The sequence below is a fragment of the Haliaeetus leucocephalus genome, unplaced genomic scaffold, assembly GCF_000737465.1.
Source record: "Haliaeetus leucocephalus isolate CR32 unplaced genomic scaffold, Haliaeetus_leucocephalus-4.0 Scaffold964, whole genome shotgun sequence".
NCBI classification, from domain to species: Eukaryota; Metazoa; Chordata; class Aves; order Accipitriformes; family Accipitridae; genus Haliaeetus; species Haliaeetus leucocephalus.
The window spans coordinates 1,818,556-1,890,644 of record NW_010973400.1 but is presented as its reverse complement, the minus strand read 5'-3'; positions in this window follow the sequence as shown (position 1 = coordinate 1,890,644).

Sequence of the window (72,089 nt, the reverse complement as noted above, 5' to 3'; positions counted from 1 at the left end):
AAAAAACAACCAACAAACCAAACCAAAACCAGAACACCCCCACAACCTAAGGAATGCAGCAGGTCAGAATTTATTAGCCTTTTTAGGCCTCTGACTAGTTTTCAGGTAGTATTTTCAAACTTGATCTCTTAAGGACATGGAATGGCCTGTAAAGCCCCATTGTAGCAACCTAATGTGGCTGCTCAAGTCATTCAACAAGTCTCCTAGGGCTTTCTCTATGGTCAGTGGAGAGAAACAGACTGCAGAGCATGACTGAACACATTCTTAGTCTCTCTCAGGAGAAGGACATTCTAAGCTTTTGGTCTTTGTGCGATTTGTTTGTGTGTAGCACAATAAAAAAAAGAACTTCATTCCACTTGGAGTCCTTACACACTTCTGTAGAAGAAGGAGTAGCTAATCCCAATGATCCAGTGCAAACCATGTGTGTGCTCACATTTAAGTATTTGGGTGTGCAAATAAACTGGGGTGTCTTACTAAGATTTCAGAAATGGGCTTGGTTGTCTGTACAGAATGCAGCCTTTGGGAGATATTGGTCCATTGAAGCATCATTCTGACACTCCAACAGCTTTAAAAAAATCCTCCTTTCCTTTCTCATTATTATTAAATAGCACACTTTCCTCCCTTGATCAGGGAATAGCCCTCTACATCTGACTCCATCACCTTTCCGACTTCTACACTATTGAAGGGCAGAATTGCAAGTTAACCATCTGTATTGGGAATTTTTCTTGCAATTCATTGTGTCCATATTCTGTTCTTTTATGAATATAAATGCCACAGAATATCTGGGTCAATGATGTCTAAAGTTCTTTTTCTTGCATCTTTAATTGACTAAACTTAAAACAGGCCCTTTTGTGAACTTCTTTGGGCTGTATTGACAGCAATTTCTTTTAAAGAAAATGTCAGGGAATCTTGCTTTCAGGAGTGAAATCATCCTATGTCTTATATGTTTCTCAAACCCTTTTACTGGAATGGGGCTTGAAATGCACTCACACTGCTCAATGTTTGAATGTTTGGATCTGTACTCCACTTGTTCCTCCTTGTCTGTATTTTTTAACTTTTGTAAGAAGAACAATTTTATGCCCTCTCTCTGGTGCCATTTGAATTCATTTATAGACTGCTAGGATCTCACAGAGATTTACAATACTAATTAATTAACTTTCACATTTCCCTTGGGTTGTAGGTAAAGATTATTATCCCCATCTTAGAGGGGTCACCAGTGCTCTCCTCTTACTCAACCTTGTGTAAATCAGCAGTACCTCCAGTAAAATCAATAGTGTTATCCTCCAGTAGAATTGATACGAGTCAGAGAGGAATCTGGTCCAGCAAATACACAGCCTGAGGTTAACTGTGCTTAGATGTGTGTTTCCTTTCCTTCATGGGACTTTGAGAGATGAATAGGGGTGAGGGTTTCTTGGGGGATGTCTTGGAGGCGGGGTCTACTGAAGTCTGGAAGAGCTCATATGGCTGGGGCCTGAGGGACAGCCAGCTCCCGCAGCATTCCCGGTGAACGGACGCACACTCACAGTCACGCTTAACAGAGATGCTCCAACCAACCCTCTGCATACAGCTTGGGCACTTGCAAGCCCTCAAAAAGGGCCAGGAGCTGGGATGGGAGATCCGCAAGCTGTGTGCAGAGAGACAGAAGTGAAGTTGGCAGAGGGATTTTGTAGAAGCCTGGTCTCCTTCCAGGATTTCAGTGCTGTGCGTGCAGATGAGATCTGAGTGTGATCAGCCGGTGCCTACCCACACTGATGGTGTCATTCACAGCCAGTGCAAATACAGCTTTGAGAACAGATGCCACCCTTACAATTCGTAACAGAATACTTTGGCAGGCTCTGTCCTGGGGTGACAAGCACTTTCTCCATGCCTGCAAGAAACAACAGCGTTGGTAAGGCATGTTTTTAAAGGCTTTGTTAGTTCAGGAACAGAATGGTCAGTACTTCTCAGGTCTAAGCCCAAAATAACTTCTCCAAGGTCAGACAGCAGAACGAGAAATAAATACTGGCTCCCATATGTCTGCTCTTACTTTTGGATTCCTTCCCCAACTAAGTCTTTCGTTTAATGGACTTGGTCTTGAACTGTGCATGCTGGTGGTTTGTTTCGGATCTATCCATAGCAGCTGTATTTACGGTGGCTCCACAGGCACCTCTTGATCTGTCTCTCCCAGTGGAATTGTCTATCAGCACTTTTTATGAGCTTCTTGATTTAGAATATGTATTATGAACTTTGGGAGCACTCTCTGGACAATGACTTGTTTATGGTGCTCACGTCATTCTTAGTTCAGAGTGTTTATTAGCCCAAGTCTCCCTGTCACTATATTACTTTGGAATAATATAGATCTTTATCTTCTGTGTCCTTTGGTTTTTCTAGCCATGCAGGAGACAGAGCAACTTTCCAAGTTTTAGCAATCGTCTCATTAAGATATTTCACACTTTTCTTCACTAAATCTGGCAAGTACAATAAAAGCAATTCCTTCAATTTACATGCTGGACATGCATCTGGACACTTTATCTACTCCTTCCATTAAATTACTGTTGCTTTTGCCAGATTATATTGGTGCTATCTCTGACTGCTTGAAAGATAAGACTGGCAAATAAGATTAAAAATAAACACAATTATTTTTAAAAGCCTTTTGTGCATACATAGTTTTTGAAATCTTGGTACAATTAAGCCCTCTTTTTCCTCAAAGAATTCCATCTAGGGCATATTATCTTTATTGTTTCAACTTTACTGAGGGCCCTTCTTGCAATTGATGGTCCCATGATGTGAGGTGCTGTATGAAGAGAGGAGAAAAGACATGCCTTGAATACACAAAGGATGTGTTTTTATCCCTATTTTACAGGTAGGAAATTGAGGTAGGGATGTGCCCCAGATTGCCAGGAGACCTGAGGCAAGACAGGAATTAATTGTGTTCTCCTGAGTCCCAGTCTAGTACCTCAACCATTTGACCAGGCTCCCTCTGAAAAATGGTGTTTATGAAATCTCAAGAGCCCTGTTGCCAGTCCTGCAATCACAGGACACTGCCTGCAGTGGGGAATGGGAGATAAGGGCTTTTGTGGGCATTGTGCATGCTACGTCCTTGCTGTTGGTAAAGCAGATGCTGCCACTTGTTTTATTGATGTAAGTAATTTGAAGGAATGGGAGACCTGAGCAAACTGCCCTCCTGAAGGAGAAAGGTGGAAAATAAAACTAGCAAAACCAGGACAGGATGTAGGAATATTTTCTACTGTTTTCTCCCTATCACTGTAGTTTCCTCACTGTCTCCCCTTTGGCCTCTGTCAGCTGTCCCTGTCACCGTGTCACCTGCAGCCCCCAGTGGTTTTCTCCACCAGTAGTGATGGACTGGTACAGCCTCGGCAATGATTCACTGGGTAGGAAACTGCCTCCCAGCTGAGCCCGGCTGGATCTTGCCATGCAGTCAAAGACACCGCTATCCCCATAGCAAAGGTGGCGTAGGAGATTTGTGTCATTGGCTCGAACGTGACAGTTCAGAAGCCCATCGAGGTGAAGGTTCTTTTGGTCTAAGATGCCACCGCAAACTGCAGCAGCAGGGTGTCGTCAGGGCAGGTGGGCTGCTTTGCTGGTGCAGGTCTGGCAGCACTGGCAGGGGATGTATGCTCCCCCCAACCCCTTAACAGCAAGATTTAGCACAGCTTATTGCCCAAGCCCACGGTCAGGAACCCAAGTGCAGGTTGAGGAGGCACGGAGAGGCTGGTGAGGGCTGGAGGAGAGGTTACACATTCCACAGTCCTTTTTAATGCAAGGTTCTCTAATACACGCCTGCTCATAAAAACACCGTGTGCCCACTGTGCTCAGTAACAATGTCTACTAGTCAGATACCAGTTTGGACAATTCCTTTTTCCCCACCTGCTTGTCAGTCGCAGTTTGAACTGTACATTTTTTTCTTTCTCTTCTGTTTTATCCCATCCTGGTCTTTTCTCTTCTATGACAGCTCTGCTCCAGCACTGAAAGAACTGCTATGCTGCAAGGTCCATATATTGGGCTAACATTAAATCAGAAATCAGTGGTATTAAATTTCTTTCCTTTTTTTTTTTTAACATTGTTCTCCCTGGTCTCCCTGTAGCTCATTAATTCACCAAATGCCTTCCTCATTGCTTGTCCACACACTCTGTGCGGTTCCTTCCAATCTTTCCTTCTTGCTTCCTTGTAGAGGGATACATCTTACAGTCCTTATGCCACTGTTGCTTTGCAGCCCTGTACTTTTGTACTGCTATAAATACCTCTGAAAAAAATCTCACTTCTCTATGATTATTTCCCAATTAACATCCCTAGTGTCTTTGCTCATCACTTATATTTTGATCCCTTTTCAGAAGGCTCCCGTGTCTGTTGCCTTAATCTTTCATCGCTTGCTCCTTCTACTCTCTTCTGTTCTTAGTATTCCTGCTTACAGTTCACTCTGTCCAAGGAGAAACCAAGTTAAGGAGATATCAGTCACTGCTGCAAAGCCCGAGACAGGAATGGCGGCAGAGGTGCAGGAAGGATCATGCTGAAATGTGCCATTCCGATCGGAAAAGGCTCTTCCCAAGGTAGCAGGAGCAATGCATGTACCTGCTCTTCAGGGGCAGTGGCTCTAGTATGTGAGCAAATCTGCATCTCTAGGACACATTGAGTATCCCATAGCTTCTCAGGTTGGTTAAAGGTTGGCTTCTTATTGTATCTTCCCCACTGACCCTCTCTTTTCTTAATTAATTTTCAGATGTCTGCATCTCCCATACTGTTCCCACTTATGCATGCCAACAAAGCTACTTTCCTAAACAGTGAAAACCTCAGGCAAGTCAATTCTCCAAAGTTCAGAGGATTAAATGATGACTCTTCTGGGCTGGCCAAAATATTTTTGGACAGTGCCCAGCACCATGGTGTCATAATCTGTCATTTTGGCTCCTGCACAGCAGGTCTGTGGCTCCTTTTGTCTAACTTCTAAGCATCTAAAAACTGGCCAGTAAAGTATGACCTAGTCATCCCAGGCTTCCTTCATAGCCAAAAGAGAAAGACAAGGCAAGTCCTCTTATCTGCTTTAGAAACCTGTCTCCACTTGGGATAAATCATTATCCGGGTCCTCCCCATTTTTTTTTTTTATTGAGGAATATGGCTTTTGTGATTTCTTGGGTGATTATCTCAGACTTTTTGAAGTCTGTAATGTGCAAGGTATCAAGGTAGAGCAGGATCTAGGACAGCAACAATAACAACAAAAATAATGATACTATGTTAGGGATTGGAATAAATCTTTTGAAATGAGAAAGAACAGCCTCTCAAGAAAAATAATAGGAATCATTCTAAAAAAATGAAAACAAATCAAAACAAAACCCCCCAAATGTGGAGCAGAATCAGTGGGGAACACTAGTGAGGTGTTTCACTGCACACTCCCTTTTCGTGTAAATGGTTGTGGTTTGACAGTGCTCTGCTCACCAGGACCCCCCTAAGTGTTAAATGGTGCTGGTTTGGGTAAATCATTCAGCTGACGAGGCTGCTGGGTGCATTATTAATGGTGTAACCTGTGTGGTTCATGAAAAGCTAGGCGCATGTTATGGACTGGGAGATAACAGAACTGTTATGTAATTGAAAATTTTTATGATATTTACAAAATATGGCAAAATCGAGAGAAGGTTTTACAGTGCATATTAAGCTGTCTGGTAAAAAGAATGGCACTGCTAAAGCTGTAGTTAAATTAGCTTCTGCTTTGGAAAAAAGCAAGGAAGAAGGAGAAGACTGGAGCAAGTCAGGCTCCTGACAGGGTGCTGGCAGCTTTGCTCACTGAGGAAAGGAAAGGCCCATTTCCAGTAGGAAAGTGCTGTCCATCAGTTGTGCATATTTATTAGCAAGGGATGTAAGCCTTGGAAGCTGTATTCCTGTTAGATAGCAACCAAGGAACCTGTCTGGAAATAAAGAGCAGAAGGAAGAGAGATGAAGCAACAAATCTTGCCATAAGATGAAAATTTGAGGGGAGGTGTGAGCAGGGACACAGGGACAGCTTAGAAGGAACCTTCATTTCTTTGCATAATTTTGCTTCCAAATTGGTAAGAGCTTTATATTCCACTTTCCAAGAATAAATATTAAACTACATCTGTACTAGTTATCCGAAAAGTGCCAGAGCCTTGAGGCTAACTGTCCTCTGAGACCTGCTGGCAAAGTTTGGCCACATCCATACTGTTCCTGGCCTCTGGAAACTCTCTCATCCCCAGAATAGGAAGGCAGGCTGCACAGAGCCTGAGTTGTTTTGGGAGCAGTAGCTGAGCATGCCAGGGATCTCACAAACAATTTAACAACACAGAAAGCCTGGCTGTAGCTGCCGTGCATGCTTGAGTTGCAAGGTGCAGCAAAAGTGATCCCACTTAAATGCTTGCTTTGTGCTGGAAATCAAATCCAGAGAGGGGTGTCTTCATTGAAGTACTAAATACAAATATACAGTGGTGTTTGAGCAACTCCTGGGACATCTGAAGCTGATGATGACTCTAAGAGATGCAAGAATAGCTCCTGTAAAGTGGAAGGATCGGTAAGGCCAATTCTGCCAAGGACTGCCTTGGAATGGATTTCTCATTATCAAACCAGGGACCACCTTGGAGGAAACAGGCTGAGATTGCAGATAACCAGAAGCTATCATATGGTTCTAGGCAAATCCCAAATTTGTCTGTGTGAAGCGGCAAAGAGGAACCCAGAAAGGATAATAGGGAAGAGCCAGTCACCCTGTGAAATATTTTTACCAAGGACCTGGAAAAAAAACCCCAAAACAAAAGAAAATAAAAATTGGTGTTGTGGGCAGAGTCTAGAAAAGTGTTTGGAACTGTAAGCAGCAGAGTTGTTCAGGGAAATGGTATGTTGTGTGCTAGCTTTGGAAAAAAACCCAAGCCCCAAACCCAAAATATGAGTGCATAAATGGTACGTGATTCACTATCATTTTTATTCTCAAGGGATCAGCCCACGTGCCCTGACAGAATCTGGTTCCTTCTGTTCCTGGCATAACCAAAGGAGAACTGAATGAAACAATGTGGCAACAGATAATTAATGATATCCCAGGTCTTGGCAATTTTTTTTGTTTTGCCAGGCTTAGAGAACATATCACCTAAAATTCACCGTGTTGCATCATCCTCACGGAAAATATGACTGCTGCACTCCCTAAGAACTCCTTTGAGTTTTACCTGGTGCAATCACATCCCATTCTCAGCAAAACCACCTGAGCTTTACCAAGCAGTGGATGCTGGATATGCATGGAGAAACAAAAGTTTCTGTCTTTACAGCAAACATTCCCACTGGTCTCAGAGCTGAGTGTTTTGCAGACTTTGTCAGCGGAGAGATGGACTGGAGGAGAAGAGAGAAGCAGCACAACTGCGTGTTTGACACATGACGCAGGAGCACATACCTGGCAGGCTGGGGCTGTTTAATGTTAATTTCATGTCCTTTTAATTTTGCCTGATGCAGTAAATCTGCACCTCTTTGTCAATGCAGCAGACAGGCCACAAGCAGAGCTGTTGGCCTTGTGAAATGAATGTACAGAAACCTCAGGGACTGCTCCCAGCTCTACCACCCAATGATCTTGGTCTGCTCACAATATTGCTCTTCCACCAGATTCCCAAGCCTATGATGATTGAAATCTCAATTCATTACATTATGGTGTTTTTTACACTGTTGCATAATGAGTTCAGTATGGGTGAAACCTGCTATGTTTACTGATTTTAAACTAATTTTCACATATGTAAATGAACACACGTGGGAGAAACCTGGATGGTGGGAAATTGAGCCTCAGCGCTGCATGTCGTAAAGGAGATTTAGTAACAATAATAAAAGAAAAATTGATCCACTTGTGCTGCAAGATTTGGTGGTTTATGTACGTGCAGAGATTTAAGGATATAAATGTTGAACATTGTTGTTATTTAACAATGAATTCCAACAGGTTTAATAAAACATTTGCTTGTCAGTTTATGACAAAATTGCTTTTAATAATGTGCAGTGAAAAGCCTTGCATTTCAGGGATATATAATATTTTAGTATTGTTACATTTGGAAAACTCAACACCAACTGTCTTTAAAATCACCACATTTCCAGTCTGGCCTCTGTTCTCAGTGAGGACAAATGTCCCTGTCAAGTTTGAAGAAATCATGAGAGAAGAAATCATGAGAAAGACACAAAGAGAGGAAGCTCCTAACAAGCTGCATAAGATGAACCGGCTGGCCACATTACTTTGCCTTTGCTTTCTGTGAGCACAGGTGTATAAGGAAATATGTTCACTTTTAGCTACGTTCAATATATAATAAAAAAGAATTTGGTTTTGAGTTGCCTGAATGAAAAATGCATCTTTCACTGTTAAAGGACAAACATATTTTCCTACTGTAGTGTAACTCAAATACAATTCATCTACCTGCTTGCCCCCCAGTATTTCACCCTTGTGCTCAGTCAAAGCAATGAGAAAATGGAGCCCTATAGGAATGTTTTTTAAAAAGTTGTGAAGGATAAAAATAGAGGTCTGCAGAGGATTAGCTTTATGGTTAAGGCATTGGTGTGAGAATTGGGAAATTTGTCTTCAGTTCTGAGCTCTGCCACCTCAGGCAAGTGAATTAGTCTCTCTTTGCCTCAGTTCCCCATCCTCAGGATCCCTCTTTGCTCACTCTTTGGATATCTTCTCTATTTAGGCTCAGGTCAGGTTATTTCTTTTTACTCTACTTCGTATACTCAGGAGTTATGGCTATCTTCTGGGTGCTACTTTAATATAACTGGACATTACTTTAATATACCTAGATTTTTTAATAATTGTGATAATAGTAAGAAAGGAGGAATTCTACTGCAAACATTGATTCAGGGCTGTCATTCATGCTGTTGTTTCCTTGGCAGAGGAACCCCCCCACCTGAAGGTAACTGGCAATTCATGATAGTCTCCAGTTTTGTTGACGTGTGACGGAAGTTTACCGCAAGCTTCTGCAATGCAGGGCTTAAAACTTTTTAAACCAGGTGCATGCAGTTTTTGCAGACTTGCACTTCTGCAGGTGTTGCAAACCTTACAGCTCATTACAGGCTGCAGTGGGATCAGATGCGCTCTGCAATAGCTCCACACCTGCTTAAAAGTACTTCAGAAATGGCAAGATCTTTCTGACAGTTTGATTCTGGGAAGAACTCCAAGAATGAATAGCATGACTTTTGGGATATATTTTTTCCTCTGACTTCCAAAGTGTATTAAGGAACAAAGATGACCAAGGAGAAAGGTTATATTCTGTGTGCAGAATTCCCCTCAACTTCAATAAGGGCCACAGGTTTTACCTCAAGAGTTCGATACTGCAAAATGATTTGACATTACAATGGAAATAACACATTTAGAAAAAAAAACACCAAAGCCTCTTTTGATCTTATAGTAGCTCTCTGTAGTTTTGGGACGAAAAAGTAACTTCTTAACTTTTCCATGCCTCATTGCCTTCTATAAAAATTAAATCAATAAAAATCTGAGTAATTTATTGAATTAAAAAAAAATTATTCAAATGTTCTTTAATAAAGCACAAGTCTAGTCCTGAAATTAATTTAGAGGATTCCTTTGACTTCAGTGATATTAAACTCAATTATAAGACAACTTGTCAAGTGTCTAAAAGGTGAATATATCCATTTTATTGTTAAAAATAAAGTTGTAGGAAAAAGATCCTATATGAGACCCAACTTTGTTTACTGGAAAAGCTGAATGTTCACTTCTGAATTAACATATAAGAAGTGTGCCATCTTTTAAAGTATTTCCACTAGATCCCCTTTGTCAAAGCAGCCACAAGCTATCTGCCTGTGTTGCTTATGTTCATCCTTATCCCACCTGTGGTCTTTCTATTAGCATAGGTATTTCTAAAACCATTTTGAGTCGGCCCTTCATGCCACTTCTCATCCTCTGCTTGATGAATTTTCAAGTATACTCATGCTTTTTCCCATTACCTTCCTCATGGTAATGGAAGCTCCACAGAAATATACCTGAAGTTATCACATCACCTGCTTTCAGAGTCCTCTTTAAAAAAGTGTTTGCTCTGGTGCCCTCAAAAAAGGGGATGATGGTTTAGCTATATGTTAACTAACTCCACTCCCATTTGTAATGACCAACTTCTGCCTCATCATTTTCCTGCATCCTTCCGTCAGAATACACCCATCTGCTCTCTCTTTATATTCTGATTATAACCTCTTTAACATAGGAGCTATTGCTTTCTCACTTCTTTTAAAATATCTGCTACAATTTTGTTCTTGTCTGTGACTAAGACACAGGTATTGTGGAAGGAAAATATAGTTACTAAGATGGTTTAAACTTACAGATAAAATCATGGTGCTGCAGAAAGAGAGTGATGCACTTCACTCACAAGAGAGCAGCAGCAATATAGTTTATTGATATAAAACAGTGAGCTAACAAAGTTCAATGGTAAATGCGACAGTGGTTTAACAAGATTCAATGGCAAGGTACACTTGAGTATTTACTGCCTACAGGACAGGGTCAGACAAAACTGTCAGGGAGACCCTCCCGTTGAGTCATGAGGTTCAGAGAGGACCTCCTTGAGTTCTAAACTCCTTCCCAGAGAGAAGTCTAGGTGCAGCTCGATCCAGACTTAGTACCAGACTTGGTCAACAGTTTATTTCTAAAGGATTATATACGCACAATCAATCCTTGATATCACTTAGCTAAGATTACAAAGTTTCAGTGCGCTTACTCCCAATTCACTTACGGAGTATCTGATGTGATGAGGATTCTCTCAACCTGGAGAAGTAACCTTGAGAGGTGTCCCTACTCAAGGGGAGATCCTGGTGTGCAGCCCACTGCTGTGCAGGAGAGCTCAGCGGACTCTGGGCTGTCCACTCTTTATGAAGTAAGATGATTGACTTATAGTCATATTTGCATACCAGCAAGTTTTATAGCCCTTAGTGATTGTGTTGTTACCTGTCTCTCCAGAGTCCAGCTTAAGCCAGATGCAGCCGTCACGACCACCACTGGTGGCTATTGCTTAAGTGGAAAAGGGAGGGGGGAGCACACTGCCACACATGGTTGGGTACATATCTATTTTTGAGTGTGTTTCAACTTTGGCTTAGGATCAAACAGGTTATTATTACATGTGAACTTACTGTGAGGATATTGAAAAAGTCTATAAAAACCTTTTGTATAGAAGACTTGTAGTCTGATAGAAATTTCCAGATAATTAAGGTGTCCTTGCAAGTTGTGGGCTGAGTCATCAACATTCTTAAAATAGTTGACATTACTTCTGTTTTTTCTCTCCAGGATTTCTCTAATTCCATTCTTTAAGTGCTTATTTGGAGAGCCTTTATTCTAGTCTTTTTCCATCAGCTGTTTTGTTCACAAGGAAAAAATTGCCTAAATATAAATACCTAGTGCCATATGAGATACCCAGGATATCAGTGCTCATCTCCAGCTGATAGTCTGGAAGAGTGCAGGTCTCCCATAGGTCTTAGTGTTAACTAACCTGAAGTACGTCATGTAGCACTAGGTGTCTTAGCAAATGAGCCTTGCTCTCAATGTCTCTGTTAATGACTTGTGTTTGCAGTCCTGTTCACGTAGTCTTAAGAAACACCAGTCTTTGTGTCCTTCTGGCAGAGTCTGCACTTCATGCTACAAGGTGAAGCCATAAAAATCTTCCTTTTATAATTATCAGTGTTCAAGAAGCATTTGGACAATGTTTTTAGATATATAGTTTAACTTTTAGGTTGCCCTCAAGGAGTCACGAGCTGGACTCAATGATCTGTGTGGGTCCCTTCCAAGTCAGGATATTCCATGATTCTATGATTCTTATTTACTAGCTGAGATATCTGCTCCCACCATTTCTGTTCCCTAAGGAGAAAACCTACGGGCCAGGCAGGTCCCACCTGGTTATGCCTTCCCTCATATGCTCTTGGTGCCAGCATCAAGCATCCATCCACTGATGATGTACGTTGGAGTATCTACAAATGCTTTACATCTGTATTCCCCTATGCCTTCAATTTTCAAAAAATTATATCCTTCTAACCACACTGTGTGAGAAGCTTCATTCTGAGCAGCTGTGATGGGGCCCTCAGCTGGCTGTTGTAAGCCAGTTGTTTCCCACCAGTTGAGGGAATTGCCATCAGAGTTCTTAAGAAATTTTGCTCATTTTCCTTATGAGACTTCTGCCTCCCATCTTGAAAACGTGTGTGTGCTTTTTCCTCATATCTTCCAAACCAGGTGGTTTATTTTCTGTGAAATACTTAGTCAAGGGACATTGTTTCCTAAACACAAGAATTTCAGTACTTTTCTATTCCCTTCTTTTCTGTAGTAGCCTGGCAGCATCTGCTTCTGCAAGCAGACCTCGGTGTACAGTGAGATGCTTTCTCACCAGCCTGTCTCATTTCTTACAGAGTGGTGTCCATGATATCAGAAGTGGAAACCATGAAAAGGGTAGTATTTTTATTAACTCAGCTGGAGGAGTTATTTCCATAAGTTTTGGAATTCAGCAAATAGTGGAGGTGAAATAGAACGCAAATTACCTGAAAAGTTCATTTCCTGCTCATTTTTCATGTTACTCTTAGTAACGGCTGGTATTCCTATAACATCTATGATTGATTGGGCTACTAACTATTTTATGAACACTAAACCTCTCAGAAACCAGATGGGATTATGTTCTGTTTTATTTATAGGGTACTCATGGTCAAAATATAAGCAACTGAACCAAGACCGCATGGGAAATAAGTGACAGAACTAAGACAATTGTTGAAATCCTCATTTATAACTTCTGGATTAAAGTCTTTTTTTCCTTCCTTTCTTAATAGCTATTTCTTGGTTCTTGATGAGCAGTATTTCAGAATTTGGCCCTGATAGGTGGAGTTTGAGAGAGTATTTAAAATTTAACCTTCAACATAATTTGCTCATTTTCAATTTCGAATGTATTTGATTCATGATTCTTATTGGATGAACAGGCAATTAGACACGCTGTATTTAAGGAAAAGGAGGAGTACACAACCTGTATGTAACCTGAATACCTGATACCTTTAAAAAAATGAAAGTTTTTTGGAGGGGGCTTGGGATTTTATGCTCCTTAGGGTGGAGCGTGTGATCTAAGCAACTGTCTCATGGTGTCCCTTTGAGAGAACTAGCAAAGTTCAACTACTTATAGTCTGAAATAAAACACCTTTACTAACTGTCGTTTACAGTAAATGGACTTTTATAAGCACAAGGATATGAAAGAAGATCCATTTTGAAACACTTTTACTTATTATTTTCAACATAATAAATAACCTCTCAGAGATCTATGTGCATTTCATTTGCATTCTTAGCAGGGATAAATCTCAGGGCTAAAGTCTGTTCTTGTCTTTGCTTGCTTTTATTGTAATTTTTACAATAACGGACGTGAGCTACTAAAGCAACATAAAACATCGCATGAACGACCCTCAAAACACTTGTATTTTGTGAATTTCTGTAATTCTCCTTTGCCAAGTCAGAACTTGATAAGGTACCTGAGAAACTTGAACAGTGAATCTTTAATTGTCCGGGCTCAGTGTTCCCCTGCTGAGTCCTCTGATAATTTACAGCCTTTTGAAGAGATGTCAAGGTGGGTGTGAAACAGTGACATTTGGTTTAATCATCTTTTTGATCCAATTTGGTTTCATTTTATCTGGCTGCAGATGCACAGACAGGGTACATGACAAAAGAGAAACAGAACCATGAACACTTTTTTTTCTAATTAGCCTAGTCACAGGATTATCACATTTGGAAAAAAAAAAAGGGGGGGATTTATGTACCCCAGATTTGGCAACACCATGGCAGAAAAAATGACGAGTGATTGACCTGAGCGTTAGCTTGAAAGAAGACATGGGAATCAGATCGCATTAGAGCAATATAACTGAGAGCTTACCGGAGGGGAGATACGGCTGGGAGCAGTTCAGCTCTGGCTGGGTCCACACCGCAAACACTAGACAGTGTGACCTTTTGTTACAGGTCTGCCTGACAATTTACGGCACTGAAATCAAAATGAGGTGCAGGAAGAGACAGTAGACCAGCTTTTAAACTGAGTGGGATAGAAAGATGCTTGGACTGCAGAAAGAATAGTACATTGGCACAAAATTCTCTGGATTTGAACAGGAGGAGGTGACAGGTACAAGAGTCTGTGTAACGAGTGCTGGGGGGGTGTGTGTGTGTCTGTGTGTGCCCAGTTTTGAGGTATTATCATTTTGAGGACAGGGGCAATATTTTAGTAGGCTTTGGTCCTTCTGGCACTTAATTCAATCTGAAATTGCCTTTTAGACACACTTTTTGCCTGAGTTGAAATTTCCAATTTATCTTATTTAGTTTATGTAAATTATGAACATTACTTTTAAGACACATACATTGATGTTTATGAGAGTGCCAAGATTTTTCTCTCATAAACCAGCCAAAAATGTCTTATATAAATTCTGTGCTGTAGATTAGCTATTACAATTGCAAGATCAAAATTATTCTTGGAGGTGATAGCTAACACAACAGCCAAAGACCTTTTTCTGTTCTGTTTTTTTTTCTTACCAATTATAATACTTAATAGAGGAAGTCAACATGTTCCTGCCGCTGCAGAAAATGGATTACTGAAAAAATTCACAGTTTTCGTATGTTTAGGGACTTGAGCTTAGAAGCATGAGTTCTTGTAGTTTTTCTTTGAGCTTTTTTTTTTAATTTAAATAAAACTCTTCAAACTCCTACAATACCATGTAATTGTAAAATAGAGTCTGATCCTGCAGAACATTTCAGATGGAATTCATTTCATCTGAGTTTAGCTGCCCAGTGAGTCATCTACAGTCAACAGAAATATAGGTGTGTGGTTCATTTCATAAGATAGGTGTCTAGGATAAACAAGATGGATTAGATTCTGGAGGTGCTCTGGGGTGCACCTAATCTGCACAGGTTTCTCTTTAGGGGAAGCTGGAGGATGGAGGGGGAAATTCCCAAATTTTAGTGAGGATATGGCTGTGGCCAGTGCCCAGCCCTGAGACTGTGAAGAACTTGTGGGTCCTATGACTTAGGTACAGCTGCTGTCTCTTCATTATCTCTAGATGGAACATAAATATAGTCCATTCAGAGAGTAAATGTCTGAATGCTGAAGGTGGCTGTAGTGGCCATGTTTTGTTGCTGGATGTAAGCGATGATTCCTTCCAATTCCTTCCCTGCTCTTGTGATTCTTATCTTGCAGTTTATTGCATGTTTCTAGTCCAGTGCAGAGAAGCTCCATGTGAAGTGGTGTGGGGTCTTCTCAGTGAATGACCATGTTTGCTTAGCCTCATCCTATATGATGGGAGCATGTGTACATTTATGTCTGCCCATTCTATGTGCTGTATGTGCTTTATTTATGTGTGTGTGTAGGGGCAAGTAAATGTACCCTTGGCAAACAGAGGACAGAGATATTGGGCAATGATTTGATTGGCTCCAAACATACCTTCAGGGAAAGAGAAATATGAAGTCTGCATATGAATCTGAGGAATTTCTAGGATTACGCATGGGAAAGCCAAAAATATCCTCTTAGAGGGGGCCAAATATCTACAGCTTTGACAGCATGCTCAGGGGAGTCTAATGGAAATTGAATGGCCATGAGCTTTGGGTAAGCCTGTAGGGAAATACAAGTTCCGTGGCAGGAACCTAGCCTTACTTTTAGTATGTCCCCCCTCCCCTTGATAGCACTTTCCTTCTTAGTTGCCGCATTGTAATTTGACAACCCCAGAGTGTCTGGAGATTAAGCTGACTGTTGGGTTGTGGAGTAGATCGCCAGAGCTCTGGTAATAAAACTGCATTAACCTCCTACCTGTGTGTTGTGCCTGGATTTAGTACTACAAGATAATACACCTATCAGCCTATTAAGGCCTTCTTTGGTCCTACCTTCATGGCAGCACAGACAAAACAAAATTCACCTGTACCTCAGCCTACTCCATCCTCATTGTTTCTCCTGATGAAAGCAAAAAGGCTTCAGCTTTTTCTTTGCAAAAGAGAAGGTCTCAGCATGCCTCTAGCTGTAGCTCTGAGAGTTCCTTCAAACTGCCGTGAGGCCTTTCACAACATATGTTTGGAAAAAAATTAAATAACCCCAGGAGATGTTTTTTTCTTTCTCCTTCAAGTAGGCACAGGGCTAAGCTTGCTTTGTGTCAATGACATTGCAAAGCAGTTTGTACTTCATAAAACTAATAGTTAATGCAGATGCTAGTAGTAGGAGACTGCTTTTGCAAACACAACTTTCAAACAATGCATCCTGCTGAACACAGACTTTAATAATAGAGTGCTTAGATGGCCAGCTGTCTGTCAAATTTCTCTCTCTGCATGCTGTAATAAACTCATTCTCTTTGGTGACAGGCCAGGGAAGTTAGGGTTGTACTCTGCATCTGTACCTGGCCCGAATTGCAGTGGGACAGTTTCTTAAAAGAATTACTTTTTCTAAGTCTCAAGCTGTGTTAGAAGGAGAGAAGGGTTCTTAAAATCCTTATGAAATTGAAGACGGTGCCATACCTTTTTCTGGAGGGATTAGAGCTGTAGCTTTACACAGTCTTCTTGCAATTTTATTTTTAGCTTTGGTCATGGTCTGTTTTCAACTTGAATGTCCCAGTCAGTAAACAGGATGCTTGCAAAATTTGGCATCAGAGTGCAAGCTGGAAATTTTTTTCCAGGAGTTCTTACTTTCAACAGCTTGCCTGGACCACAGTCATATGGACTCTCCCTGTTATTCAGCTCTGGGGAAAAAAAAATACCCAGGAATGTCTGCTTTTATTTCAGAATGCAGGATTGTTTCGTATGGATTTAGCAGCAGTCCAAAGCAGCTGCTTTCCATGGTGCACAAATAACACCTAGCTACCTTTTCTTTTCAGCTTTGTTACAGGCTACTTTAGAAACCGATTAAAAGGCATTTTTAAGTGCACACCTCTAATTATCAAAACGCATTCATAATCGTCAGCCAAAATCATCAGCAAGTATGGAGAGATAGTAGGCGACTAAGGAAATGCAGCACGAACCCACCGAGATACAGGAATAGTTTCAGGCTCCCAGTTGCTCTCCTTACTGGGACAAGTGGGGAGCAGAAGCAGGCGGTAACCCTGGTCTGGCATCTCTCAACCAGTTGCTCTCCTCTTGGGCGAATATAAAAGGTGCTCTTATTGCCACCTGAGAGGTCGTCACACCCGTGCGCTTGCCAATAAGCTGGCTGGCATTAAGTCTGTTTTGCACTGCTGGGGTTGCACAAAGGAGATTTAAGAGCCTGGTCAGTCAAAACCTTCCACCTGTAATGCTGGGAGCTGGCACCCGGTGAATTCAGCACGGGCAGGACGCGGCTCTAGTAACCTCTGCTTGGTAGAGGTGCAGCGTAGGGAGAGGCTGCAGCACCCACGCTGCCTGAGCACCAGCCTCAGCCCTGTCTGGGAGAGGCTGTTTGCATCTGGCAAGGTGCCCCGTTGGTGTATTTTATGTTCAGCACTGGAATGGTACACAGTCATTGCATCAATCATATATTTTATACCAATGACCTTAATAAACAACTGCTGTATGTATTGTGTCTCCCATAAATACATTTCTATAATTTTAGTGGAGACCTTCACACTTAAATGGTATAACATTTTTTACAGTTAATCAGTGAGCATAAACAACCAATGCAGTACTGTGTACGTGTAATGAATACAAAGCTCAGTCTCACATGTGAAAAAAAATCCCCCCCCCATTTAGTAATTCAAAACTCTCCAGATATAATAATCAAAATGCCAGTTCTGTTCCTACCTGCCATATCCTCAAGTGCTTCCCTTGCTACATTTCCTCAGTATGTTGCATAGACATGACAGAAAATTGATCTAGGCAACCATTTATCGATTTACTTTCTGGTATGAAAAATTGTGTATTAACCTGAACTGAACTGGTTTGTCGTTCCCTTCCTTCTCGCTCTGACATTCCAGAGAGAGGAAAGCCCTCTCTTGGGAAAAGAGATCCCTAAATTACCATGATACGTCATTTATTTGTCATTCTTTATCCTGATTTTCTACTGTGTTTGCGTGAAAATGCTGACCAGTGTCAAGCCTGATTATGGAGTGGTGGGAATTTCAAAACAGGTAAGACTCAGTTAGAGTCTGAATCATAGAAAGGGTCTAGAGTGACTACAGTCCAGACATGGGAGAAACCACATGGAAAAATATCTTCTGTGCTCCAAAACAGGACAAAGACCTTAGTTGGAACATACAATTTATTACACATCAGGAGCTACAGCCGTAAGACATGATTCCTTAAGGAATTAGGCTTTATTAGTTTTAGTGTTCATAATATTAATAACTAACATTAAAGACAATTGTTAATTATTAAATTAGATTAATAAATAAAAAATAATCTCATGAAATGGTGTTTCTTGGAAGACGTGGGTTCTGTAGCCTAAGGAACTATTTGTCGAAGTCACACATATGGATAAAAATGGGGAAAAGTTGAATTAAATTGGGTTTTGACTATTTTTTTTGAGATGACCCTTTAATTGAAAATAACATATGGGCAATTAACCTTAGGAGCATGGAAGATTTAATTGATGTGTAACCCACATAACATCAAAGTTTTTGGTACATTTTTGGCTGCTCTTTATGCTCCTGACTATAATCAACCTATATTAAAGCTGTCTCTGACAGACTTTAAGAGTTCTGAGAATAATTCAGACCTTGGCCATTTTAAGATGACTCAAAGTGGCCGGGGAGGTGTGTTGAGAGACACAAAGAAGGTCCTTGTTGACACAGGACACCCCTCGGGTGGTGCAGGTAGGATCACCCACTCTAGGCCACCTTGTAACCTCAAAGGAGAAGCATGTGTTGGAAGACAAGGTGGAGCACATAGCTTTGCTGCTTTGGACAGTGCGACCTAAGAGAGTTTTCAGGTTGTTTTAAATGTATATCTGGTGCCCTTTGAGTAGACCTTGGGCTTGGGGAGAGAAAAATACATGAGTCACTGTTGCCCGTTTTTCTCTTTAGCTGTGTGGAGTGTAGGCAACTGCATCATGCTCAAACCCACCACCTTACTCTTCAGTACTGCTGGTATGTGTCCAAGGCAGAACTTCCTCTCTGTGGTTCCCCCTGAAGAATAATGAGTTTCACAGATATGAAACTATAATGGATGATTCTTTCTGTTTTGCCACTATGGGTGCTTAAAATAAATCAGTCTCTAAAAGGTAGAGGAGACAAAAGCTTGATTCTCATCTGAAGTAAATTGACGCAACTCCATGAAAATAAATGGAGCTCTGCCAAGCTCTACAAAAAGACAATATTGTCTAAGCTCTTTGCATATTCCAATCTACTTGCAAATGTACAAAGAAAGAGAAAAAGAACTCTTACATGTCCTTTAAAAGAAATGCTATTTAAAAATATTAAAGGAACCTCATGAAATCGGGGGAATTGTAAATCTAGGTTAGTTTATAAGCACAAAATGTTAATTTCCTTAAAGTATTAGGGATTTCTTACTATAACTATTATTCTTTACATGGCACATAATATAATTATGTATATTACAGTAATTATTATTAGCTATTATGCTGTACATAGTATTATAATAACTTGCAAAAGGAGAAGACTTGCAAGCAACGGATCTGGAAACAGAGGCACTGAGCTGGCACAACCAGCCCAAGAACACAGAGCAGATCGTTGACAGAGTTGGGAGTAGGAAAGTGTCCCCTGGCTGCTGGGCTAGTGATGCTTCATACAGAAGTGTTACTGTAATAATAATAAATAGAGGTGGGATATACGCCTTTGGCTCTGGGAGAGGATTATTTTCCTTGGAAAGGTGAACATCACCTTTAGTACAGTAACTTTTTCACAAGGCAAATGTATCTAATTAAGTTAAGTGATTGTCAAGTGTATTTTAACAAAGCTCACATCATATTTTATTTCCCTTTTACATTCTGTACAGTAATTGTGTAAAGTGCATGATTTACTGTGGCAGCATTATTCAAACTTAATTACAGTGTTAAGAAGCAACCATAACTTGAAAGAAAATAGCTACATTGCTGTGGGGATCCACATGGCAGTTTTGTTTTTAAAAAAATATTTTCCTTTTGTAAAGAAAATAAATTGTGTAGAAAACTTTTTGGCTCCTGAAATCACATTTAAGATAAACTTTCAGTAGGCTTCTTAAAGGATTGAAACAGCTACTTTGTCAAGGGATTTTAGATCTTTCTTTCTTTATATCCATCTTGTGATTCATCCCTGTATATACACCAGATGTTGTCTGGTCCTTAGGGGTATATTCTCTTATATGTAGGGCTGAATCCTAAGAAGGAAATAAAAGGATTTAAAATATTATTATATAGCAATAGCAAGATGTCTCTGGTGGATCAATATGTCTGCTACCTAGAATACATAGTAGAGACCATTCATTCAAAGTACCACTTTTATACCAACGAGGGAGATAGCCAAGGAGTTTTTACCCACATTTCTTTTCCTCTTAATAAATGAATTAACTGTTTATTTATGGCATTTTAGGAGTCCTTCTCCTTAGACTTCTGAAGTCTGCACTCCTAGTAAATGATAGATGCTAGGGTCTTGTTTATATTTTGCAGGGCAGACATTAAAGGGAAGACCAAGACATGGTTCTTGCTCCAGACCCAGAAGTGAATTTTCAGTCTTTAACATCTTTGGTGCTTAAAATCAATGAAGCATCAGCAAACTTCGGATTTTTGTGGAAAGGAGAGGTTCCTTGTGATTTCAAAAGACCATTTATTTTCCAGGTATACTGAGCGAGATGCTTATGGCTGAGATAAAGTATAGGCTGCAGAGCCATCTACAGTTTACAGGCACCGATCATACAAAAGTCAGGACCTTTGTTGTACCTTTCAGATTGCCATCTGCAGGTATCATTTATTAAATCTTTAATGACACAGAGGTGTAGATGACTTCCTTAATGAGGCCTGTGTTGATAATTAGTGGCAATGAGATCTTGGTAGCAGGATATAGTTACTAATGCTTCCTCTTAATTTGATTTTGTTGGGATCTAGGGTGCTGGAAAAATATTCTGGGGTGAATATCCTTTTTGCCCCTGTGCAAAAAAAATCCCCCAGTTTAGGTCAGAGTCATATATCTGCAAAAGGCCATAAAATTCACTTTTTGGTCTGTGCTGTGTTCATCTCCCATAGTTTTCTACCTGCCTGTTTCTGTGAACAGACAAAAAATCTATACTAGTGCATATACAGTGCATTACATGCACTTTCTTGATATAATTAGTTGAGTCTCTTTTGGCTTGAGAGAACTTTTTCCCTTGAACAAAATTGATTTTTTAAGTTATCTGATTTGTATTTAATAGTGTATTCAAATCTCTTCCTCCAGAATCCATAGACCATCTTGCCTGACCTACATCAACAATGAATTTCTCAGAATACATTAATCAAATACAGTTTCCTTGAATTTTGTGCATTTTTCTCCTTCATTTCAAAAACGAATGACATTTGGTCTATTTTTCCATTCAGCTGAAAGTCAAGTTCTCAATTTCTCTGTTAGCTTAAAAGCTGAAAGTGCAGCATAATAGCATTATATAGGGAGCAGTTCAATATGCATACACCGATGTGTACCTTTTATGTGTGTGTGCGTCATCACACCTGTAGTCTAATTATGGTGGTAAAACAAACATTAAAGTGAAACCCATAGGTGTTTTCTTGCAGAATTTAAGGTCATTTGTGTACTTGGCAAAGAGGTTTATATTCCAAAATCCACAAGGGAGTCTCCACTGCCAGGATTCAGCAACCACAGGCTCCTGCTGACGCTTCAAAATATTTCATTTAAAATAAAGGTTAATGCTTTTTACCCGCCAAATAACACTTTTTTTTTTCCCCACCAGTGCTCATGTAAAATGCATAGGACTCAGATCCTCAGCTGCTGCTGCCTGGAAAAGTGCCACTGGGTTCAGAGGAGCTGGGTGTGTATGCATCATTTGAAAATCAGTCTCTGCAGTGGAGACGGTGATGGCAACTGCCACATGAGCATTGCAGAAGGGGTTCCATTCCAGACCTCTGTTTTTGATCACTCTTTCCCATGGCGTTCCCAAAATGTGGTTGGGATTCCGGTCACTTGCCTTTAGCTGTCCAAAGCTTAGGAGTTCAGTCTAAGTAAGTTGCTTGTCTAGCTTACTCGTGGAGTCACTGAGGAGAGGCAGGGACTTTCAGAGGGTGGAGGGCAAGCAGACATTTGACAGAAGTGAGATGAACTGCCTTCTGGTGTTGCCAGTCCCTCTCCTTTAGCTATTGAGGAACCCAGACAAGTAGTTTGAACAGGATCTCCAAATCTTTAGGCAACTTAAGTGAGATGAATCCCATTCTCTGTATCATCACCCTCATTTATCTCCTAGCATTTACTTATAAAATATTTGCATGTAAAAAGCATTTACATGTAAAGAGGAGTCAATTAGGATGAAAAATCCGTTTGTTGTCCTCACAGAATAAAGCTCTTTAGCCTAGTAGTTTTTCCCTATATGCCCAAGACCCTATTCCTCTGATCCCTGCAGGTTATTTGGTCCAGCAAATGTACTGGTTTTAGCTGGGATAGAGTTGAATTTCTTCATAGTAGCTTTTAAGGTGTTGTGTTTTGGATTTGTGCTGAAAACAGTGTTGAAAAAGTGGGGATGTTTTAGTAATTGCTGAGCAGTGCTTACACAGCATCAAGGCCTTTTCTGCTCCTCACCCCACCGCACCAGCGAGGAGGCTGGGGGGGCACAAGGAGTTGGAGGGGACACAGCTGGGACAGCTGACCCCGACTGACCAAAGGGATATTCCAGACCATACGATGTCATGCTCAGCAAATAAAACTAGTATGGGGGTGTGTGGGTGTGTGTGTGTATGTGTGAAGGTTGGCTGGGCCTGCCATTATTCAGGGACTGGCTGAGCATCGGCTGGGTGGTGGTAAGCAATTGGGGTTTTTTTGCATCACTTGTTTTTCTTGGTTTTGTTTCTTTTTTTCTTTATTTGTTGTTTTTGTTTGTTTGTTTTTAATTATTAAACTGTCTTTATCTCAATCCATGAGATTTCTCACTTCTGATTCTCTTCCCCATCCCACTGCAGGAGAGTGAGAGAGTGGCTGTGCTTAACTGCCTACCAGGATTAAACCACGACAAGCAACAAACTCATCTCCTTCCTGGTATTTCTCCAATGGATCAAGAGATTCCAGAGTTGGAGTCTTACCAGAGCATTTAAAAAACGAGCATCTGAAAGTATGAGAAACCATTAGCCCCTATGCACACATTCTCAGAAGCCTCCCCACAAGTACTCTGAATTTCAGGAGCACTGAGTAATTGGTACTGTCATGAACTGGATGTTGTGTAGTTGGCCAAGCTGTATTGGCTTCATAGTGGTACATACCAGCTGGTCTCCACTGGAGGAGATGTGGACCTCTGTGCAACCAACACTGGAAAGGCAATCCCAAGAGAAGTTGAAGACTGCTTGCCATTATCTACTGGCACATTCTTCAGAGTGGCTTAGAGGAAAGTAACTTCTTACCTGACTAAGAGGTGCAGAGAAGGAACATTGTTTAAGCTTCTTCAGACAAAGAGATTGCAGTGCCTCCACTTTTCATCCTTGAAGCGTAGAGAAGGCACCAAACTCTCTGCATCCACATTGTGCTCCTGTAAAAAGGGACATAGAAAATGCCCTAGATCATCTGGAGGAGAAAGTTAAAGGCAAATGAAACTGACAACCTTATTCACTTAATATGCAAGGTAATTCAGCGGGTGTTGAATTCATTTGAATAGATATGATGCAGTGTAGACACCTGCTGCAACTGCACCTTGCATCCTTGTTACATGAGTGATTTCTCCCAGTGAGAGCCAAGAACATGCTTCAAAACCCTCTGCTTTGAAGTAGCAGTGATATGAGGCTCCAATATGCAAGTATTTCTTGTTGAGGAAATATCTTATCATATTTAAAATGCTTTGATGAGTAGAAGCGAAGCTTAGAGTGTTGTCGTTGTCATCTGTAGGGCTGACATTTACATTCAAGGTAATGGGTTTCCATTCCTTGTCATGGGGTACATGTGCAGGATTCAGGATTAACTAGGTTTACATTTGACTTCTTTGTGTCAGATCAGGTTATCAAGCTGGTTTCTCTTTCTTCTTGCTTTTTGTCTCTACTGTTAGGTGGCACTGGAGAGGGCAGATAAGTTTGAGATGCCATTTGTATTGCTTCTTTGTCATTCATTCTTTTTGAGGTGGAGTGATGGTTCTTCTGTTTTACAGACGTTCAGAGGAGACAACGTGGCCACCTGAGAGCATCCATCATCTATGAGATTAGACAATGCAGTCAGTTAGTGGAGAAGAGCATTATGTGGCACATACCTCCTCTTCATGAATCTTCAAGAAGAATGAGCTGCAAAGCAGGATATGCCAAATGTAATCGGTTCACTTTTCTTGGAAATGATACTGCAAAAACCACTTCCAATTTTAGAGTTGAAGTCAGAGAATCTGAAAATTTTGATCATCAGTGTAGGCCTTCTCTTGAAAAGGAAAATTTCACCTACATTGTAGCATCTATCAAGTTTTGCTGCCAGAATGAAGTATTTATATTTAAATTCTTGAAGAAATCTCTTTCAAAAGAATCTTGGATGAAATTTTTTAGGAACTCAGTACTTGCTATGTGTCCAGAACTCTGATATCTAACTCAATTAAAAAAAAAAAATCTAATATAGTTGTCTGAGATGGCTACAGTGAGGACCCCTGTCTCTCAACATTGACTATATAAGAAGGCTAGAATATTAGCTACACAAGTTGCCTAACTTCTGATATTTAAACGATGATTCTGACATTTAAATTTGGAAATTTTATTCCCATTCAAAGCCAAGTTCAAATGCACACACAGTAAACCATAGAAATCTCTTTTGTTCTTATATGAAATTCTTCAGCAGTATGAGAATATTGGGGTGGTGCAGATATATTTTATTCCTGTTGTTGCTGGTAAATTCACTTAGCATTAGATAAAATACTTTTCTTACTAGTATTTATGGAAGAGACTGTGGCTTTATATCTATTTCAGACATACACTGCATGGAAATATTCCACAATTATCAAAGCATTACTAGCTATCATTTCTCCTATAGTTCACCTGAAAGATGTTTCATGAAGTCATGGAGGAGGGGAGAAACACTTATCCATACAGTTTGTGACTGTCAGGTTTATGTGAAAAAGATGTCTTTTGTAGTCCCTGTTACCGTAAGGTAATAACAGGGAAATTTAGGGAGGGATTCAGTTTCAGTTCCTGATCCTTACACAGGCAACTCTTCTGTCAAAATAGGAGTGTCAGCTGACAGAGGATTGAGAGGATGAGAAACAAAATAGTAAAGGGCAGTTGAGGATAATGAGAAAAACACATCTCTCCAGCTGACTTCTGCTCTATCTTCCTTTCTTTCTCAGGTTGGGATGAGATAATGAGAAACCCATCCTTTGAAATCTGGACCCTCTGCTGCATAAAAAAAAAGTGTCATGGGAGGAAATATGGCTAACAAACCCACTGAAAGATGTGTTTTTCCTTGAGTCACTTGGTTCCTGGCAGTCTGAAATACATTCTTTTTTTTTTTTTCCTTAAGGGATGGTGGCTCGTAGGATTACTGTGTTCAGCAAAGTATGACTGAGCCAACCAACAGGGCTGCAGAAAGACAAAATGGTTTTGTGTATTCATCCAACTTTGCACACCCAGCCTTGTCATAATTGAAGTGAGAGGCAGCGTAGTCTGATGGATGAATCGTGCAGCAGAGCTACTGGGGTCTAATTAGACCTGGGGGCAGACTGCATCTGGGCAACTGTCGTCCCTTTTTTTTTTTCCCTGTTGGTGGATTTTCCATTATTTTCATTATTCATAATTTATAATATGGGTGAATCAAAGGTCTTGGTCAGAACTGGAATCCTACTGTGCCTAGCGCTAATTAGATGTGCGCACGTGTGTGTTTGTGTGTGTGTGTATGTAGGCACGTGCACATATGGAAGCACCCCCGACTGGAGGAGCCTGGGTCTAAAAGACACAGAAATAACTGAATGGTAGGGAAGCTGGGAAATGACGTGGGAATTAATCATTAGGCACTGATTAACACACTTACTTAGTTGTATCATATTTGGTTATTTGTATTGATATATCTACAACCAGATGGTGATGTTTAAACATTTGTTTGGTATTTAAAATTGTTCCACAATGTTTTGCACAGACAAATGTTGATACGACTCATTCTGGGTGCATTCAGTAAACAAGGAGTCTATGGTGACTGATTTAGAGGTAGAAGAGAAACTTTCAGTAACTAATCCCAGTGAAATGGACTTTGACCTGAATGTAGAGTCCTGTTCCAGTTCCTGGGTTGCCCAGAATTTGCTCCACAGGGATCAGACTCCCACCTGCACCCCCTCTTCTGGTACCAACAGCTGATGTTTTGAAGAGCTGTATTAGACTAGATGTCTGATGTAGGTCAGAGCTTATCCTTAGAGACTTACAAAGGTTTCCACAGTGAGGCTATGGAATATTGAGGATTTAAGCACACTCAATTCAAAAGTATTTAGTTCTTAGCTGGTGCTCCAAGGACTAGAACTGGCTACTTTGTGCATGCAGTAGATATGGTCGTGTTACCTGTTACACAGACTAAATCAGACTTCTTTCCTGCACTGGATGGCATCATCCTGGCAGCATCTGTACTTTGAGGGGCACTGCTAACTCCTGCTTGCCTCAGGGAAGAAGCAGCTGAGAAATGGGAAGGGATTTTTTTTTCTTGACCTGCCTTTGGGTATTGCGCTGGGCAAGTTGAAGGTTGATACAAGTTGTTCTTACAGCCCTAGAAGGCATGTAATCTACTGAGACATGTCTTTAGTACAAATGTGCATTGTCCCTTGTATGGACAACAAAGTGAGATAAGTCATAGAAGACAGACCTAGCCAGTCCTACAGCACTGAAGTGCCAGCAAGAGTATCATCCAACTTGAAACTGGGGGCTTAAAAATGAGGGCTTAAAGATGAGTCAGTATGTTAAGTATTTTACTGCAATATACAGTATTATAAAAGGGCAAAAAGCCCTGCAGAAACAAATGCACAGCATCCTATATGTGCAGGAAAGTACTTCAGAAAAATTAACACATTACTGAGACATTGTTGCTGGAATAACAACATCCTCCCCCCCTTTAGAGTGTCAAACTCAATTTCTGTTTCCGAGGTCAGAAGACCACTGGGTCAGCCTGGGATGTCCCAGAGAATTTTTTTTTCACCATCATATTAGGCCATCTCTCATTGTTATTCTTCACTGAATTGTCACGTGGAGAGTTGAATCTGAGTTCATTTGTCTTAGATTAAGGACGGTTTCAACTTCGGAGATTTATAGGGCTTTCTCCAAATTTATTGCAACTTTTTTTCTGCAATGCTAGTGCACTGACATTGGACCACATGGACACAGTAATCTTTCATCTGCCTGAACAGTTGCAAAGCTGAATATCCAGTTTCCTTCCACTTTTCAGCTCTGTTTAGTGCATGTGGATAACACTAGCTGCTCCCTCTCCACGTACTTCAAGCCATTTTCGAATACTGTTGCACTCCACATTGACCACAGTATGGCATATGGCATACGTCCTCACCACTTGATAATACCGAGATTGTGCTCAAACTGTGGTCAGAAATCAGGCTGCTTAAAAGAGTGCTTCTGCAGTGTTGTGGCTGCCTGCTGATGTTAAATGACTGTTTTTTCGGATATGCGGTGGCTATGTAAGTCTCTGGTGGCATTATGTCCTTATGGAAGGTGAAAGCTTGGAGACCGTGATCATGGCAATGAGTAGGAGCTGCCGTGTGGGGCAGTGCCACGTTGTGACAGGTGCTGAGCACACGGAATAAAGCTATGGTTGCCACTCTGAAACAGGACTAAGAAAGATGAATAAAATAATTCTTCTGTCTCAAATGGGCTGGAAACATGTTAGGAACAAACGGCAGAAAGTGGATCTGGGCTAACGTTTGGAAACTGCATACATGTCTGGAGGGTGGTTTAAGCAGTTCTATTTTTGCTTTGAAAGGGAGCAGGAGCACTCTCTCAGTCCATTCTCAGCTGACAGGATCACAACTGTAAGGGGGGGCAATGAGTACTAAGGCTTAGTAGCTTATTAAATTGCTCCAGTTATGTCACTGTTTCAATATGGCAGGAAGCTGAACTGAAGTCATTTAGATGCCTTTGAAAAATTGTTTTGGTGGCTTCAGGTTTTTTGGGGTAATTTAGCCTTCAGACAGGAAAGAGATATTTCAGATAGATACTGATTTACAGTTTGCCATAGGTAGGCTGTTATCTCCTCCCCATATGATACACTGTTGGGTACAAATTAGGAAGTTTGCTAGTCGTCAGCAATCAGCCGTGGATTACAGCAGTATTAGATCCTAACTAACAATCCTTGCACCTAAGTAAGTTCTGCAGAATTTACAAAAATTGTGCTGTCAGCTGAAGACGCAGGTAGGACTTTGCCTTGTATTTGTGTGTGCTGTGTATTACTTAGCTTTACTTCCAAAAAATTCAGGCATGAAAAGTAAGTTGAGATTACAGAAACAACTGGATATTTCAGGTGGGCAGAAAACAGAGGTACTCTACTCCCTTTGGGTGAATGTCAAAACTAGTGGGTCAGCCATGGGTGTGAACAGGGACAAGCAAATCCAACATCTCACTAAATAAGAGACATCAGTTCCTTGCTTAATTGAACACAGTGATCTTTCTCCCTACAAGCTGATGGATTTGAAGCCATTCAGTTTTCTTTGAAAGTATTAATTCTGGTGGGAATACAGCTGGTGGATTTTTATCATAGTTATATCATAGGTGTATCACTTTCCTAATCTTAGTTCATGGGCAATATCTTTCATGTGGCTGGACTTCATGGTATAATAAACAGTCTTTCTAACTATCCTTGTCTCGCTTTTATTTGTAGCAACTGAGGTATTAGAAAGCAAGAAGCTTACATACTTTTTTTTGTGAGCAGTCATCCAAAATGGGATGAAGAATGTCTTTCCAATGAATTAATTTCTCTCACTTTCCTATTAGATAGAAGCTGTTGACTCTACTCCTTCTCAGCTATAAAGGTAAGATATTTGAATGGCTCTGTGAAATCTATTTTTAATCATATTGCACAAAGCACCTGATTTAGCTCTTGCTAACATTGATTTAAATTAGAAGGATCTCTGTTAAATTCATTAAAACCTATGATGATTTGGGTTAAAACCTAAAATATAATGAAACTAGGCTAAAGTCAAAATAGAACAGACTTATGTAATTGCAGACATAATTGTTCCACTGCCTTTCCTAAGTCGTGAAATATGCTACTGTCTGAAGTTTTTCTACAGAAGGGCATCAACACCATATATTATCTGCAACACATTTATTTTTAGAGGGCCATAGCCTTTTTCATTTCCTTGACATAGTGGAAAATCTTGAAGTCTGGATCAATCTGTCTTAAAATCAGGGCACTGAGCCCAGTCTTAAACTCTTTCTCTTTTATTAGGCCAAATAATCCTCCTTTTCTAAATACAAATTTACTTATCTGGTTTTACATCCATTCCTCCATCCATGTACTAATAAAACCCTCATCAGTGCAGAATTTCAGGGCTCCATTGAACATTTCTACTAGTCTTTAAAAGACAAGAACTTTAGTAACCCCATTTACTGTAATTTCAGTGCTGTAACTGAACTACCTTCAGCTCCATGTTTTCTGCAGAAATCTGATCACATCTGGATAAGGGTAATTTAACAGGTACTTTCTCCTCCCTTTTCCTCCCCTACTTATCTGATACTGTTAAACACTCAGCTTTGTTCTCTCTTTTACTTTATGACTTTGTGGCTGTAATGGCAAATCACATTATATTTCACCTTCTTTGGTGTAGCTTTCTGAAGGTTTGCATTCTTCAGAGCTCCTTGTTTTGATCTTTCATAATGCCATGTGACTGAAGGGGAAAATGATAAGCCAAGAGACTCTTTAAACTGTCCCACTGGTGAATTTCTGCCCATCTGCTTTGAAATACACAATAGTGATGAATGCCACTTTGCCTAGGACTGCTGTACCTAGGGTTTTTTTACTAATGTATTTTTATTTATAGTAAGATAACGTTGATATAAAGATGGAGCAATAGATGTAGAAATAACATTAATTACTAATTATTTTTATTCTTATGTAAAGCCACAGAAAGAAAATGGGGTGCTTTCTCATGATATAAAAGACAGAGTTTTGCTTTCTTTGTAAGAAGTTGCAGACTCCAATATTTTTGGAGCTGTATGGATGTCTAATGGTGCAGCCAAGGACTGCTGAGGGGGTTTTTCAGCAATATTCCCTTGTCTTTTTGAAAATACCAGTGGACTTTTATCTGTATTTTTAATAGACTACCTCCCTCTCCAAGTAAAGCCCCGGGCACCTAATCCAGCATTTGCTGAAGAAATCAGTGCAAAGATTAACCAAATGGGATTCAACTGCCTGAACACAGGTATGTTTTTAGATGACCAACGATATTTTACCTGGCCTCTAGCTGTTTCTCTGCCAGGTTGTCCTGTTGGTCCTAAAAGGCTCTGCCTTTAGTCCTGTGGCATTTCTGTGACCCTGCCAAAATCCCTCAGATGCCCTAGGGCATCTGTGATTAGGTGCCTGAATTACTTAAAGGGTTTGCTCTGAATTGCCCTGTAGCAATTTCTCAAAGCCTGGATCAGATTCTAGGGAGTTTGAAGAATTTTTAACATTGACTTTCATGGAGGAAGAGATCCACAGTTAGGATGAAAAACACAGTTCTTGATCCTTCAGAATAACTATGCAGGTTAAGCGTGTGGGTATCTCTGTGGTCACAGCAACTACATACTGTACTCTGGGTGAGAATTTCATGCAAGGAGTTGCTGACATTTTCATCATAAATATGAAATAATATAAAGGAGAGCTAAATTCTCCCCTTTGGACTAAAGAAAATACGAAGCTACATGTACGTAGATCTGAGGGTAGAAATTGGCTTTGATGTGCCGTTCTCTGCTTCTGAGCAGAAAGTGAAAACAGCCATATGTCTGTCCTGGTTTTGGCTGGGATAGAGTTAATTTTTTTCCTAGTAGCTGGTATAGTGCTATGTTTTGGATTTAGTATGAGAAGAATGTTGATAACAAACTGATGTTTTTAGTTGTTGCTAAGTAATGTTTATACTAAGTCAAAGATTTTTCAGCTTCTCACGCCCAGCCAGCAAGAAGGCTGGAGGGGAACAAGAAGTTGGGAGGGGACACAGCCAGGGAAGCTGACCCAAACTGGCCAAAGGGATATTCCATACCATATGATGTCATGCCCAGTATATAAACTGGGGGCAGTTGGCCGGGAGGGGTGGATTGCTTCTCAGGGACTGGCTTAACATCGGTCAGCGGGTGGTGAGCAATTGCATTGTGCATCACTTGTCATTCTTGGGTTATATTTCACTCTCTTTTTGTTATCTTCTTTTTCATTACTATTCTTCTTCTTATAATAATATATTTTTTTAAATTTCAATTATTAAACTGTTCTCATCTCAGCCCATGAGTTTTACTTGTTTTTGATCCTCATCCCCGTCCCACTGGGGTGGAGTGGGGGGAGTAAGCGAGCGGCTGCAGGGTGCTTAGTTGCTGTCTGGGGTTAAACCACAGCAATGACTCATAATTTCCAGGCAAAGACTCATATGCTACTAACCACATCTCCACTCTAACATCACAGTACAGAACAGCCTCTTAAACGGAAAGGAAATCCCTCATCTGGCATGAATGGCCCCTGCAATTTAGGCCCTTTATTTCAATACCCTTCCCTGTAGGTTACCCTATATACAGGGCATAAAGGTCTTTCTAAAAGCTGTCTACAATCTGAGGAGCCATTTAGGGTTTGGTCCCAGGGGTCTGGAGGCTTTACCAGCCTTAAAGCTCTCATAACATTGCTGCCTGTTCTATGAGAGAAGGTAAACCGGCGCTAACACGCTGCCCTGGTAGGACAAGCAAATGTCACCACTGGGCGTTTGCCCCTTCCCTTGGACAATCCAGTTTTGGACTGCCTGAAATGCACACTCGTGAGGGTGAAGCATGCACTGCTATCCAGTACTGTGGGGGAGTTTTGTTTCACGTACACAGTAACACCATTCTTGGGTGCTGATGATGCTCAAGAGTGCCTTTAAATGCAACTGTTCCAGGAAAAGACCTCTTTAGAAATATCATAGAGCTCAAAGTTTATCCTGGCTGCCTTTTTTCTGCTAGGTACCAGTCTGCATATTCCGCTCGAGTTTTCAGAACAAAGATGATTTCTTTGTTTCTTGAGCATCATCAAAAGCAATAACAGCTCTGGAGGACACATTATATAATAATAATAAAATGTACTCAGTACTGCCTTAAATATTATGCAGTCATTTATACCTGTGTGAAAAATGGCTGCAAACTGACTGTAAAACTCTCCTCTGACCTATGCATATCAGTGAGGAATTCTGCCTTGGGACCTTTCTATATACAGTTTTCATGGAGTGGAGGAAAAGTGCAAGGCAGTTAAGTGTCTGACTTCTCTTCCTCCACGGTGTTAGTTTTGCATTTAATCATGCCACTCTGTTGTCTCAAAAGCATGAGGAACTCTGTAAACAAATGTATTGATGATGCACAAGTACTAATAGATTCATTCACATTCTTTTTACTGTGGTGGCTGTGCAAAACTAAAAAGAGTGAAAAGCAGCAACTTACTTTTGCCAATAAGTAAATGCATAATCCCTGAATGTGCTAGGAAAGCTATCCATTGAGGAAGAAAGCAACATGTTTGCAGACTCCATTTTTATGCTTCAATTTGTTCTTCCTAGCAGGTCACACCCAATTATCGGGTGATTTGTTAAACCTGTCACTGCATACAAATCTGCTGCCATCCTCCTTGAGGATGGGGATTTTTGAAATAGTTGACTGTAGACTTTATTCTATTTGAATGGTTAGAGAGATGTGCTTTTTTTGTGTGTGGGGTTTTTTTTTTGTTTTTTTTTTATTAAAGAACTCTAAAAACCAAAATACAGGGAAGTTAAATTGTGGGAGAAAAGAGCCTTAAGACTCCATCCCTTTGCTTTCCTAAACAATTTTCTAGCTCATTTTTAGTAGCATGACTGTATTATTGATTAAAGTAAACTATAATATACAGCCCTTATCTTACAGAAGAAAATGCAGATCACTCATCCTTTCTTCTGTTAATGCTTGCAGCTACTGGAATGTGGAGTCTGTAATGCTATACACAGAAAAATATCTATATTCATCGATGTACATTGCATCATGTTTTTCAGCATCAGTAGCCTAATACAGATAGGAAATCATTTACATATACACTCCTTTTCAGCCAAGCATCTTAAAACAACTCTCTAAACATAAATTAAGCTTCACAACTTCCTGGTGAGAGAGGGAAAGTTGTTATCCTGATTTCACATGTGGGATAACTGAGGAACACAGAAGATGTGAAGCTTGCCAAGTCCACAAAGAAAGTCTTGTGGAAATGGGGATGGAATGCAGATGACTGGGCTCCCTGTCCTCTTTGTTAAACATAAAACATCACTTCTGCCCAGAGGCATGACTGTTAATAGATACTCTGAGGTTGGTATTGAAGTGAATATGCATCATAGCTATATTGTGAAGAAGGTGGATATGTCTAAAATATTGGTCAACAGTTGTTTTGTTTCTCAATAGGAAAAAAACCAAACAAAAAACTCGACAATGCATTAAGGACTTGTGGCTTCTCTGTGTAGTTATGTGACATGACTTCTGTGGTCATCATCTTTAGGGTATTCCTAAGTGCTTTTGACAGCACAGGTTGTGCTCCCTTCTGATCTGTGTTGACATGACAAATCTGGGGAGGATTTCCTGTTGGTGTAAGTCAGAATAGCTCCAGCCAGAATATCTTGAATAGAAGGATGTCAATGTGCACGATATTTGTGGAATATTTTCAGCGTATTTTCTCATCCCACGTTTTGTTTCCAGATGCCAGCAATTGATGCTAGATTTCTAAATACTTTTTTAGAAAGCAGTTTCATTGTTGTATTTTCTTTGAGACTATTTTTAAAGAAGGTTGGCAGCCTGATTGAAAATTCATTAAAAAAGGAGAAAAGAGAAAGGGAATGTGTTCTCTTAACAATTTAGAGGGCTAAAAGTCTTCAGAATAATACACAACTTATTGGTTTCTCTGATATAATTCATTGGACCACCTGCTGCCCAAGGACATCTGCTAAGCTATAGAGTTGAACTAACTTCGATCATGCAAAAGAGAGATTGGACTGTGCACTTTCCTCCAGTGACTGGAAAATGGTTACCAAGTGGGGGGGAATTGGCATATGTGATCTGTTTCTACTGTGCTGCTTGACTAGGTACTGATAATTCAGCAATCTGACAGGCTATGGCTTGGGAGAACAGCACAGTCATCTTAGATTATCTCTTTTAGCCTAAAATGCAACAAGAGAAAATATAAGAAGTTGTGACTGAAGTGAAAATAAAATAAAATAAATAAAAGCATAAATGATATCACTCTCCTAATGAAAAGCTCTCATCTTTTCATTGTATTTAATTTGTGAAGCATGAGATGAGAAATCCAGAACTGCCAAGTTAGTTCAGGAAAGAAGTGGAAAAATGAATTGAAAATTTGAGAAACTTTTTTCTAGTAGTATAAAATGACATTTAAAAACCCAACAACAACCAAAGCATCATTTTATGTGATGTGCAGCCATTGCTGGGACTGGAACTGGAATCTGAATGATTTTGACTCATTGTTCTCCAGGTACCAGGGAGTGTTATAGGAACACTGTGGAGGACAGTGCAAAAGCTGAGGCAGTATTATCCTAGCTGACAAATCAAACTTTGAAAAGACAAACTGTTCTTTATAGCACAAGGGTCATTCATTTGTACTGAGTGATCATTGCAGAGGCAGGAGACAGCTGGTGGCAATGGGAAATAATCAACCAATTCCTTTAGCAACTGGCTGCTGTGTGTTTACTTTGGCATGCATATATATATATATGTAAGTATACACTGCAGTATTTTAAAATGTATGTATGTCTCTGTGTGTCTGTGCTTATTACTGTCATCTTGTGAAATCAGTCCTTTCGTGAAATAATTAAAGGTTTCAGGTATTTTTGCCAACTGACTGGCATTACAGGTGTTCTGGATGATATGCCTGTTTCACTTGGTTTTATAAACTGACAGAAGGTGAATCCTGGCATTATCCATGTGCTTTCACACTGTGGTTATGTGGGAAATAATGTCTCTAGCCACTTCTTACTATTCAGGGAATTAATAAACAACAGCAGTGACACAAAGCAAAAGAGCAGTCATGCGTTTTTCAGTCCTTTGGAAATTCCCTAGCCATGGGACAACATGCCCTTTTGTTGACTCTCCTTCTGGGAACTTTCTTACACTCAGAATTTCTCCAAGTAGGTTGTCTCCTTTTCATATCTGTATTCTTTGGAGGTTATTTCTTGCAATTTGTTCGTTGGAGTGTGAAGGAGAAGCTGTTGTTCTTCGGGTGGGAGTCTCTTCTGTTTGGCTCCCACACAGCACCAAAATCATGCTTATATCCAGAGGTGCTTCAGGAGATTAGTGGGTTCATTTCAGACAATCAGGACACATTAAGATTCAAAAATTCCAGGAAGGCTGGTGCATGAGTGACCCAGGACTCCTGCCATTCTGGTATTGTCTGTGGTGGAGCAGGATGCTAGAAATTGCTCCAAAGTTAGCAATTTGGGAGAGGGTAAGATTGACCTGGAGAAAACCAACTCCCTCCATCTCTTCCAGGTGTGTGGCAGGGTCTCAGGGCACATCAGAAGCTGGTCCTATGACTCCATCTCTTGTCTGCAATCAATTAAAAAAAAAAAAAAATCATAAGCCCAGAAAGTCTCAGCAATCTTCATTGCTATTGGTGGACCTGTCACTGGATCTGCATCTGTTTTCCTTTCCCTCCTATCGCAAATAGATCTTTCCTCACTTTGAGAGGCAGTGGGTACTCTGCCATAACAGCAGCACTCTTCAGAGTGTTTGCAGCTGAGACTGCTCCCCTGGACCATGGTCTCCACCTGATGGTGCTCATTAATGGAGTCCAGCACACCATCAACTGCTCTCATGGGTTATTCTTCCACGCCCTTTGACATGGAGCCTTTTCTTGGCAGGTAAGCGTGAGTCGTAAGTTGTAGCCCTAGCAAGGGTTAAACTGTCAGATTATCACTGAAGGGGGAATGCCTTCAGCAAACCTCTGTAGCAGCACCGAGGGTGGGAGCTGGCTGCAATGAGCTATGTAAGTGAAGAAGTGAAGGCATTAGCAGGAGGTCACCCAGGTCCCAGGGTAACTACTGTGAGTAGCACTTGTCTGCTGCGTGTAGGCAGGACTCAGATTTCCTCTCATGGCTGTAGGGCTCCCAACATTACATCGTTAGAGAAGCTTGTAATGTCTCATTTGATAGAAAGGGCCAAGCAAATTAAAAGGGTGAATGCTGAATCATGAATACAGAGATGGACAAGATATAAACAAGAGGAAAAATTTACTTTCTCTTTGGTATTGTCTAGCTATATACACGTTCAGTTCCCACCCTCCTTCCCCTCCTCTCTGAGCCTCTGTAATCTGTTTTAGGGTGTTTTTTGAAAGCATTTACTTTGTAAAATGAAAAAAAAAAATCACTTTCTGAAATAGTCTCAATTTTGAAAACAAATGTTAGCTCTGTGATGTGTATTGCTATGTAGTTCTAGGTACAAATATGAGCATACAGTTTTAAAACTAAATGTAATAGAAGCATTGTTTCACTTGTCCCATGATCCAAGAGAAACCAGGTTTAGGCATTTCCCACAGTATCTATCTATGATATCTGGTAATTTTCTGAAATAATTGAAAATTTTAGTCATATCTGGGATTGAAGCAGTCATTTCATGGAATGACTGAATGTTTTAGACATTTTCTAAAATGACTAGTTTGCTGTATGGCTACAACATACACACATGCAGATTTATAGAGGAAAGAAGGGGGATCAATGGCTTCAGTCCTATGATTACTCTATTTTGTTCTCCCCATCCTCCTCAGCCTTGCTATGGTATCAGTGGCCAGGACTACTCTTCAGTGCTGTGCCTTACAGGAGTTTTCTTTGGCTCTTGGAACAACAAAAAGCTGCCGCTGCTTGTGAATCTTGGGGTAAGTGTCCTGTCTCAGTGTCACAGTGGGAATCTGTGTCCTGTCTCCCCTGATATAGGGGCCAGCATCCATGTGTTTTTTGCAGCTTGTTGTTTGTGTGGAGCTGTCGCGTCCCAAAGTTTGAGCTACTCAGGTTCGTGGATTTCCTTTGTTGGAATTAAGGTGAAACGACACCAGAGGAGTTCAAAGAACAATCAACATTTATTCAACCTAGATAACCTTGCCCAAGTACAAGTGAACTTATCAATATGAACCTTGCAACATGTCATTAAGCTGCTGTTTGAAAAGAGAAGGGAGGTGTAGAAAAAGAAATGGAAAAAGGAACATGAAATGTATCAGAAGGAGAGCCCTCCCGTTGAGTCACGAGGTTCAGAGCAGACCCCATTGCTTTCTGGACTCCTTCTCAAAGAGGAGCCCGGGGCGGCTAGATCCACTCCTAGTCTCAGACCTGGTCAGTGGTTTATGTTTAAAAGGATGAGGTATAAGGACTGTGGAAAAGAGGAGGAAAAGAGGGAGAGAGAGAAAGAGAGTAAGAAAGAAAGGGAGAAGAAAAGGGTTTCACCAGTCCTGGGTCCAGCGTTGGTCCAGCCAGGTCCAGTTCCGGAGGGTGCGCACTGAGAACTCGTTCTCCCTTCTTCTATAGCGTGTTAGTTGATGGTCTCGACATGCGCAGTTCCCGTTCCTGGGATTCTCTGGAATCGGTCGGTGAGCTCTGGGCCATGGGGGTTCATTGCGGAGCTGCCTCTTTTTCCCTGCTGGCATGACCACTTAAGATAGAAGCACAGTCCCATCCTCCGTGGGGCCTCCTCCTCCAGGTGCATATGCTGTGCTCCTTCTCCTGGTCACTTAAGATAAGGAATTGCGGCTTTGGAGAAGTGCAGTCCCACCCTCCGTGGGGCCCTCTCCTCTGGCCACATTGTCCTGTTCACAAAACTCCAGCGTTTTTACAGAGGCCATTTTCTCCACCAGAGTTCTTTAACGAATGTTTGAGACATTGACTATAATTTGTCAGACCATCACAGGAGCACAAACGCATACCTCACTTTTACTTCTTAATTATGTCAGACCTACCCCCGTGCCTCCTGTCTGCAGCTATTTCAGCATAATGTGCTACATAGATTATTGGTGAGTAAAAGTATAGAGATTATTATACTGAAACAAATGAAAAGATTGTGGGATTTGGATCTGGTCTCGTAAGAATTGTTTCAAAATACTGTTTCAAGGGGTAGCATGTCCATAGACAATCATAAGGCTTGACAACTTGGGCGTATTTCACTGTAAGGCTAATCCATCATAGCCCAGGGAGAGATATGCTCATGTCCATGCTTTTGACAGGTTTTAAATTTGTAGGTTAGGGAAATTAATATTTTGACATATCCATGTTTCAAAGTTCTTCTTGGATTTTAGTTTACTTCAAATATTTTCTCATGGATCCTGGGATGTGGGGGAAATTCAGTTAATTTATCAAGAATTATTTTCCAGACTGGAGTTCTTTTACCTGAGTTTTGTTCTACTACTGGATATCCCTCTATTGCAAACTACAGCCAGATGATGTAAGTTTGAGATACAGACTTAGTAAGCCTTTTGGTTATATTGATATTTGCATGAATTTGAAATGCAAACTCAATGTCTTTCTAGTCCAAATAACAGAAGTTATGATTCAACTTAATGTACTGCAGAAAGGAAGAAGGAACCACAGTTGGCAGCATCTAGAAAAGATAATATATTCCAGGTAATCAATTCATGCTTCATTGGCTCCTTCCAGCCAGCTAATGAATAAAGGTGCCCATTTGCAAGCTTTCCTCTGAAGCTGATTAATTATCTCCACAAAATTTACTTTATTCATGTAGTGATCATCTGAGGTTAAACAAATCCCTAAGTATTCAATGCACTTGTAGTCCATTAAGACGAGATCTAATATCCATCCATCCACCCATCCATCCACCCATTTCTAAAAAGTTTTGGTATCAATATTGGCAATATTTGGGCTAGAAGTAATTAATCCTATATTAAAAGGTGAGATGAAACTGAGGAAAAACCAGAATAAAATTCACTAAAATAGGTTAAGGTAAGATCAGTTAGATAGGAACTAATAATCTCTATACATAGTTACATTGGTGTCTGACTCCTGATACAACACTGTAACTACCTGAGACTAGATCTACAAAGTCATGTAGGTTTGTAACTGGTATTGATTTCAGTGGAAGTAGGAAAATCTAAATAACTTTCTGGATGGGAACTTTGGACCTTAAATTATTTTGAGTAGGGACAATCCTTCCTGTGTTTGGTATAAAAATGGAGTCCGGATCTGTCCACTCATTGCAAGCTGTAGATGATACCTGGCCTGATGGTCACCCTTGCCTTTTTTTCAGGAGAATGGGTCCTGTAAATTTTTAATATCTTGGACAGAAGATTAACACAAAAGACTATAATCAGACCAAAACACACATTCCAAATCAAAAATACTAAAAAGACTGGTCCATTTAACCCAAACAAATATCTTCCTGGCATCCATTCATAAAAAAAAAGAGATTACTGTTCATTGTGGCCAAAGGAGTGTATTGATATTATTACTAGCTGAGTCCTACCTATAATTTATCCTTTTTAGTCATGATGCATGCAGAAAATGTAAAGGACAAACTGTGGAAAAGGACTTGCAGTCCTAAAAAGCCTTAGGCATTTTTGAAGACTTCTACCAGTTAATTTGGCTGCCAACATTTTTGCTGTGGTTTTTATATCTGGATTGTCCTTATTACATGCAGCTCTTATAGACCTTTCTTGTGTAAATTATCAGTTAAAGTTTCAGCATCTTTTGAAGTCTGAAAGAATCTTGCAGATAGGGTGTGTAAGCTTAAGTGGACGTAGCTGAGTAAAACTCCAGAGGAAGAACCCCTGAGTCTTAGTTTTATTTGAATGCAGTTGATACACACATTAAAAGAATACACCCTTTGGCTAGATCTGCAAAGATGCTCAGGCTGAACATAAAAATGTCACTGCAATTTCGGGAATACAAATCTAAAATCCCATATTAGTTCCTTCATCTTTTAGGACTTGTCTGAGTATGAGGACCCTTTTACTTGGTAAGGATGTTTCTGGGAAGGCAACTATAACCTCGTGAAGGAGGAGCAGAAGGCTGTTTGTACTAGTGGCTCTGTGTCTCCACACAGAGAGGCAGGGAACACTCCTAGGTCAGTAAAAATTGCCTGGTGGAAATGCTTGTATTCCTCTGTGGGCTATGATGCTGCTGCGCTAACACAGATACTTAAAGTTAAATTAGGCAAGGTGCATCTGTGCTCCTTTCAGAGCCATCCAGTATACAGAGATCCAGATTCCTCCTATCTAACCTTTGATGGCTCTTTAGGAACCCTACTAGATCACCCAAGGTTCTGGTTAAAGTCATTGGAAAGGCTATCATCAGGCTGATCCAGCCCATCAGAGATTCAAATTGCACTTTTAAGTTGCTGTGGACTACAGAGGGATGCTGAGGGGAATGCCTCAGCTGAGTGTCAGAAGTTTGGCAGGATGAATCTGGCCTGAATTATGGTTTGTTTAACCAGCTAATGGCTAACACGTCTCTCTAGAGAGGTAGTTAAATCCCCACCTAAGCCAACAACAGTGCAAAATTATGATCAGCTTCCCAGAAGAAGGTGATCCTTATTTTAACAGAATTAAAATGTTTTTTTGATACCTTATTTCTATGCTAACATATCTTACATTGATGGCTTACATATATATGATGGAAAGATCGAGTGTTTAAGAATGACTCTTTGTGGGACTGAGATTGCACATATATATTTCTGTTAAAAGTCACAATCTGCACTGTGGTAATGGTGAGTTTCTGGGCAGGTAAGAGAATGGAGCTGGGTGTAAAATGCATGCTCTGTACCTTGTACAGCAATGCAAAAAGGCAACAATGTAATCATAATTCAAAATATTCTAAATTTTGGTATATGTTTTTTAGATACTAATATGTTAATAGAAACTGCTACTGAGTACTTACCTCTCCTGGTAAAATCGAAAGACAACATTCAGGCCTCATTGAAATTACCAATAATATTCTCAGTGAAGTAAGATTTTGTACTATGGGATTTCCAGATGCTCAGTACCACTCAACTTATGGCCTTCAGCCTTTGCATTGAGTTTTCATCGTACTAGACTAAGGCATACTCTCCCAAACATATTTGTTGTGTCTTTTAAGTGAGAAGAGTTTTTAATTTAAAGAAAAATATTTTCCTTTGAATTTGAAATAAGGGTCATTGATTTTTCTTCTGTTAGGCTTTGACAAAGAAAAATCAGTAGACAAAGGTTGTGTACCATTAACTACAAGTGAAGGGCTAGTTGACCTCAGCTGAGCCATTGATGAGGGTGAGGCTAATGGGAAAAAAATTGATCTCTTCATAATTTGTCAAGTGAAGTGTGGTTAGCTAAAAAATTTCATTATCATCCCTGTTCTTGGGAATAATAAAAAATATCCGTTAAGTCAATCTTATTAAGCTCTTCCCAGGTATAGCAGAAGTCTCAGTTGTCAGTCACTATATAACCCAATGTCGCTGGCATGTAGATGTCACACAAAGTGATTGGTGATGCTATTCTCAGGTTTCTAGCAAAGGAATAAGTAAATCCATTTTCTCAAAATAAAGAGATGTAATTTAATAGAGGGCATTAAGAATTGCTCTTCAAGGGAGACCTATGAATTAATTTGGGAACTCACATGTTCTTTGGCCTCTTTGGAAAGTACAATGAGCTTTTACTTTCTTTTTTGGCCATAAAACATTTATCATAGGACTCATTAAAAAATCCTATTAAATTATGTTTCTGTGAGTTGTGTCCCTCATGCACTTGGGAAAAGTGTGAAATGTCTTTTCAATTGAAGGCATTTTTCGTTTATATGTGTAATACTTTCTTGCCTGGGGAAACAAATGATGTCTCCATAGGGTGCCTAACTCAGCATGGAAGCACGATCTCTATGTAACCCTGGTATCTAGGTCATCACTGGAGAGTGTGCCTCGGATATCAAATGCAAATGACAGAACCTGTGTTGCTTGAGCTAAAGGACTAAGCCTCCTGGAGGCAGCTATAGCAAAAATATTCTCTGTGGATCAAATGGAAACAAATAACAACTCTTGGATGGGGGATAACATACAGAAATAAGGCAGAACAGGATGGTTGGAGGCTGAGTTCAAGGCTGGAACTCATGGAGATGTAGCCTGGCTCTATTGATTATTTCTTTACTAGCTAATTAAGCACTGTCAAGCACAAACCTAAGCACTACACTTGGTTATCCATGCTGTTAAATGGTCCCTGGCTGCACACTTTTGGGCTGGACCAACTATTGCTTTTGCTAACAATTATATAGTCACAGTTTTTAGAACAGGGCAAGCAATATTCCCCTCATGGTATGGGTTTTGCTGTCACGTTTTGGAAAGCAAGAGAGTTTAATGGCATGGGGATGGCCAGACCTTATTAGATGGCCTCCAGGACTTGTTTTAGTTCAGTGTAGTAGTAACATATACAGCCTTTTCAACAGAAATATTGTTGTACATATAATTCGGGGCTAGGACTTCACCTATCGGGTCTGAATTCTCATCCTAACTCAGCTGTTGCTTTTTGGCTTTGGCCAGATCACTTCAACTCTCTTTAGCAGTTGACTTCCTCTACAAATTTTCGATAACTGAAACTAACTTATTTCACAGGTATATGTGAAATATATATATAATCATATATATATACACACACACACATGCATAAAGGTATATATAATTAGGTACATACTTGGAATACACTGTCACTGTACATACATGCTCAAGGTAATTATTGTTTTGTCCAATTATTTATTTCAAGTGATAACCCTCTTCTGTGTAACATACAGATGTGCCCATTGAGCAGATCCAAACATAATTCATGCTCACCTGGCTTGAACTGTTCTTAGGAAGTAATTCATTGTACAAGTTTAGTCTTTTAATTCTTGTCTTTGAAAAGTCCAAAATACATTTTTTTTTTTTTATTAAGTGAAAATATTTATTGAAGGTTTCATGTGAACATATGTGAGCCTATAGGTTTACTTCTGAACTTTTCAAGTCACAGGTAGCTTTAGACTTTTGACTTCTTTAACTTGTATATTCTGGTCACTTATATCACATGGCTTCATTTCTACTTTGTATGAACTAACTAAAAAGGAAGTGGAAGGTGTCATTTGTGGCACAAGGAGGTTTGCAGTAAATTGTGTTCTATATGTGTTTTACAAGTAATCATGTTACTCTCACTATGCCAATATTATTTCAAATAACATCTGGAAAGCAAATACAATCTTGTTAAGCTAAATCAGTGATTATTCCAAAGAACTTTCACAAATACCCTTTTTTCACTGCTCTTTTGAGTGGTGCGAAGTCATGAGAATTCCTGCAGAAAAGATGGTATCGCTTCTTGTTCTGTTCACAAAGTGTCCTCTGATATTCCCTAAGGGGAATGGTAAAGTTGCTTAAACTCTCTCAAAAGGCAATAAAGGGGATCACACTTTTAAAACATAGCCTAGGGAAATACAACAGCACATAAATTCCTTTGGAAATTGCTTGTCAGGTTCATTTGGAATGGTAAAAGCCAGAATGTGCTTCCAGCTAATAATTATTTCTGAGTGGGAGGGTTGTCTAAGCTCTGGGGAAAAACAAAAGATTCGAGTGAGAGTAGTGAATTTGTTTCTGGAATGCTTTGCAAAACAGAAAATTTGTGATTTTTTTACCCCGACCCACACTTTTAAAGTCTGCTGCAGCACTGGTTGAAATCACAGGGGACTTCACCATTGAGTTGGCAGGGTACTGGATCAGGCCCATAGCCTCCTCACAGTCAACAATGGAAAAAAGATTTAATTTTTCAATAGGAAGGGTGTGTGTTCTTTTATGATTGGTTGTTTAAGTTTGTATCTATGCAAATCCCATTAAGAAGTAATGCTATGTAATTATCAATATGCAAGACATATTGACCTGATATTAAAAGCAAAACAAAATAAATACACTTATGATCTGTGAGTAACAAATGCAGCTAAATGCTTCCTTAACAAGGACTGATTCTCTTTTGGGCCCAGTGAATTCAGCAGAGAGTCACAGTGATTTCACTGAGCTTTGACTCAGCTTTGGCAGGTGGGATTCATCAGTCCAAATGTAGATGTCTGCATCCGAGCTATAGCTTACCCTAGCTTTATAGTCGGGGGGGGAAAGCAGCTTGTTTTTATGGTTGGGGGAGAAAGCAGCTTGTTTGAGGATGCAGTGCATCTCATCCTAATGTAGATGTTTGAAAGAGATTTTGTGAATTCTGACCTAAAACTACCCATTTGTCTCCATTGACTATAAATGGAGCCAGAGTGACCAGCTGAGATGGTGATGAATCCTCCTCTCGCTGAGTAAAAAAGCCAGCATCTGCTGTTTATACAAACTGCTCTTTGCTTGAGTTGTGGTATAACCCCACCAGCTTGAGACTCTTCTCCTCCCTCAGTGCTTGCACAAAGTGCCTCTTAGTGACCCCGCAGAGTATATAAGCCAAACTAATGCAAATGGACAATTTTCATCTGTCAAAATTTGCCATTCTATGGTAAATGATGCTAGGATCACACACAAAAGTATTTGCAAACTTAAGTTCAGCTGAAAAACTAAAGCAATTTTTGAAAAAGTCAAAATATTTCAGTGCTGAAAAGAAATTGTGATTTTCTGTTTCAAAGTGACATCTCAGTTGGAAAAGCAGCAAACTTCGATCATTTAAATTTACTTCAAATCAAGGAGTAAAGCACGAACCCAAAACAAAGGGTATATGTTATCTGAAATATCATTTATTTGATTTTTTTTTTAAACATTATGTTTTTATGACATGACATTTTTTATTTCATAGGTGGTTTTTATTTTATTTTACTCCTAAACCAAAAAAATCAGATCTTCTATTTCCTCAGTGCACAGTAATGTGTGTTAGACACTAACAGGTTGCTTTTTCCAAAGTTCATGTACTTGTAAAGCCTATGATGTGTTTTCTGTATCTCTGTATTTCAACACTTGTGTAGTCTTTGCCTAGGGGCAGGTTTTCATCAAAATTTCTTGAACTGCTGTAGCAAGTGACTACAACCACAAATGGCTTTTAACATTATTGTCCTCAGCAGGCTGGTGTAATGCTGGGGCAAACCTACATAAGTCAACGAGTTATCTGAATTTGAACTCGTGTAGCAGTTTGGGGTATAAAGTACGGGGATTTGCAAATACCCACTTGGTTCAAGTGGGGACATTAAATAGTGTATCCACTGCTGTTAACAGACTCATACGCTGGTAACATTTTTTACTTTTCACTTAGTGACAGCACAATTTAGCCTTTTCAACTATTTATGGCAGGGCCTCCCCCTGACCATGGTATTGGCAGTCAGGGGAGGCTCCTTCTCTGGGGAAAGGATGAGATCTTGCCTGTTTGCCTTCTGTTCAGCGGTGCTCTGTGGTGCATGCAACAACTCTAATGTATTCACTTAAGCAAACTTCCTAGGGAAGCCCATACATCCTTCAAGTTGAGGACTGTTGGTTTTTTCTTCTTCTTCTTCTTCTTTTTCTTCTTTTTTTTTTCTCTATTTTCCTTTCTAGAAATAGATTCATTCTCTGGTGGGATGAGAACAGCCATTGACTGCATTCCTGTGCTGTTGAAAAATTACTGTCAGAAGTGTTTGCTGACATCTAATCAAGGCAGAGATGAGGGATTTCTTAAAAACAGTACTTCTGATGCATGTCAGGTTGCTTTGCTTGGTCAGTTGTTGTCACCTCAGCTCTAAAGAATTTTAATTACCGTAGCTGTTATGAACACATTCCCTTAGGGAAATACCATTTTCTTATATTTGAATTAATTTGGGTGAGTGCAGTTTACCTTCTCCTTAGAGTGGCTTGTCTCATGGTTTGAAATCAGAACTACCCAAACTTTCTGAATTTGTGAGCAGATGCTACTGGTGGGACTCCCCTGTGTGCCAGTCATTTTTCTCCCCCGAACAATGTGTGCACACAGGCAGGTTGTGGGCACGCAGCCGTGCACGAGGGGGCTGGATCCAGCCTCAGGAGCGGGCAGCTGGGCGACTCCAATTCAGCCAAAAGGGAAGAATGTCTTACTGAGTTGCTATCATTGCTCTTAGACAAACCCCAGTGACCACAGGGCACCTGCTTCATGTTAGAAATTTGGGGGTGGAAGTTTCACTAAAAGTACATCAAATGCAATCTCCTGTTTGCCTGAATTCCTACTGAAAGCGAGAATTTAATCTCCAAGTCCTCTTCAGCACTTCTGAACAGTTTTCGAAAGTTACTCCAATCACAGATACATTTGGAGTAAATCAGAATTGTGTCCCTGGGGGAGTTACATCAAGTTGTATTGGTGGAAAGCTAATGTAAGGGTGCCTTGATTTAAGTACTTGGATACTTTCCTAATACTTCAAGCCATTTGGCAATAGTATTTACTTGGATCCAGAAAGAATGAAAACTTGCCTGATATGGGAATGTGATTTTTCATTCTAAATGGCTTTCTCTCTTCTGCAGCTGTCTCAGATCTGAGTTGCAGATAGCTGCCCTCAAAGGATGCTTTTCCAACAACTTCATGTTCTTTATCTGTAGAAGTTGCAGTAGGTATTTGGTTCTTAAGCCAATGACAATAATGGACTGATTAATTTCTCTTCTGTCATCCTCTACATTACACCTTCTATAATGCTCCTATTACCATGATCAGTATTTTCATCTCAGGGGACAGATGAATTTCTGATATTTATGACTGTTTACTCTGCATGACTATTTTTTCAGAGCACAGAGAACTGCATTTCCAGTTTATTCACCTTCTCATACCTTCAAAGCTGTAAGCCATGTTCTATCAACCATAAATGCACTTTATTCCTTGGAGTACATGCTCTGAATTTACAACAGTTTGGTAGAGAAAAGTCTTTTGAGACATTAATTTTGTAATTCAGTTTATTCTACTTGAATTATGAGCCAAGTAATAAATCTACATTATTTATCTGCACTGGTGATTCCCAGCCAGTTGTGTAGGTTATTCTTTGAGGAAGCTGTCTTCAATGCTGTTCCTATTAAAAGACATTACAAAGTTTTTCCTTTCCTTGTTTGCAGGGTTTATGTTGTTTGAGAGGTCTTCTTCAGCCTTTCAAGTGTATGTATTCCTATAGTGTCTTCAAAGTTGTCTAAGCAACTTTTCCATATACAAGCAGCGTGTACCTTCTCAAGAGGCATTGACATCTCATTGGAGGTTTAGCTTTTTGAGACCTGACCCTTCTGCAGAAAGGAGGAACAGCATAAGCATTGGTTTAGTGGTGGATAGACACAGATAATAGCAGATCTTAATATAAACACTTAGGACTTTGTGCAGTTTTTGCATCAGTCTCCATGAAGGTTAAACGTGATGAGATGGCTAGCAAATTAACAGTCGCTAAGGGGAAGAACTTGTGCAGGAATGGAAAAGGACAGTTTAGAGGCCACTCAAGTTAAATGTTTCCAGATCAGTTGTTCTTGATGAAATCCTCCATGTAAGACCTAATGAAGTGGCTGTGGTTTTCTGATCTCTGAGAACTGCTGGAGGATGGGTAAATTATAAGCCAGTCAGGTGATCCTCCATTACCAGAAAGATGCTGGTGCAACTAATAAAGCTAGGAATCTAAGATAATAACAATATGATAAGCACCAGGTCAGTATAACTTGAGAAGATCAAATTATGTCAGACAAGACTAGTTTACACCTATAATTAGGAAAAAAACAGTGACCAGGAAAGGAGAAGATGTCATATAACTTGACTCATAAAATACTGATCTTGTCTAATAGGGCACTCTTATTAGCAAACTGGCTTTATAAACCTATCATAAGGTGAGTGCAAAACTACTGGGGAAAAAAGAATTATGAAGGGATTTAGGGCCCATTCTCAAAGTGAAAGAAGGAGTGCTTGCTGTAGGGATTCTCCTGGCTTGGAGTGTATGGAATAGTTTCATTAATCACCTTGGAAGATGGAAGAGGCAGTACAGCTGTAATATCTGCAGACAATACTAACCTGGAAAGGGATTGCAAGCTCTCAGGAGGAAAAATCTGAAAAGCTGAAAACAAGATCAAAAAAGATTCATGGTTTTCTTGACAAGCCGAAGAAAAGATCTGGAGGAAAAATAGGAGATGACTTAGTGAGGAGAGGTGCAGAACACTACCCTGAGGAATAATTAATTGCATACGTGTAAGAAAGAGAGCGCTCCTGGCAAAGCGAAAGTTAAACAGACGCCACTGAATCACTAACTGAATGTGAGCGAAGAATCTCGTGCTGTGAAAAGTAAACCACATACTAGGGTATATGGCAGACGTGCTGTAAGTTTTATTCCTTCTGCTTTACTCGGCATTCATAAGACCTTGTCCTGTTCCCAGTTTGGGCAGTGCACTGTAACAGATGGGCCAACTGGAGGGAGTCCAGCAGAGGGAATGCAGATAATCCAGAGATGTAGAAAACATGACCTTTAAGGTGAGATAGAAGGAATTTGTTTTGCTTAGCCTAAAGATGAGAAGACTGAGGAGGACATGGTAGCAGTGCTATAAAGGATTGCCAGCAAAAGGAAAGAAATAATCAGTTCCCTGTGTCCACAGACATGACGTGAAATAACAGCTTAAAATGCAGCATGGGTTGTTTAGGTAAGACATTAGAGAAAAGCATGTCACTGTAATGATAGAACAAGTCTCTCTCTGGAATGATTTAGATATAGCAGATCCTGACTTTGGGCCAGTGTTGGATAAGACAAAATTCTCAGCCAGAGATGTGTTCCTTTCTGGTGAAAGCGTTACTGCAGCAAATGAGGCATGAAGCACCTTGCTGTCCCAGAAGTCACACACTTGAAATGAAGCACAAAATAAAATGTGAGCTAAAAAAGTTGAAAGGCACTGGACCAGTTGACGGCAAGGTTCCCTTCAAAGCCCTCTTTCTCTGACTTTAGAGTATGTCTTTGAATAACTTACTTGGGGGTGTCTTAGAAAGTGCCACCTGAAATAAATCCAGGAACACTTGTGGTCATGGACTATGCAGACTTACTTTGTTTTTTGGCTGCACATTCTCTTTTGCTGAGAAAAAGGGGGGCTGGAACTAGAATATTTGTTGCTTCCCTCACCTTTAGGTTGCATTAATTAGGCTCTTACATGCGTTCCAGAAACTTAATTTTGCTAACCAGATTCAAGCTCCAATGAATAAGACTCCGAGAGTTTTAATATTTTTCTTTTCAGAGTATGATTATAGGTATGTTGTTTCTAAGGCTTGTACTTTTCAGAAATCATGAAGTGTCTCCTGTTCAAAACCCTCCCACTTTGCACACAACTAAATCCTGCCTGTTTGAGCCCAAGGATGAGAAATGTAATCCACAGAATTTTGTAAGAAAGGCTAATTTAGGTTATCTGCAAGAAAAGTGTAGAGAGAATGTCGACTAATATAATGTTATTTTTAGGTTATAGCTATTATGATGATATAAAACTTCTGTGCTTAATGCAAATTTTGGTAATTTTCTCAGCTTTTGTTCAAAGAAAATTAATTTAATTAGTCTTCTAAATATATCGATTTCTGTAGGGTTGTGTTGGAGGAGTACATAAACTACAGCAAATACTTTGAGGTTGTATATAGTGAAGAAACAATAAACTACCGTTTCCTGTTTGCTAAAACATTACTTTATGCTAGGCAGCATAGGTGAGCATAATGACTGATTGATGATTCTCCCTTATGAAATTAGAATGTATTTTAATAGAATAATTCTTTGTAAATATTTTTACATAAGGGCAGAATGGTACACACACAAGCAGAGTGTAATAAAACTGCTCTTGGAAATGCATGGAAATTCAAAGCTAGTTCTGATAATGAGCAAGAATCTGGCCTAAGAAGAGATCAGGTAACAGTGACTCATTAGCAAGCCAAATATTTTCTTTAAGTTCATGACTTTTTCTGCTTGCATGTGTCTTTCAATGCTCCTATCCCTCTCCTGTTCCCCAGACATGGCCTAGGTTATATAAAGTTCATATGAAAAAGAACTCGATCCTATGTTCATATAAACCAAACTGAATAGCTTTTCTAATGCTTTAAATAAATCGCTGGTAATCTGTTTGTAGTCACTCATATTGGTTTAACATGGGCCTGTAACTCTTCAGCTTGTTCCTCCATCTGTTTCAGCAATTTAGGGAGAACACCTTCTTGTACTGTATGTGAAAGTCGTTCCCTAAAACCAGAATTAGCCTTGAGCTATTAAGGGGCATTCGTTTGGAGAAGGAAGGAGAAAAGACATAATGAGGAGTCTCTCATTTCCAAGGCCATAACTCAGAGAAGCTTTAACACAGCCTAGGACGACTCACTTAGATTTTACTCACTAGATTGCTCACATTCTCCCAGTTAAAATCAGATCGTTTCCTCCCACAGCTCCAAGAGCAGCGTCTATACAATTAAGGGTAGGTTTGTCAGAAAATGCCACTGGTCCTCCTAGGCTATGTTTTACATTCCCAATGGGTTCTCCAAAACGTGATGTTCCATGTCCTCTCTGAAACCTGTAAGCTGTAACACCACTATATACTTAATTGCTGCTTAGAAATTGAATTTTTGAGAACCTTCCCACTGTGGTGTACACGTTACTTTCATTAAGCTAGCAGGCTGAATGAACAAGTAAAATGTGCTAATATGGGCAGTATGGAACTAGCTTTAATTGAAAAAGCTGTTACATTCAGAGCAGTTTATATTATATTTCTATATGGAAAAAGATCTCTTTTCCATTTTCTCTTTCTCTACTTTTATACACCTGTAAGCATGAAAAAACATCTGTCCAACAGGCAAGTGGTTATTAACTCCACTTTAAAGAACTTTCCTAATAAATAATGTATTTACAGTTGGCAAACCTAAAGTCCTAAATCTTTTTTATTCTATACTGTCTTTTGAATGCTGCAGAGTGGAGTAGTAGCACAAACTGTAGCCCAAAGAGTCCAGCTTCTGACTGCTTCTGTGTGCTGCATCACTATTGGTATGAACACACCGCATCAACTGTGAAACAGCAGAATTCATTCTCCCCAAAATTAGATGTTGGTGTAAATCCTGGGGGTGCAAACTGAGCAAGGGGAGGTAGCTGCTAACAGTGCTGGCATGAGATCATCTCCTTGTGTACTCTCTGACCAACTAGACCCAAAGCCTCTGGTAGGATACCCGAGTTTTGCTATGTTGGTAAAAAATCTGAGATGCTTCAACAGGAACTAAATTTAAGATCAAGTTGCAGTAACTTATGTAAGAAAAATACTTGCAGGCACAATTCTAAATAAATAATCTGCTTTCTTGGAAAACTCTATTTATTTTATGTTCAGCCCATTTCCCATTTTTCTCATGCCAAGGACATAATGCAGACTCCAATAGCTTGACGGCTTTCCCTTAACAACCATCTCAGGACACAGATGATTTTGAGCATCCCCGGAATTTCAGCACACAAGTTGGCTGGATTTGTTACAATGTTCAGCAGTAAAATAGCTAACAATGCCCCCGTTGAAATGGTGGTAGTTAGGTTTCAGACTTAACATTCTTGTGGAAAGTAAGGGAAAATCCATATCCTCAGAGCTGTAATTTCAGGTGTTTATCTTTGCAATGTCCCATATTTCACTCTCGCATGTTTTCACAGTCATGGCGATTACTAGTTTCATAATAATACAAAAGTAAGCTGAAACTCTTCTATAGCAATGTATAGCAGAGCATGGCTAATTTTGTGGATGGGGCTTTGCAGAGCATAACTCAGGCTGGGAACAGATGTGCTTTTCCCAGCCTAGCTCTGCTTATGAGGAGATTACTGTGCATCAGTGCTGACTTGCTCTTATTTTCCAGCAGAACTGATTGTGTGAGTGCTTCTTCACCCATTTCAGCTACACCAAGTCATATTAGCTTAAGTAATGGGAATAGGTCGTGGCTAACCCAGTTTATTTTGATCAAAATGGGTTAAAGAATCACAAGAACTGACTTGGGGAAACTGACTTTTGCTCGGAGAGCAGCTAAGGAAGAGAGGCGGAAGGTAGCCAGTGGACAAGCCTTTTCCAGGGTGTGCATCTGCATATACCCTTTGAAAAATTGCACACATGGTAATGGGAGAGCATCCTACCTGCCTTTCCTGGATCAGCGACACTCTGTGTGTAGCATGAACAAGCAGTGAAGTTGCAGTAAAATGTAGCCCATGCTTGAAGCCTCAGGATAGGCAAAGAGCACCTGTTTTTCCAGTCACAGGCATGGGCACAGAGCTGAGGAGAAGTAAACCATTTCATTTTAAGATTTGAATGCTTCAGGCCAGATATCGAGATTACTCTAATTGATAAAATTGGGATAGTGAAAAGCTTTACATAAAAGAGAAGAAAAATTTTTACAAATGAAGTGATGAAAAGAAATGATTAATATAGCAAGTGAAACTGTGCTCTGACTATGAAAGAAATGGACAGTTACTCAAACCAGAAAACACATACAGTATTAACACAGGGCTTTTCTAGAGTCAGAATCCTAATAGCACTGGTAGTGTCAGAGTATCCTCATAGCTCCCTGTAATATAAATATGCAGGAAAGTTTGGTTATATGCTCTAGATATTCAATTGGTAAGTGTGGTGCGGTGAAATGAGGTGGTTAGAGAAAGGGTCCACACCGTAAATTCTTGAAATAGGGATGACAGATTAATACTTTATTTAAAGCACTATGCTTCCTGACACTTGAGAAGCAGGCCAACAGCACATGATCTACTTCACAGGCAGTTTTGGATAATAAGACAAAGCAAATTAATTCCAGACTAGCATTTTTCAAGGAGTAGTAAATCTGCTGAAAAATGGTATTTGTGAGAGACTGAAATATTCAGCTAACCAGATAGAATTCGTTGATTGCCTTTAGCTGAAAAGAATGGAGAAAATTAAAGCTGGTGAAACGTTTCACACTGATGTTTTGAAATAGAATATCTCCTTGTGGAAAGGACAAAACCCTTTTTTTTCTGCATTTTTTTAAAGCATTTTGTGACAAGAACTATGGAATTTTAGTTATAAATATGAAGCTCAAGTTCATTGTATAACCACGGTGCAGCTCAGGTCCGTCTCTATGTGCAAACCCAGTGCACTTTAGACATGAGTTCCCTGGGTGTCCCAGGAACTCCTCATTTAGCTGCATAGATAAGATAATAGACTGATCTGAATCGGTGGAGAGATTTGAGACAAGGTGAACTTAACCCCTAGCCTGCTTCACCACAAAGCATTTGATTAACTGGCACAGGAACTCTCCAGGTGGGAATTTTAGCCTGTCTTGAAGCTTTTCGCCGACAGCTCCAACTGTGCCTAGACCAATCCCTATGCTCAAATGTGTTGATTAACATCGAGGGTGGAGAATCTGGTCATCCCTGAGGCTTCCCGAGGTGATTCCTGCTGCAGAATTGATCAAATTGGACACAGATATGACATTTTAAATAGTCGGTACAAACTCCTTCAGCAGGTGCAGAAATGGTCATGTAGGATAGTTTTTGTACACAGTTAAGATAGTTAGGAGATGTTTTCTATGTAGTTTCTATGTAGTAGGACCACAGGCCAGGCAGGCGTAAGAACTGAGTATAAGAAGAGAGGTTTGGAGAGTCTCACTCTGAACAGTTGAAGGTGCCATTGCAAGGACCCTTGAAAATCTCTCATCACCATCCAGGCAATAACCAGCTATCCTGTTTGAGATGTTTGGTTCCCCTTTTGAACATTACACTGTGTAAAGATCCCAATGGTTTAAGATTCTTTTTAAGATTCTGTCTGTGAGTGTCCAACAATTGCTGGTTTATGAATCAATTAAATAAATAGGGAAAAAAAAAGATGTAAAAAGATAAATAACTGTAGACAAAGTATTTTGCTGTTAGTCAAATGCATTTTCTTTCTTTTTGTTAATTTCACCCCCTTTCCAACAAACAAAGGAACAATTGCAGAACCTCAAATAAAATGAAATCCTAACCATACAAGATTTTTTTAAAATTAGGTTCTAGTTTCCCATCTCCTGTTCCTGTTTCTGCAGTTTGTGCTCTCAATTGATAAATCCTCCTGTCCTTTCAGGTCTGTCCATTAAGCATCTGAGCTTAAATAGAAGAAACTCTACATGCATAGCTGGACATGTTATCATAGGTTTTGTGCTTTTATGTCCAGTGTCATTCTGTTCACTAAAGGGTGAGTAGCTACATCCACATTGCTCTTTTTAGAAGGTCAAGGGGAAGGTCAAGGGCTTCCTCCAGGAAGCCATCTATTCTCAAGCCAGGTATTCATAAACATTATGCTCTTCTAGTCTTTGTGACTCACCATAACCCATCCAAATCATGGTAATTGCAGCACTTGAAAAAATATCCTACAGATGTGACCCATTCTACTGTGAGTTTGTTCTACTCATCTAGCATATTATATTTAACAAAGTTGTATAATATAATGTAACCAGCTGTTGATTATATTATATTTGGTTATACTGAGCACTGGAGAGGAAGAATCCATTCTGTGGGATGCAGCAGAGGAAATGTGAGAAGGGAACAGTTGAGGTTCGTAGGTACCTTCCAAAAACTGGACAGGCTCAACCTAACTTGTCTGGACTCCAACACCTTGACTTCCCAATGGTACAAATGCCAGGCAAGGTGACTGCTTGGGTTGTGCTGACTACTGCTTTGTACTGACTACAAAGACAAATCTGTCTTCTGCAGGACCTCTTTCACAAGCCCTTGTTGTCAGCATCACCTATTTAGGGAGACAGGGCAAATGGGAGATTTAGTCTGACCTAGCTGAGTTACTCCCAGGGATTCAGGAATTATTAGGAGAGAAAGCATGTTATCAAATAAAGAAAACCTTTTCAGTCCCACAGAGTCAGCCAACAGATAAAAGCCGTATAGTCTTTTCAGCTCATGGTGATCTGGAAAGACCACAGGTAATTTTATAAATAAGATTCTGTGTTTTGGCCAAGGTTAAATTGCTTAAAATTGCTTAACAATGTCCTGATGCAGCAAAAGAACCCCAACTTTTAGGTCATAATTCACTCTGCTCTTGCCCTAAAATAACGTGGGCAAACCCCAAAGTTATATCACCTTCCAAGTATTTCTTTTGTCCTTTGCTTGGTTTTTATTTGGTTCTTTACTCAGAATGCTGCTGAGAAGAAAGTGAGAAGAAAACTTGTGGTATATGCTGAGTAATGAAAGCTGCTGCCCCACTACTATCTGCACATAATACTCCTCATGCCCTGTGTTGAACTATGGGGAAGAATTGCTTTCTTCTTAGCACTTCCTACCCCAGACCTAGCTATATATCATTGACTGGAGTTATCTGTGCATAGTTTTCTATTTACATTTATGCCCATTAAAGCCAATAAAAAGATTGAACAATATTGAGTGTAGATTATAATCAGCATGTAAAGTTTGTCGTGTGTCCTGGGATCTTTGGATGAAAGGCTCTCTATATGCCTCATTGTTATTAGTTTTTCCTGCATCATTTGTCAAGATAAATACATGGCTGTTGTTTAGCACAATGTACTGGAAACTTCTGACTTGCAAATTAATCTGAAACATAGAACCATATAAAAACATTTTATGCATCTAGCATTGATGATTTAATTTCTGCTCTTGAGAAACAGTCAAAAAGGAAAGTTAGCAATACATACACACAAGTTAAAAGAACACATGTGATGAATTAAAAATCGTTGCCTTCAGTTAGATGCTGATTGTCACTGTGGAGCAGTGACTATGATGGGGAATTAAATTAGAGTAACACAGCCAAAACAAAAAGCTTCTATTATACTGCATAAAAATAAAAGCACAGGACCTTTAGAATGCAAAGGCAGATTCAGCCATAAAAAATATTGTAGAAATCTAATTCTAGTACTTTTCATGGAGCTGAGCATGTAATGTCTGCTCACATGTAAAGATACCCTTGAGGAGGAAAAACAGGAGGAGGTGCTTTATGTTTATGCATTGGGTTGTCTCTGTGGAAGAAAACTGAAGAAGTTATGAGGTTGATTAAACTTAAGTTGTGGTTGGGAATTATGCACAGATCAGAAATGAAGGCTGATGATACAGGGTCCTTCAGCTAGCAGAGATGATATTTTAAATAATTTTTATATATTCCACTTTACTCGGAAATGTCACATAGTAATATGTTACACTCTCTCATGCTGTGTTAAGCCATTTTCAGGATGTCCATGTGAGATAATGTGGAAGGAAATCTGAAACACATTATTGTGAGGGATGGGTCTTTAGGCTCTGTGAAATAAAGTGGTTTTGCTTTCTGGGAATTTCTGTCAACTGTTTGCTGTATTCTTTACTCTGTCTCCCTGTGAACAAGGTCTGAATAAACTGGGAAACAACTCTTTTTTCCTCAAGTCCTGCCCCTCTCAACCATCACAGAGCTTCTCCACCCTTTTGCTAGCCTTTGTTCCTGACCATACAAGATAAGCAGCTTGGGGCTCCAGTCAAGTGCAAACTGATCCTGGAGCCTAATGATGGCTGGGAAAAGAAAAAAGAGCAAAAGGTGTCCCCTTGTATGTTGTCAATCACTGCCAATCACTATGGCCAGGTGGCTGGTCTCGTCATGGCCTGCTCTCTGCATTGGATGAGGAGTACCTGCTGTCCCTGTGCAGAGGTATTTGTTCTGAATATAGATCCTAACATGAAGCAGAAAAAATTCCCCTACACCTAGTAAGCACTAGTTGGAGAGTTGCCCATTTGTGCTTGGTTAGCATTTTCTGGTCAAGCTATTTGGGGAGAATTCACAGAACATCGGTTGAATCTTTGCTGGGCTGTGTAAGTCTAGGAATATTTGTTGGCAGTCCTCGTGGCCGAACACTGCAATTAGCTCACCAGGCCCACACAAATACTGGACCTGACCTTCGGGTTCACTGTTTAATTTCTGCTGTTCCCTCCCTCCCTCTCAGTCACTTAATATTTCATAAATATTCTGACTGCTAGCGTCAGTAGATAGATAGTCTCATAATTATGCAGACTCTGTTTCTGTTTTTAAACAAATGTTGGCCCTTAACTCTAAGTAATGCCCTCAAGGAGCCAAATTTGTCAATATAAATCATTAGAACATGGTGTGGTTGAAAGTTCAGGAAATGGTGAGAAGATCTTTTGTGTGTGTGAGTTTCTGAGAGAAGGATTTTGCCTGCAAAGTTGAACAAGTAAGAGAACATGAACGCTGGAGAAGAGACAGTGTACTGTTGGTAAGCGTCCTTCCAAGCAGCTCATAGCAAACCTGCCAAGCCCCAGGGTTCCCAGGCTCACTAGTTAACCTCATCAAGGTACTGCAGATCTAAGCATCTGTCTCACTGGTTGTCATACTCCCATAACTTCAACGTTATCAGGATGTAATTCTTGTTATCTGGGTCTCTATAAATCCATGGAATGGGCAGTAAATTTTGCAAGGGACTGCTCTGAATTAACTTTAATTGTTTGAAATTAAAGTGTCTATTGTAGTCTAGCTGTCTAGTCCACTGCCTAGTCAATAAGGAGAATTGCCTATATAAGATGACTCGTCTTGTCCTAAAATAGGTGCCTCAAGTCAGGAAAGGTGATCCTCAAGGTGCAAGTCTGCCTTCAGTGAGCATACAAGCAACTTGGATAACAAGTTTTAAGCAGATCCCTTATTTTTAGATGACTAAAATTAAGAGATATATTTCACACAGCAGTAGCTTCCCATAACTGTCCATTCACACTTCTTCATCTTTGACATGGAGGGAGCACCAGATGATGAGGAGGGTGTTTATTCCTCCATTCTTTATTTTTCCATGGAGTGCTAATGTATTAAGGGTGATATGAACCAATGGCAGTGGTAGCTTTTGAATACAGTGGTTGCTGGAGTGAGATAAGCAAACTCACTTTTCATAGCCAGCCAGATACATCAGCTGGTGGGAATAGAAACAATTTATATTCCTTAGATAAAAAATATTCTGTTAAAAACACTTCTGAAAGATATTTATATGAAACTTCTCACTGACAGAATTCTAGTCAAAAGACTATTCATCTTTTCCTAAGAGAGGTATCTAAGGTAGGGCAGATGAATCACCTTCTGGAGGTGCCTGTCTCTGAAGACTTCTATTCAGACATTCTTCTTTGTCTGTGTTGGGTGAGGTAAAGCTCTGGTGACTGCTGCTTTTAACCCCAGTAATGAAAGTGGCTGGTGACAAACTGGAAAGAGGAGAGAAAGTAAAACATGCTTTGTTGCAGGTGATATGAAAATGCCAGAATAAACCCAGAAATAATGAAAAAATAAATGCTACCACCTGGGAAAATATTCAAGAAGAAGTCATAGGTTTTCAGCTTCTTGAAGAGATAAAGCTCACTATTTTGGGAAATCTAATATTAGTAAGAGATTTAAATGCCAAAAGAAAGGTGTTCTTGAAGAACTCCAGAAAAAAAATTCTAGAAATAGAACACTTCAGATCTGATTCTCATTTACACTAAAAGTATTTTTATCACATTTACAGTCTGATCTAGCCTTGTAGTGGGTGTAATTCCACCTAGTTCCGACAAATTACCAAAATTGTGTCAATTAGGTTTTTTGAGATTGGGCTTTCCTACTTCCCAAGTAAGAGGCTGGCTTGAAACGGTGAATGAGCAAGTAGCTATGAAGAGAATATCAAGACCCACAAGAGCTCAAATACGGTCAGTAAATTACAGTTTGTTTGTTTGTTTGTTTGTTTTTTGTTATTGCATGCAAACAAAGCATTTATCAAACTACAATGATGTAGTATATTCTGTTCAACCAAAGATGTCACCATGTAAGTGTTCCACATACAGAAACGAATGATTGCAGGTTCCAAATATTTTCATAATTATCTTTAAATAATATAACATGCAACAATTTCCAGGATAATCTTTCAGTTCTGTGAATTTCTAGCCCATGCAGCCTCAGAGACCATAAAGAAATAATGGGACCTGGGATAAGAAATGAACACAGTTCAGCACTGATTTATTACCTCCTATTTTTAACCTGGTTTCCTAAGAAATCAATGCTTATGCGATCATGCTGTATATGTGTGTAGGTATTAAATTGGGCTTACTGGCCAATTTCAACTACATTTGTGTGGAAAGAAATCTCAAAGATAGTAAGGTTGAGAGTGATCTCACATAACTTTGGATGGCTGAAAGTGTGGCTATGTCCATTTGAACTCAACACCCCAGGCTTCCTTCACTGGCAGTGGAGGGGAATGGTCACTGCATATTGTGATTGATGAGACAAATCTTGCTATAGAAATGTCTATTTCTCTCCATTGGCCATATAGACAAATGAGCTAGATGAAAAGCCCAAGTGTGGATGTCTAGGCTGGACTTCACCTTAACTTCCTGAAAATTCTATGTGAATAAGAAGGGGGCGTCTCTTCTGGGATGGGGGCTGTAATACGGCCTCAACTCTTACCAGGCAGGAATGCAGATGTGTGGCAATCATTATGGATGCCGCATGTTCAGAAAAGCTTTAATCAGTCTTCATGGCTTGTTAGAAGGTAAAGAATCCATATAGGGGTGATGCATTGACTGAAAAGTCAACTTCCACACACCGTCAGTGGCTAGGTGCAGTAGGGATGGTCTAAATGTGGCAAAATACAAACACCGAGGCTTCCTTTTAACATCTGTTTTCAGTGAGGATTTTCTGATATTTAATAAGAGCTGAGCTCATACTTCATCCCTTCACTTAGTGGCATGTCATGGTTTAAAAGCAAATGCCAGTGTGGAGACTAAATGGATTTGGATACCAAAACACTTCAATCACAGAGATATGAAATTTTAATAATTAGACGACTTCCCTGTGATGTGGGAAAGGTGATGTGGTCCAGAAGAAAGGTTGGAGGGTTTAGTGTAGTGGTTCCGGCTGTGCTATGCATCATCCTGGGGCAGGGTTGCTGGTCCTCTGGGGTCTCTTCAGAACCCTGGCTCCTCCTGGACTTAGAGAAATGGTCCTGAATCCCTACCCCAGAGTCACAGGGCCACTCAGAGTCTCGCTGGTTCCCTGGGTCCCCCTCCAATATTCTTTATCTGGGTGGAGAATACCTATCGGTTGACTGGTCTGTTCAAATTCCACTGATGTTTTCTGATTTGCCATCAGCAAATTGCTGATGTCACTGTTGTTAAGGCTCAGAACCAGCTTGTTCTGAACATGGTTGCACTTCTTGACTATCAACAGGTTGCTTGCATGGTTTGGCTATCTGTTTCCTTGAGCACACTAAAGCTATTCAAGGTTCATTCTGTTCTGTGGGACAAGAGGTTGGCGATATTTCACCTACTTAAACAAAAGTTTGGTTAAAGTTTGTCCACTCCTACTAAAACAAAAATTTGGTTAAAGTGCTATCCTAACAGCTATGCCAACTAGGCTTAACTCATGCTAACTGCTACATGATGTCACACTGAGCCTTTCTCCCACTCCTGTACTGATCTGGCCACCTTGCTGTCTCGCAGTCCTGCTTGCTTCTCATCAGGCTTCATTACCCCTGGTGGTCAGTGGACTATTTGCCTAAACAAGCCAGTTTCAAAAATAAAATCTAATATTTTTTTTAGTAGGAGATTGGAGGGAAGAGAAACTGAGCTTTCCCCTTTATAAACGTTTCTTGTAGACATTTATACAAAAAAGCTGGCAACATGACTCTACAGGAAGATAGAGAGGCAGTCTTGGTAAAACTTTTAAATGATCTTCAGTCATACCTGAAATGCCTTTTCTCAAAGGTGCTCGACTAAACCTCACAACATTTTGAGTCAAAAGCTTACTTTATGTGCTAGTAATAAGGATGCGCAGGAACCCAGTTAAACTCTGTCTCACTGAAATCTAACAATGCAGTAGCTCTTCAGGAGATATGCATGAGAGGAGTTGTTTTCATTGGAATTGCCCCAGAACATAACCTTTTGCTAAAAGGCTATTTAACATTATTTATTCATTATCTAGGCTATGATGTGAAATGTGTGATAGACTGGTAGAATAACAAAATAACAGGGCAGAATCTTTAGGTGTTTGTAAGGCAAAACTAGATGGCTTTCTGAAAAATATGTTTTGTTCTAGCTCTTTGAAGAAGTTCCTTGGCCTGGGTGAGTGACAGCTGGGAGAAGGATTTGCATTCCCCAATCATGCTTTTTTGTAGGCCTGCATAGAACTGTATTAAGCTAATGACTACAATCAAAGCTAAGGGCTTTTGGACTTTACATGATTATCCATAAGAGTCGAGGAGGAAATTTTCCCCTGCTACCAAGTTTTAAAATTTTTTTTCTTTTCTATTTTCTCCCCTCAGAAGTAACAGAAATAAGCAGCAGCTGGATATGGGGTAGGTCACTGATTTGGTACAGAGAATTCTCACAGGTGTCTGAGTGGTTTATTTTCTCACACACTTAGTCATATTTGTTTTGAGATATGTAGTTGAGAAGGAATTTTATCCTAGATTATTCTGAAAGGGCCTTTTGCTTTTCAGTTTCTTCTTCAGCTGCAGGTATATCTCTTTAGCTGACACATAATCAGTTTTCTTGTTTCATATGGACCTTGGACACCTTGATCTCTATCCTGTCATTCCTCTCAGGTTTTTGAGGACTGAAACATTCATTACAATTAAATATGCAGGCTATTGAGATGAAATATAGTTTTCCCTGATAGACCTGAGTTCAGATTAGGTGACCTAATGGTTCCCTTTGGCTTTGTTTTCTGTGAAACCATAGACTACTCAGAATGTCTGCATATTGGGAGTGGATAAATTTCATCAATACTCAAATTTAGTGGGGAACAATGGTTAATCAGATCCACTGATCTGCAGGAAAGCAATCCAAATGCTTAAAAATATTGCTATTAAACCAGACAGGGACTGAATTATATGAAATGTTGTAATTGAAGAAATTTCTTTTGACTTCAGTGAATTTTTGGACCAGTTCCCAGGTCTTAAAACCATACAGCGCTGTTGCATTATCACAATCTTTCAAATAGGTAAAGTTGTTTAATGATGCCATTTTTGTTCCACATTGCAATTTCTGCTAAAGAACTAGTCTGGAAGATAAAACCAATTAGAAAATCTTCTTACTTGATGTCACCTCAAGGTCTTGTTTATTTCCACTGCAATTTGCTATTTCTAAGTTAGTTAGCAGAGTCAAAAATCCAACAGTAATGTGTTCCCAATAGTGTAGTGTGTTCTTGCATTTGGTGTTCCATTTCATTCAAGTTACACTAAATTTTTCAGTCACTCAAATTTTTTATTTGTATTTTTTTAATAGAAAAGATTTTAACTACACATATTCAAAATATAACTGGAGTAATTTTCCAAATGAATAAATTGTCTTTTCTTCCTCATTGAACCTCAAATCTGAATTTATCTGTTTGTGCAGTTTCCTGCTCTTTGTTTCAGTGACCTTCTTTCACCTATCGTACTCACCATAATTATTTGACTTATCTGCCAGTGAGAACTCATCTTCTTTTTCTCAACCATAATTACTTCATTGAGCATTAAAGTGAAAAGGCCACTTTCCTTTTGTTGTTCATCTTTTCCAGATGTCAAGTTATTTACAAAGCCTTTGAATTAGTAATATTATGATGAGAATTTTGGTAAATTATATGTGAGAGAATTAGGCCCATTATAATCTTGAATTCTCATTTGTCCTAAAACATTTTTTCCCTTCTCAGTTTCCTAAGCGTTGCAGTAGTGGTTTATTACCGTTTCAAAGTGTTCTGCCTATGACGTTCTGCTTAATGATAGCAGGAGATGTGACCCAACCAATGGTACATTTTTCTGACAAGCTGCTAGAATTTCAAGTGTTTTGATCTCTTTCTTTTTTTAAAGGCATGAAACTAAAATAATATGAATGTGGCTGTACATTCTATCACTCTTAACAGGACTTAAATCTTTGATTCCTTCCAATAATAAACAAAAATAGTTTCTTTGAAGATACTCCTCTGAGAAGTGTCTGAAATTTACTCAGTTGAATCAGTTTTATAAATTTACCTTTACTCAGTGAAATAAAGGCCTGAATTTTGGTCTCATATCTGTTAATTTTGGGTGCTCATTGCTGTCAGTCACAAAGCTAGAAAGCTATTGAAAAAAGAGATTTAGGTGATTTTAGACACTATTATTTTGGACACTAGATTTATCCCACTTAATTTTAAGCATATTCTAGACATGTCTGTCTTAAGTCTGACTGCTAAGGAAGAGTAGGTGACACCTCAGGTATTAATCAGATCTCAGGTGGTCCAAATTCCTCTCTGGAGAAGTTGCTTTATAGTGACCTTAAAGGGAGCCTACAGCAAAAAGTATCCCACCTCCCCAACTCTGTTGTATCCCTTCACCTAGATGGGATGAGTTCAGGCCTATGTGTATAACATAGCAAAAGTGCTTACCTGGTGGCTCTTATGCTTCTATAATTGATTAATTATGAGATTTCTTTCTGTAAAGATTCCCCTTTTCCCTTCTTTCCCCAGATACCTCTTTGTGTCTGATATGACCGAGCGGCTATAGAACCTGACACAGCAGTATTGTGAAAACAGTTCCTCCAACTTCCTTCTTCCCAGCTGGTTATCATTTACACTGTTTTCCTGCTAGAGAAGATGCAAATTTATAACTAAGTAAATTTATTTCTTATTTACTATTTATCTGGGATTATGAGAAAGATCCTAGGAATTATCCTTGGAAAACTTAATCCACTCATATGAATAGTCATGTCCAGAGCACTGAAGAAAAATAAAAGTTTAATTTTAAAAAATAATTTCCTCTTATTTTTATTCACCTTATTTATATATAATTCATCTAGAACCAGCTAAATCAAAATTACATGGTTTCCCAGGAATTTCAGTTATTGTCCCAGTGCCATGAGAGGCTTTTAATAGAGCCTTTACACACAATTTGAGCCTTAAATTCTGGACCTTAGAATGCTAAAAGAAACCTGGAATGCTGTAAGCATTAGGTATGCTCACTGAATTTTGTGAAATAAACATGCTAATGTTGTGCTTGTGCATAAGATACGACATATCTGTTCTTGGCATTTCTTTGATGACCAAAGAAGTACTCACCACCATAAGACTTTATAACCTGGCAGTGGGTGACTCCCAGATACAAATCTGGAAAAATCAGTACATTAATTGTGATTATTAATGAGTGCCATTGTTGTCTTTTAAAATAGAACAATAGAATCACAGAATACTTTTGACAGAAACACAAGGAGCAGCTTTAAATAATTGTGGCCAAAGATCTTGGTAGTCTAGAAGCAGTGCAATAGCTTACAGAATGTTGGAAGTATCCTGCAGCATTTCCTGTTTCCATTATTCATTTCTACAGAAGTAGGAATGCACAGTCCCTTAAAAATGCACAGTCCCTTACAAAAGGGGCACTTAGTTCCTATAATGATGCTATAGTGTTTATTTGCTGTATTCTGTAATGAACTGCATTTAGCAATTTTAGTTAACAGTATAGAACTAGTTAGAATAAGCAAAGTGAATGATTTTGAAAGCTCTAAATAAATCAGAGTCTGAATATTAAGGATGAAACCTATTCAATGGAAAGTCTTTACCAAACTGCACTGGAATTAACATTTCTTTAGGGTCTGAGTTCTCACACTGCACCTCATGATGGAAGTCAGAATAAAAGTGTACCCTGACAACACACATTACATGAATTATGATGCAGCACCTGCCCCATTGTGATCTGTTCTTCAGAGGAAAGTGCTAAACCTTTCCCACTTTTTAAAATTTTCACAGTTTTCTTTCCATCTGTCCCCCTGCTGTTTTTTCACTGTGGTATCCACTCTGCGATGTTCCTTGGAGCAATGTTCCTCTGACGTTCCAATGTGCCATCACAGTCACCAGCACACATTAGGATGTGTCGAACCAGCAAAAAAACATCAGGCAGCACAGATGCTGAATTTTCCTGATTTGCCTGGAATGTTACACAGCAATGAGAGACTTGGAAAGTTGCTTCCATAAATCAGTTTTTGTAACTAAAGCACATGGCTTTGGTATTATTATTATTTTCTTTTTTTTTAGTTTGATTCTTTACTTAGCAGCTAGTAGCACTATGCAATCACTTGTTCCAAGGAAATCAATTAGTGCAATCAGCCTGGATTTTCTTTGTTCTGAAGATGGATTTTTTTTGAGACTGAGGAATTAAACATATGGAAAGGGCAGTCTGTTTTATATGAAAACTATGGTGAATCAAATAATGAAATGTTTTTTCATTGCAATTTAAACTTAAAATTTCTGTAATTTAAAATAAACCAAAATGTAATCATGATTTTTGTATCTTTTTAAGCAAAAAGTATCCAACAATGGTGATTTGGAAAAGTGACTGATGCAATAGATAAATGTTTTATTGCAAAAGTCTATAGTATTTTCGAGTTTCTAAAGAAAGTTTATGTAATTTTTCCTGATTGAGACAATAGGGCCTCCTAAAAATTTCCTTACAGTTGCACAAATACAGGAGAGGGTCACATTGCCACGCTGAATAGAATACAAAGTTCCACACCGTCGTTTTTCCCTACTTAACTACTTAATAACACACCTCAAATACAGAGTTTGAAAATCCAGTTCTAAACTCTTAAAAAAAGCATTAGGGTATATTGCTCTATTTCAATGGCTAACTTTTTGTGTTAAATTAACATAATTTAATCTTGGAGGCCCTGTAGTCAAGTGAAAAGATTTAACCTCTACATAGTACTGATTTCATACATTGTAATAAAAGTTTAAGAGGAAATACTAAGCTTTTATGCCAGAAATAGAAAACTAGCAGGTCTGTAGTATTGACCTGGAATCGGCGCTTAAGATGTTTAATCTACAGCTCACGTCTTGTTTAATTTATACATTAGCACAATGTTTGAGTGCCTTGCCACCACCAAGGGTCTGTAACATTATACCTATATTCAGAAATGGAAAAAAAGAACATTCTCACACTTGCAGACTGATTACTTTCATTAGGTTTAATTAGTTTCCTTAGCACTTGTAAAGAGAATTGTAGCTGGTGTTTAACTGGTTGGGTGGCTTACACCAATAGTGAAAGAGGACTGTAAACAGAAAAGGTGCAGCAGCTGCTTAAAATAGAAATACTTAATTCTCTTGCGATAATATAATAAAGCTCAACATGTTACCAATTTTTTGGAAGAACAGAGTATCATCTTCTAGAATACTTGTGCCATCTGCTTGGGAGTCTCTGTGATGCTTTAGGTTGTATTCTGAAGAAGGGACTGAAAAGATTAAGTGGTCAGATGTTTGCAGGGGGAGTTATGGTACAAAAATAATTTGCACCTTTTGAACATACAAGCTTTTATGACATATATCCCTGTCTATTTATGTTATGGTAATAACAGGATATTTCCATATTCTCTTGAAATACCAGAGGCTGAAGTCCATATTATATATATGGAGTATGAGTATGATGAGTATGTATATGGGCATACATACACAGACATAGTCAAAAGGAGAGACAGTATTGCAACTAATAAAATTCCTCTAAAGGTCAAAATCATATAGTGTACTAATCAAAATTACTCTTCTTCATATTTCTTTAAATAGTGCAAAAGAGTGAAGACTTCCTCATTTTCCCAATGGTGCCAGAGTGAAAGTCGTTTTTAGCAGTCAGTGAGAAGATCTAGCTTTCCCAGACATTTGAGATGCTTTTCTTATGTCTCGTTGGCTGAACCTGGGCTACAAAACATAATAGGGCATTAAGACGTGAGAACTGCCAGTCAGCATGTCCTTACCACAGTTTCCCTTGAGTGCAAGGGGGTACTGGGCCTAAAGTTTTATTTTAAATAGGTTGCCTGGACTGGTGCTGAAGCTTTGGAAGATAGAAGCTATTATCCTCATCTAGACGTGGCCTCAGCTGCAGCTATTAATTCTGTTCAAGTCAGAAGTAACTTAAGCTTGTTACAGTCTGATATTTTCTGAAATGTTTGAAATTAGCCTGATGATTAGCAGAAAGGACTTATAACAGAAAAAAAATGTAGCTGCAGCTGGTCTGGAGAACATATTATGCCTCTATCCATGTAAATTGTTCCTTTATGTCAATATTACTGCATTTTGGTGGAGACCTCTGTGGAATCTTTCACTGCTGCTGCCTATGATTTACTTCTTTTTACATGCATGGAAATAGTGTTGTTCAAGGGCAGACAATTTGGCATCATTTTATAAACAAGCATTATAAACATAGAGAAAAGGGATAGGTCATTTTATACCAAATTTAGCTGCTCATTTAGGGAGATAAAAAAATGAAGTTAAGTGCTATATCCATTAAAATCCTACTCTGTTGTCTCAATCGTTTGGGGGTAAAAAAGTACAAGAAAGCCATTGACTTTGCTGTTTCCTTTGGGAGAAGCACAGATGTGGAAGAACAATTTTTAACACCTAAGTGAGGTGGCTTATGAACTGTGTCTAAGTTCGTTCAAAGCCCTCCAAAATATGGAGTACATTTCCATCCAGTTCACATAATAGCTCAGGCTCTGATTCAACAGAGCTTTTAAAAATGCAAGTAGTTCCTCATCTGTTTAAAATTATAGTTGTGCTGTGCACTGTGTTTCTCTGGGGTATTATTTCGGATTTTACTTTTCTCGTTATTTTTATATATATATTTATACAAACTACCAGCTTTATTTCAGCACGTTACAATTTTCTGTGTGGAAGTTTTGTTTCTGAAAGACATGATAGCAAAAGGCAATGACAGCTAAGATTTTTCTCACCTTACTCTACCAGCTGGATTTGTCCCAGTCTTGGAAAGGGCTGCCACTCATTGCAAGAGACTAACGTGGTCTAATATGGTCTCACAGATAGTTGAGTTTTGCCCTGTTTACTGAGGTTATGGATAATGTTAGCAAACAATGCAATTTTTTTCATGGTGATTTTGAAAGCTGCATATATCCACTAGGAACAGAACATTGAAATGCAACAGTGTCAAAAAAGCCAACTTTGTACCTGTTCTTGCATGTGGGCTTAACTTCAGAGTCTCTGGTGGTCTCAAAGATGCTAAATATATGCGCACATTTTTTTAGCCTACTTTCTACCTCTGCTGTAGAAATTGTGAGTGATGTAAATTATTATGGGGAAAGACTGTAAATCTGAAAAATTCCCAAGCTGCTGATAGAATTCCCCCATCCACCTTCAAACAGGGTTGACCACAATAAAATATAACAAAAACTGATTCTGCATGAAAAAAGAATCTCTGCAAATTTCAGAATAAAACCAAGGTAGTCAGCCCCAGCCATTGCCAAGTATAGGCTGGTCAATCATTACCTTGCTTTAGAGCTGTGCCCTTCCCAGAGGTCTGAGAGCCAAGAACAATGCAAAGGACACAGTCAAACCCATGGCCATCATCATGATTTCAATACTAATGCAGACAAAGAATTCAGATTTCAAACTCTTCCATCCATAAAACCAAACTATCAGAACTTCATCCAACCTAGTAAGAAAACACCAAGAAGCTGGTAGATCACTGCAGTTTATATTTCCTCCAGACAGGGTTGGGGAAGGATGTTTCACAGGGCTGGCACTACGGAAATCATCAGAGGCACACTGGAATGTGTGTGGAGGCAAAACCCTCTGACTTTCACACAAACCCAAGCAATCAGGCAGCACTGAACTATTTTTGTGGAAACAGGTTATTATCCATTCATGAATTCCAGATGGGAAGGGACAGCTGTCATGCTGATGACATCATTCCCGTTGACACTGGAGGATGGAAAGGAAAAACTGAGAGTCATATGTAAAGTATGCCAACAGTGATGACAGCGCCAGGCAAAAGAATGTAGGGATGTTGGGCAAAACAATGTACATAATGACTAAGACAAATAAGGTCAAGTACACACTAAAATGAAGGGGCAGCCACAGGACAGTAGTTTAGAAGTTAGTCTGGAAAATATTCTCTGTCATACTTTGTGTGCTAAATACAGAAACAGAACATCAGGAATCATTTGGTTACTAGGAGATTTCACATAATAAGAAAACTACTAACGATTTTTGAGATTTTCAGAAAGCCCAAAGTTAGCCGCCTTCTGTTTCTGTAAATTTTGAGAACCTCATGAAGCCTTTTTTAGATGACTTCCTAATTAAAGAATCATAGAATCATAGAATGGTTTGTGTTGGAAGGGACCTCAAAGATCATCTAGTTCCAACCCCCCTGCCATGGGCAGGGACACCTTCCACTAGACCAGGTTGCTCAAAGCCCCATCCAACCTGGCCTTGAACACTGCCAGGGATGGGGCAGCCACAACTTCTCTGGGCAACCTGTTCCAGTGCCTCACCATCCTCACAGTGAAGAAATTCCTCAACATCAAGTTAATTTCTTAGTGGCTTTGTTTTTGTTGTTGTTTGGGGTTTTTTTTTGTTTTATTTTGAAAATCTGTTGAAGAAAAAAAATCTTGGGACTGAAGAAAGGGAGGCATTTTCACAGACACAAAGGAACTGTGGAAACTTATTCCCTCTTAATAGCAAGAGGTAAAAGATTTAGACAAAGAATTTGGTACTGGGATGGTCTACTACATTAAAAATGAAATGGGATTTTATGTGTCATCCTTATCCAAAGCTAAAACATTCTGAAGATCATGGCATGGTGGAATGTAAGAAAAATTAATATTTCTTGCAGTTCAATTATGAGAACCTTAACAATGTTCTAATTACCAAGGAAATTCTCTGAATAGCAAAGAACTCTTAGATAACATGTCATTTTATAGTTGTATTTCAATGTCTAATTCCCAAAGACAAGACTGGTGCAAGTGATGATTCAAAGGAAACTGCATTTCTGTTGAATAAGAAATGAAAGCAAGATAGGGAGAAGAGAAAACTTGGAGAAGATTGCTTCGCTGAATGAATTTTGACTTTGTCACTAAACTTATGTGAGTGGCAGACCTTTAGAGATAAAACAGTATATGAAGGTACCATCTGCAGGAACTGGGAGGTTGGCGAATGTCTCTTGTTGAGCTACAGGCATCAAAAGTGAGGCTGACAGCCCTAGATACTGAATTTTAAGGAATATTTTCCTCCTGCAGGCACAGGCAAATGGTCTCTTGCAAATGCTGTATTGCAGGGAGGCACCTCAGATTTTCAGGCACATCTCTGAGTTTCTTTCTTTTCTCCCGTCTCAGATCTTCCTATTAGCCTTTGGTTAACTCTCTCCATAGCTCACATGCTACCGTTTTTTAAGCCTGATATTGGCTGTGATTTCTTATGATATTATCATGCTATTAGAGAAGCAGTCAGAAAGACGCTGTGACAGTTTTGTCTTTCATCTTCAGTTTATGACCATTCTAAAGCACAAACAAGAATTTCTGTCTTTTTAACAATCATTTCAAGGAATAAACAGTGTCCATTACATACAAACCCATGAATAAAGGGCAACTGTTTTTAGACACTTTCAAAGATAGATTACTGAAGAATTTCTTGGTAAATACACATAAGTTTTGTAAGCAGCCTACAACATTATTTTAAAACAGAAGGTAGTACTTGCTTATGCCCGCACTAATCTGTAAAGTCTACCAGGACTCTTCTGTCAAACACTTAATGAGAATTCCCTCAGCTGGAGTACTTCCAGGTTGCAGATCATACAGATTCTTACAAGGGCCCTAGTTTGATCCAGTCATCACCGCCATCTCCCAAGCTCTGTAAAACTGCTGGTAAAGCTCCTTTGTCATCTTGCCGTTGACCTCTCTGTACTATTCATAACACTGATCCACTCTGCAGCTCTGCACTGAGGTTCTCACCCACCAGTGCTTCTTGTTCTCGTCAGCCTGCTAACAACATGGCACCAGGTGATGAGATCTCATCTCAGGACAATGGTGGATGGCTCCAGACAAAACTATGCTGAACTGCTTTTAATACACTGTCAAGACAGTTGTACTGTTGGTACTTTTGGTGAGCCAGCTTGGCTCACCATATAGATGCTGCCTTCTGGAAGTGAATTATGTCAAGCTCTTATCAAGCTGTAGCACGGGAGATATGCTGACAAGCTGTAGTAGTGTCACAAGTTGCTGATGGCAATTCATTGTAATTAGTAGTGGATGAGGCCCTCTATAGACAGAGAGGAGCAGCCTCATGTTCACAAGCCCTGATCCTCATGGGGGACTTCAGCCACCCCAATATCTGTTGGAGGAACAACACGGCAGGGCATAAGCCATCCAGGAGGTTCCTGGAATGTCTTGATGATAACTTCCTTCTCCAAGAGATGGAGGAGCCAACAAGGGGAGGTGCTGGACCTTGTTCTCACCAACAAGGAGGGACTGGAGGGGAATGTGAAGCTCAAGGGCAGCCTTGGCTGCAGTGACCATGAAATGGTGGAGTTCAAGATCCTTAGGGCAGCGAGGAGGGCACACAGCAAGCTTGCTACCCTGGCCTTCAGGAGAGCAGACTGTGGCCTCTTCAGGGATCTGCTTGGTGGGAGGCGTCCAAGAAAGCTGGTTAACATTCAAGGATCACCTCCTCCAAACTCAGGAGCGATGCATCCCAACAAAGAGGGAGTCAGGCAAAAACACCAGGAGGCCTGCATGGATGAACAAGGAGCTCCTGGACAAACTCAAACACAAAAAGGAAGCCTACAGAGGGTGCAAGCATGGTCAGGTAGCCTGGGACAAATACCGAGAAATTGTCTGAGCAGCCAGGGACGAGGTTAGGAAAGCCAAAGCCCTGGTAGAATTAAATCTGGCCAGGGATGTCAAGGGCAAGAAGAAAAGCTTCTATAGCTACATCAGTGATAAAAGGAAGACTAGGGAAAATGTGGGCCCTCTCTGGAAGGAAATGGGAGACCTGGTTACCAGGGATATGGAGAAGGCTGAGGTACTCAATGACTTTTTTGCCTCAGTCTTCACTGGAAAGTGCTCCAGCCACACCGCCCAAGTTGCAGAAGGCACAGACAGGGACTGGGACAATGACGAACTGCCCACTGTAGGAGAAGAGAAGGAGTTTGAGACCATCTAAGGAACCTGAAGGTGCACAAGTCCATGGGACCTGATGAGATGCATCTGCGGGTCCTGAGGGAACTGGTGGATGAAGTGGCCAAGCCACTATCAATCATATTTGAGAAGCCGTGGCAGTGCAGGGAAGTTCCTACTGACTGGAAAAGAGGAAACATAA